Raw genomic sequence first — 60,948 nt, 5'->3', positions numbered from 1 at the left:
CCGCCTCCTGGGTTCAAGCAATTCTCCTGCCTCAGCCTCCCAAGTAGCTGGGATTATAGATGCCCACCACCATGCTTGGCTCATTTCTTGTATTTTTAGTAGAGACAGGGGTTTCACCATGTTGGCTAGGTTGGTCTCGAACTCCTGACCTCAGGTGATCCGCCCGCTTTGGCCTCCCAAATTGCTGGGATTACAGGCATGAGCCACTGTGCCCAGCCTATGTTGTTTTAAGCCACAAAATCTTTTGGCAATTTGTTACAGCCATTATAGGAAACTAGAAACACCTATCTTTGATCAGTGGAACCGTCTTCAAATTGGTTATCTAATATAACAAAGTGTTTTAGGCTCATTTTGTACATTTTCTACCCCAGACTCCAAGGAGTCCTGGTTGCTTATAGTGGGAAATGGTATTTTGAGACCACTAACAGTATTCATGGGTTTTTGTCTTTTTTTTCAATCTTTTAAATTTATTTTAAAATTGTGTTTTTTAAGGAATTTACCATCTTACCCAGTTTTAAGCATAGAGTTCAGTGGTGTTAACTATATTCACCTTGTTGTGCAACAGATTTCTAGAACTCTTTCATCTTGTCAGCCTGAGACTCTATGCCCATTGAACAACTCCCCGTTTCCCCCTCCTCCCTTGGACTTTTGCCTTTTTTAAAATGGCAGGGCCAAGAGCCATGGCTCAAACCTGTGGTCCCAGCTGAGCCCAGGAATTTGAGGCTGCAGTGTGTTATAATCACACCTAAGAATAGCCATTGCACCCCAGCATGGGCAACACAGTGAGACTTTGTCTCTAATAAATGGAAAGAAGCACACTTCTGTTGTAAAATATTTTTACCAACATATGATTATTTTCTTCTTAAGTGTGCAGATTTTTAGGCCAAAACTCCATGCCATTTTCGGCTACTAACCCTAAACTATATCCTGTAAAGGATTTCAAGTAGCAAAATATCTAAAGGAATAGCTGTCTTTCTAAAATGGAGTGAGAGTTTTCAAATGAAATACATGTCACAACAAAATGATGACATTTCATTATTAGGACTCAAAATGTTCTCTTGAGCTCTAGCTTGTTGTAGGTGAATGCATTATTAAGACTGGTGGAGTCCCTGCCCACAGCACAGAATTACAGCTAGTGTCCCCTGTTTGGGGTCTTATCTGGCCCTGTTCTGTCCTATAACTAAACCTGCTGCTGAAAAGAAATAGTTTCCATGAGACTGTTCACTTCAGATCTATAGGTGAAGCTCTCTGGGCCATGATAATTTGATTTGTTGTTGTTATTTTTGTTTTTTGAGATGGAGTCTCGCTCTATCTCCCAGGCTGGAGTGCAGTGACATGATCTTGGCTCACTGCAACCTCCACCTCCTCGGTTCAAGCAATTCTCTTGCCTCAGCCTCCAGAGTAGCTGGGACTACAGGCACTTGCCACCACGCCTGGCTAATTTTTGTATTTTTAGTAGAGACAGGGTTTCACTATGTCGGCCAAGCTGGTTTCAAACTCCTGACCTCAGGTGATCCGCCCACCTTGGCCTCCCAAAGTGCTGGGATTTACAGAGGTGAGCCACTGCGCCTGGCCTGTTTGTTTGTTTTTGAGACTGAGTCTCACTCTGTTGCCCAAGCTGGAGTGTAGTGGCCCAATCTTGACTCACTGCAACCTCTGCCTCCTGGGTTCAAGCGATTCTCCTGCCTCAGCCTCTTGAGTAGCTGGGATTACAGGTGTGCGCCACCATGCCTGGCTAATTTTTATATTTTTAGTAGAGACGGAATTTCACCATGTTGGCCAGGCTGGTCTTGAACTCCTGACCTCAAGTGATCCACCCGCCTTGGTATCCCAAAATGCTGGGATGACAGGCATAAGCCACCGCGCCCAGCTGAGAATTTGTTTTATAAAGCAGAAGGCCCCATCCTCTGGGGGCTGTGGACCAGTAACAGTCCATGGCCTGTTAGGAATCTGGTTGTGGCTTGTTAGGAACTGGGCTGCACAGCTGGAGGTGAACAGCAGGTGAGCGAGCATTACCACCTGAGCTCCAGCTCCTGTCAGACCAGCAGCAGCATTAGATTCCCATGGGAGCAGGAACCTTGTTATGAAGTATACAAACGAGGGATCTAGGTTGCGTGCTCCTTATAAGAATCTAATGCCTGATGTTCTGAGGTGGAACAGTTTCACCCTGCAACCATCCCTCCCCATCCCCTCAGTCCGTGGAAAAATTGTCTTCCATGAAACTGGTCCCTGAGGCCAAAAATGTTGGGGACTGCTGGTATACAGAGCTGTGGAAGAGAAGAACAATGCAGAGGGAAAAGGAGTGCCTGTCTGTTGAGACTTTCAGGGGGACCTAGGGACTGGTTTTGTTACAGTTGACTGGGAATTGTCTTGTTTATTTTATTTTATTTTTCATTTTAAAAATTTTTTTGAAATGGAGTCTTGCTCTGTTGCCCAGGCTGGAGTGCAGTGGTGCCATCTTGGCTCACTGCAACCTCTGCCTCCCAGATACAAGTGATTCTCCTGCCTCAGCCTCCTGAATAGCTGGGATTACAGGCATGCACCACCACACCTGGCTAATTTTTGTATTTTTATTAGAGATGTGTTTCACCATGTCAGCCAGGCTGGTCTTGAACTCCTGACCTCAAATGATCCACCTGCCTCGGCCTCCCAAAATACTGAGATAACAGGCATGAGCCACCGTGCCTGGCCAAAGTGTCTTGTTTTATCTTTAAGGCTTTGATCACTCTCATTTACAGTAAGTGTTTGAAGAGTACATTCTAAATAATTTTTCTCTCTTCCTTTACAGGAAGTGCTCAAATGTTAAGCACACACACACACAAAAAGAGGAAACAGTTGGATAGGAACTCAGAAATCATGTGACTGATGACTAAGTTAAATCTTTTCTGCTTACTGAAAAGGAAGAGTCTGATGATTAGTTACTGATCCTCTTTGCATTTGTAAAGCTTTGGAGATATTGAATCATGTTACCATTTCTGTTTTTTTCCACCCTGTTTTCTTCCATATTTACTGAACCTCAGAAGCAGTATTGGGTCTGCAACTCATCCGATGCAAGTATTTCATACACCTACTGTGGTAAGTAAAACTGCAAAACAAATAATTGTAGCATCAACTATTTTGAGGGTAAGTTTTCACAAGAACGTTACACTGTTGCGGCTGGAACACAGGAAACATCAGTGTGTTCCAGCCGCTGTGGCGGATGCCGCCAGCAGGAAAAGCAATAGCTGGCAGCTGCCCCGTGAGAATGTTCTGGACCATTCACAGAGCTTGCGAGTCTCTAAGCTGTGTTGTGCTTGACCTCCAAGTGCTTCTGTTCCCTGCGTCATCTTTCTCTATCCTGAGCCCAGTTTTGGGTTCTGCCCATTTTTAATAAAACCATCTGCTTCTGAGCTTTCACCTCAGCCTCGACACTTACTAGTTCTTCTTCTTGAGATGGTAGAGCAGTCCCAGCTGCTTCCTGGAGTTGATTTCTGCTCTAAGCTGTGACTCTTGAGTGCTCTTGGAATCATCTCCCTAACTGGATGAAAGCCTGGTTCTGTCACTAGCTGTGTGACCTTAAGCAAAGTACTCCAGCCTTTTTAGCACTGAAGTGAAAGTGATTTTATAGTCTACTTGATAAGGGTGTTGTGAGGTGAAGTTTTTTAGCATAGGGTCACATAGAGACAATACTCTTAATTTTTTTTTGGAGTCAGCCATACCCTAATACTATTCACTGGCTGTATCACTGTCCCCTGCCCCAGCTGCTCATTAGCAAGCGTCCTCGGGTCTGAAGGCACAGTGTCAGGCCTGACAGCTGTTTTGGTTCGGTACTTTCCACCGTGCCGCTTACCATGGATTGGCTGCCCTTTTCCACCCACTAGCAATATCTGGGAGGTTTAAAGTGGTGCTTCCCAAAATACCAGTTCTTTGAGATTCTTTTGGGAAAATAGGATCTATGACCTAATCATCTGGGAGAGATTTACAGATGTACTTTGGGTTCTGAGAAGTTTTGCAATAAAGGCACCTGTTTAACCACATTTTCAATTTCATTTATTGTTTGTTTGTTTGTGTTTTAGTCCGGAGTGTATGTTAACTCTTTTGAGAAACATGCTCTGCCAAATGCTAATATAAAGTGACTTTCAGGAAATTGGGATAATTGCCACATGTGAGGAGGAGACTTAGGAGTGTGGCCAGTCACACATCGTGGCCCTTCTTCTCCTGGTGGGTTGCACTGAATTCCCTCCAAACGTATCTCTAAAATCTCTCCATGCTACCAGATCCTTTTGCATTCCCCTCTTCCAACAAGGCTGCTACTCTACTTGGCCCCCACTTCCCTCTCTCCTTTGGCTCTTTTGTACCATGTGTGAATTATGCCACTCTGTGTGTGTGTGTGTGTGTGTGTGTGTCTGTGTGTGTGTGTGAGAGAGACAGAGAGAGACAGAGTTTCACTCTGTTGCCAGGCTGGAGTGCAGTGGCATGATTTCGGCTCACTGCAATCTCTGCCTCCTAGGTTCAAACGATTCCCATGCCTCAGCCTCCTGAGTAGCTGGGAATACAGGTGCGTGCCACCACACCCGGCTAACTTTTTTTTTTTTTTTTTTTTGGTATTTTAGTAGAGACAGGGTTTCACCATGTTGACCAGGATGGTCTCAATCTCCTGATCTTGTGATCCGCCCACCCCAGCCTCCCAAAGTGCTAGGATTACAGGCGTGTGCCACCTCGCCCGGCTTATGCCACTCTTTATATGGTCTTTATGGATATAACATTTTGTATTATTATTTAGCCTTCAATCTTTTCTTAACAATAACTCAGTTTGTCTTTTTAAAACATGTCACATTTTATCTTATTTTATCATTTATTTTTGAGACAGGGTTTTGCTCTGTTGTGCAGGCTGGAGTGAGTGGCATGATCTCCGCTCACTGCCACCTCCACCTCCCTGGCTCAAGCCATCCTCCCAGCTCAGCCTTCCAAGTAGCTGGGACTACAGGCATGTGCCACCACACTTGTCTAATTATTAATTAAATAATTTTTTTTTTTTTGAGTTTTGCTCTTGTTGCCCAGGCTGGAGTGCAATGGCATGACCTTGGCTCACTGCAAAAACCGCCTCCCGGGTTCAAGCGATTCTCTTGCCTCAGCCTCCCGAGTAGCTGGGATTATAGGTGCCCACCACCACACCCGGCTAATGTTTGTATTTTTAGTAGAGACAGGGTTTTGCCATGTTGACCAGGCTGGCCTCCAACTCCTGACCTCAGGTGATCCGCCCACCTCGGCCTCCCAAAGTGTTGGGATTACAGGTGTGAGCCACCACAGCTGGCCTAATTATTAATTTTTTTTGTAGAGATGGAGTCTTGCTATATTGCCCAGGCTGGTCTGGAACTCCTGGGCTCAAGTGATTCTCCCACCTTGGCCTCCCAAAGTGCTGGGATTACAGATATGAGCCACTGCACCTGGCCTAAAATTTCACATTTTAATCATTTTTGAGTGTTTGGCTCAATTGTATTAAGTATATGCACATTGCTGTGAAACCATCACCATTGATGATGGTTTTGATTTGACTTTCTAGTTTTTTTTTTTCTTTGAGACAGAGTCTCATTCTGTCATCTAGGCTGGAGTGCAGTGGTAAGATCTCAGCTCACTGCAACCTCTGCCTCCTGGGTTCAAGAGATTCTCGTGCCTCAGCCTCCTAAATAGCTGAGACTACAGGTGTGCACTACCATGCCTGGCTAATTTGATTTGACTTTATGAAGGAGGATCTTCCTTCTTTCTCTCTGAGAAACCCTGTGGTCCTTTCCTGCTGCCCCACTGACAAAGGGACTGTGGGCAAGCCACTGGAATACACATCTACAGCAAGATGCTGCTTGCTGCCATCCCCATTGCCATATGACTGCCTTCCCGGCCTGAGAGAATCCAGGCCAAAAATGCATCACCTGTGGGAAGCACTGATTCCTCTAGGTACTATTGTGAGGGTGTTGGTGACAACAACCTCTGATTCACTGTGACGATGATTTCCATGAAAAAGAAGAGATAGATTTCCATTTGGTCAAGCTGCTGGGCATCTAAGTGTATGTTTTTTTAAACACAGAGTCTTGCTCTGTCAGCCAGGCTGGAGTGCAATGGTGGAATCATGGCTCACTGCAGCCTCAAACTCTGAGGTTCAAGTGATTTTCCCGCTTCAGCCTCCCAAGTAGCTGGGACTACAGGCGTGCACCACCATGTCTGGCTAACTTTTAAGTTTCTTGTAGTGGCGGGGTTTTGCCATGTTGTCCATGCTGGTTTTGAACTCCTGAACTCAAGCAATCTTCCTGCCTCAGCTTCCCAAAGTGCTGGGATTACAGGCCTGAGCCACTGATTCTGGGCTACAGTGTCTTAATTAGTTCAGGTGCCATAACAAAACACCACAGACTGAATGGCTTAAACAACAAAAATTTATTTTTTCACAGTTCTGGAGGCTAGAAGTCCAAGATCAAGGTGTCTGCATAATTGGATTCTCGTGAGGCCTCTCTCCTTGGCTTGCTGCTGTGTTTTGAATTTTGTGCCCTTGCAAACTCATGTTGAAATTTAATTGCCATTGTGATGATATTAAGAGTTGGGACTTTTAAGAGGTGATTAAGCCATGAAGGCTCTTCTCTTGTGAATAAATTAATGTCATTATTGCAGGAGTGAATTTCTTATAAAAGGACAAGTTTAGCCCCCTTATGTCTCCTGCTTTTGCTCCCTCTTGCCCTTCTGCTCTTCCACCATGGGATGAGACAGCAAGAACGCCCTTGTCAGATACCAGCACCTTGACATGGAACTTACCAGCCTCCAGAACTGTGAGAAATAAATTTCTGTTCTTTATGAAGTACTCAGACACCAATAATCTGTTAATAGCAACACAAAGTGGACTAAGACACTCACAGCTGGCTGCTTTCTCACTGTATCCTCACATGGCCTTTCCTCTGTCTGTGCACATCCCTGGTGTTTCTTTGTGTGTCCAAATTTCCTCTTCTTATAAGGACACCAACAAGATTGGATTAGGGCCCATCCTAACAGCCTCATTTTAACTTAATTACCTCTTTAAAGGCACTGTCTCCAAATGCAGTCACATTCTGAGGTACTGGAGCCTCAACATGTGAATGGGGACGAGGGGAATAAGGACACATTTCTGTCAGTCGGTAACATACAAAAATGGCAAAAATTGGCTGATTTATTCTCCCACTTTTGGAAAAGGCAAAAAATGTGGGTGTGTGAGTTGGTTCCCAGGGCCTTGGGCACATGTTCTCCTATGATCCTGAGTCATTGGTCTCAGTTCTAATCTTTATTTTTATTTTTTTTTTTGCTACAGATGGTTAGAAAATCCAAGGAATTAGTAGATTATTTAATGAAACCAATATTCTCTGAGCATTTAGCATGCACCTACTCTAGGAACTGAGGAGATAAGTGAATTAACAACAAAGACAAAAGTCCCTGCCCTTATGGATTCAGTAAAATATTCAGCATATCAGATGGTGGTAATTGCTGTGAAGGAAAAATAAGGCTGGGGGGGTGCGGGGTAGAGGGTGCAAAGATGCAAAGATGAAGAAGCTAGGGGGTTGCATTTTAAATCAGGATGGCCAGCCAGATGTGATGGCACTCATCAGTAGTATAGCCCAGCTACTCAGGAGGCTGAGGCAGGAGGATAGCTTGAGCCCAGGAGGTCAAGGCTGCAGTGAGCCATGTTTGTGCCACTGCACTCCAGTCTGGGCAACAGAGCAAGAACGAACCTGGATAATTTTTAAATTTTTTGTAGAGACAGTGTCTTGCTGTGCTGCCCAGGCCAGTCCCAATCCCTGGGCTCAAGCAATTCTCCTGCCTTGGCCTTCCAAAGTGCTGGAATTACATGCATGAGCCACCATGCTAGGTCTAAAACCTGTTTCTTTTTTCTTTTCTTTTCTTTTCTTTTCTTTTCTTTTCTTTACTTTCTCTCTCTCTCTTTCCTTCCTTCCTTCCTTCCTTCCTTCCTTCCTTCCTTCCTTCCTTCCTTCCTTCTTTCCTTCCTTCTTTCCTTCTTTCTTTCTCTTTCTTTCTTTCTTTCTTTCTTTCTTTCTTTCTTTCTTTCTTTCTTTCTTTCTTTCTTTCTTTCTTTCTTTCTTTTTCTTCTTTCTTTCTTTCTTTCTTTCTTTCTTTCTTTCTTTCTTTCTTTCTTTCTTTCTTTCGTTTCTTTCTTCTTTCTTTCTCTTTCTTTCTTTCTTTCTTTTTCTGACACAGAGTCTTGCTCTGTCACCCAGGCTGGAGTGCAGTGGCACGATCTCAGCTCATTGCAACCTCCCAGGTTCAAGCGATTTTCGTGCCTTGGCCTCCCAAGTAGCTGGGACTACAGGCATGCCTCACCATGCCTGGCTATTTTTTTGTGTTTTCAGTAGAGATGGGGTTTCACCATGTTGGTCTGGCTGGTCTTGAACTCCTGACCTCAAATGATCTACCCACCTTGGCCTCCTAAACTGCTGGAATTACAGGCGTGAGCCACTGCCCCTGGTCCCGGCTAATTTTTGTATTTTTTGGGGGATGGGATTTATTTTTTTGAGATGGAGTCTTGCTCTGTCGCCCAGGCTGGAGTGCAGTGGCATGATCTTGGCTCACAGCAGTCTCTGCCTCCTGGGTTGAAGTGATTCTCCTGCCTCAGCCTTCTGAGTAGCAGGGATTACAGGTGCATGCCACCATGCCTGGCTAATTTTTGTATTTTTAGTAGAGACAGGGTTTCACCATGTTGGTCGGGCTGGTCTCGAACTTCTGACCTCAGGCAATCCACCCGCCTGGGCCTCCCAAAGTGCTGGGATTACAGGCATGAGCCACTGTGTCCGGCCTTTAACCTGTTTCTGTCTAAGTCTTCTCCATCTCATCATCTACCTAATTCCTTAGGCCCCAAACCAGAAGCATCCTTCAGTATCTCTTTCCCTCACCTATTACATTATTGTATTAGTCTTTCCTGTTTTCATGATCTCCAGATTCTATTCTATATCCAAGTGCTTCTCAGTGCTCTCTAACACTCATGCCACATTTGTCTCTCCTTGGCCTCTACAAAAACCTCTTAAATTGCCCTCCCTCTGCTTCAGTTCTTGGCACTATACAATCTATTCTTGACACATAGGCCAGAGAGATCTTTGCAAAATGAAAATAAGTTAGATAATGTGACCCCTCCTGCTTAAAATCCTCCAGTAGCTTTTCACTACAATTAGAGTGAAATCTCAACTTTATACCAAGACCTCCAAGACTCCTCAGGATCTTGAAGCAATACTAACACTACCTAGAGTTACAGTCAGATCCCAACCATTAGGGGGTCCTTCCCACAAGTTTTCTTCCCACATCAGATGCCATGTGCAAGCCCTAGGTTGACACCTGTGGTTCTCACTGGCTATACATCGGAGGTTCCCCTTTCTTGGGTTTGATCATTGTTAGACTAGCTCTGAGAACACAAGAGAACACTCATTATGTTTACTGGTTTATTATAAAGCATATTATTAATACAAAGGATACAGAGGAATAGCCAGATGAAAGAGATACATAAGGTAAGGTGCAGGATAAGGGGACCAGAGTGTCCATGTCCTCTCTGGGCGCACCATCCTCCTAGCATCTCCATGTATTCATCAACCCAGAAGCTCTCCTAACCCTGTCATTCAGAAATTTTTATGGGGGGGCTCATCATGTAGGTATAATCGAATGTTAACTCTGTCTGTAGCCCCTCTCCCCTTCCTGCAGGATGGGAGGTGGGGCTAAAAGTTCCAAGCTTCTCATTATGGCTTGGTCTTTCTCGTAACTGGCCCTTATCCAGGAACCCACCAAGAGTTACCATTAGAAGAAAAGATGCTGCTATTGCCCAGGACAGTCCAAGGGACTAGAAGCTCTGGGCAAGAAATTGGGATCAAAAACCAAATGTTAGGACAAAAAAATCTCTTACCACTCCCATTGTTCTGTAAACTACAAGGATTTTAGGATCTCTGTGCCAGAAACTGGGGCAGAGACAAAATATATATTTCTTATTATATCACAATATCACAAATTCTGTATACATTTTATAGTTATTTTTTTCTAGTTCTGTAAAAAATGTCATTGGTGCCAGGCATGGTGTCTCATGCCTATAATCCTAATGCTTTGAGAGGCTGAAGTGAGAGGATCACTTGAGGCCAGGAGTTCAAGACCAGCCTGAGCAACACAGTGAGGCCCTATCTCTACAAAAAATGAAAAAAAAATTCACTGGGTTTGGTGGCATGCACCTGTAGTACTAGCTACTCAGGAGACTGAGGTGGGAGCATCACTTGAGCCCAGGAGTTTGAGGTTGCCCTAAGCTATGATTGTGCCACTACACTTTATCCTGGCTGACAGAGTGAAATCCTGTCTCTCTCTCTCAAAAAAAAAAAATGCCATTAGGATTTTGATAGAGATTGCTTCAAATCTGGATCTGTAGAACACTTTGAATGGTATGAACATTTTAGCAACATTGTCTTCCAATCTATGAGCCAGGGATATCTTTCTGTTTCTTTTTGTCCTGTTAATTTCTTTGATCAATTTATTTTGTTGTTTTTACTATACAAGTCTTTAATTTCCTTAGTGAAGTTTATTGTATTCCTCCTGGTACTATTGTAAATTTGATTGTTTTTCTAATTTCTTTTCCAGATAGCTTGTTATAATTATTTTTTTTTGAGGCAGAGTCTTGCTCTGTTGCCCAGGCTGGAATGCAGTGGCGTGATCTCAGCTCACTGTAGCCTCCACCTCCTGGGCTCAAGCAATTCTCATGCCTCAGCCTCCCAAGTAGCTGGGACGATATTCACCCACCACCACACCCGGCTAATTTTTTATTTTTAGTAGAGATGGGGTTTCACCATGTTGGCCAGGCTGGTCTCAAACTCCTGACCTCAGGTGATCCACCCTCCTTGGCCTCCCAAACTGTTGGGATTACAGGTGTAAGCCACCACACCTGGCAATTTTAATTTTTTTGAAACAAGGTCTCAATCTGTTGCCCAGGATGGAGAGCAGTGGCACAATCTTGGCTCACTGCTGTCTTGACCTTCCGGGCTCAAGTGATCCTCCCACCTCATCCTCCTGAGTAGCTATAGGCATGCACCATCACATCCAGCTAATTTTTGTATTTTTTGTGCAGATGGGGTTTTGCCATGTTGCCTAGTCTGGTCTTGAATTCCTGGACTCAAGCGATTCTGCTGTGTTGGCCTCCCAAAGTGCTGGGGTTACAGGTGCAAACCACTGCACCAGGCCTGATAGCTTGTTGACAGTATATAGTAACATTACTGATTTTTGTAGGTTCATTTTATATCCTGCAATTTTGCAGAATTCATTTATTAGTTCTAACAACTTTTTTACATTTTTATTTTCTTTAAAATTTTTTAAAGTTTGTAACAGAGACAGGGTCTTGCTATGTTGCCCAGGCTAGTCTTGAACTCCTGGCCTTATGTGATCCTTCCACCTCTGCCTGCCAAGGTGCTGAGATTACAGGCATGAGCCACCATGTCCAGCCAGCTGTAACAATTTTTAATGAAGCCTTTAGGGATTTCTATATATAAGACTATGTCATCTGCAAAAAGATAATTTTACTTCTTCCCTTCTAATTTGGATGCCTTTTTTTTTTTCTTGACTAATTGCTTTGGCTAGGACTTCTAGTACTATGTTGACCAAGAGTGGTGAGAATGGACATCACTGCCTTGTTCCTGATCTTAGAGGAAAACCTTTCAGTTTTTCACCATTGAGTATGATGTTGACTGTGGGCTTTTCATATATGACCTTGTCCTCAAAGTCCTAGCCTATCTTAATGATCTACGAAATGCCTTTCAGGTCATTCTCCCATTGTCTTGATGTAGAAGAACACTTGGCTCTCTTCTATCCATACTAATTTCGTTATCGAATTTTACTATAAGTGGCCAAAAGAAGCCATGCAGCACCTTGAGCACTTTCCTGCTTATCTATTTCTTCTACCAGATAGTGTAGATCCTTGCTCTTAAGTTCCACTTTTCACACAGTTTTAGGGAACAGACACAAGTCCATCAAGTTTTTTGCAATTGTGTAGCAAGGATGGCCTTTACTGCAGTTTCCAATACCTTGTTTTTCATTTGTGTCTGAGGCCTCATCAGAATTGCCTTTACCTTCCACATTTCTACCAACGTTCTGATTATGACCACTTAAGTAATCGCTAAGAATTTCCAGACTTTCCGTACATTTCTTCCCTTCTTCTGAGCCCACATCAGAATTGCCCTTAATGCTCTATTCATGGCAATATGGACTTTTTTCTAGCCTGTTCCTCCAAACTCTTCCAGCCTCTGCCTATTATCCAGTTTCAAAGCTGCTTCCATATTTTTAGGTACCTGTTATAGCAACACCTCACCTCTCTGGCACCAATTTTCTATCTTCATCTGTTTTTTGCTGCTATAACAAAACACATAAGACTGGGTAATTTATAATAAACAGAAATTTATTTGGCTCATGGTTCTGGTTGTTGAGAAATCCAACATTGAGGCATTGCATCTAGCAAGGGTCTTCTTACTGCATCATCCCATGGCAGAAGGGCAGAAGGCCAAAAGGGCACTTGTCAGGGGTGGGGAAGGAGGCTATACTCATCCTTTTATCAGGAATCCACACCCACAATAACTAATCCACTCCTGCAACAACAGCATTAATTCATTCACAAGGGCAGAGCCCTCATAAACTGATCACCTCTTGGAGGTTCCACCCCTCAACACTCTTGCATTGGGGATTAAATTTCCAATGCATGAACTTCAGGTAATGCATTCAAACCATAGCAACACCTTATAGTTATGACAGTCTGTTTTAAGCTAATGACAACTTAAATTGAATCACATATAACAACTCTACAATTTAGGAGTTGGAGACCAGCCTGGGCAACAAAGAAAGCCTCTATCTCTAGGCTGGAGTGCAGAGGTGTGATCTCAGCTCACTCCAACCTCTGTCTCCTGGGTTTGAGTGATTCTTGTGCCTCAGCCTCCTCAATAGCTGGGATGACAGGCACGTGCTGTGCTGACATGCCCAGATAATTTTTGTATTTTTTGCAGAGATGGGGTTTTGCTACGTTGGCCAGGCTGGTCTTGAACTCCTGACCTCAAACCATTGGTCTACCTTGGCCTCCCAAAGTGCTGGGATTATAGGCATGAGCCAGCACACTTGGCCTCTACAAATTTTTTTTTAATTAAAAACAAAACAAAACAAAAAACAGGCCACATGTGGTGACTTATGCCTGTAATGCCAGCACTTTGGGATGCTGAGGCAGGAAGATCACTTGAGTCCAGGAGTTCAAGACCAGCCTGGGCAACATAGTGAGACCTCATCTCTAAAAAAAAAATTAGCTGAGTGTGGTAGTATGCACCTGTAGTCTCAGCTATTGGCAAGAGGATCACTTGAGCCCAGGAGTTAGAAGCTGCAATGAGCTATGATTGCATCACTGCACTCCAGCTTGGGTGACAGAGCAGACCCCGTATTTAAAAACAAACCAACAAACAAAACTATTTCATTGGGCTTCTTGGATTTGCATTTCCATTATTTCCATTATTTCTATTTCTTCCCTAGATTTGGGAAGTTTTCAACCTTCCTTCTTTCCTTCCTTCCTTCCTTCCTTCCTTCCTTCCTTCCTTCCTTCCTTCCTTCCTTCCCTCCCTTCTTTTCTTTTCTTTTCTTTCTCTCTCTCCCTCTTTCTTTCTTTCTTTTTGAGACAGAGTCTTGCTCTTTCATCCAGGCTGGAGTGCAGTGGTGTGATCTCGGCTCACTACAACCTCTGTTTCCCGGGCTCAACTGATTCTCATGCCTCAGCCTCCTAAGTAGCTGGGATTATAGCCATTATTTCTTTGAATAAACTTTCTGTAGTCTGTTCTTTTTTTCTTCCACTTCTGGAACTCTCCATATATAATGCATATATGGTTCTGGTTGGTGGTGTCTCACCATTACCTTAAGTTTTCTTCACTCTTTTAAATTATTTTTTCCTTTTGCTCCTCTGACTGAATTCTTTTCCAGTGACCTCTCTCTGAGTTCACTGATCCTTTCATCTACTTGGTCTAGTCTGCTGATAAACCCTCCAGTGAACTTTTTTAGTTCAGTTATTGTGTTCCTAGCTCCATGATTTCTTTCTTTCTTTTTTTTTTTTTTTTTGAGACAGAGTCTTGTTCTGTCACCCAGGCTAGAGTGTAGTGGCACAGTCTCGGCTCACTGCAACCTCCACCTCCTCGGTTCAAGTGATTCTCCAGCCTCAGCCTCCCAAGTAGCCAGGATTACATGCACATGCCACCACACCCAGCTAATTTTTGTATTTTTTTTCATAGAGATGGGGTTTCACCATGTTGGCCAGGCTGGTCTGGAACTCCTGACCTCAGGTGATCCACCCACCTTGGCCTCCCAGAGTGCTGGGATTACAGGCATGAGTCACCATGCCCAGCCTTCAGCTCCATGATTTCTGTGTGGTCCTTTAAAATGTTTTCTTTCTTCTTGTTGAAATTCTCACTGCATTCATGTATTGTTCTCTTGACCTCAGTGAGCATCTTTATGAGAGATATTTTAAATTGTCTGTCAGGTAAATCATAAAACTTCATTTCCTTAGCGTAAGTGAGGAAGATTTGTCTTGCTCCTTTGTTTGAAACATCTTTGCCTGATCTTTCATTTTCCTTGTCTCTCTGTTTGGCATCTACACATTACAAAGCAGACATCTTTTTCAGTCTTCACAAATTGGCTTCACACAGGAACATACCCACACCTATTGTTGTGGGAATCAGGAGGATGAGAGAGACCTTGGGGGAAAGCAAGAGGATCTTTATTGAATGCACTCAGACCCAGTGGACTTAACATCCAAAAACTGGGCCCCAAACAAGGACAGCACTTGACTTTTATACACACTTCTAAAAGGGGGTGGGCTAGCTTGAAGCAGGCTTACAGCGGTACGAAAGCAAGGATATAGAGGCAGAACAATTAATCCAATTGTGACAGGTTCATAACCCAGGACTATATATGAACATTTCTATGCAACCCAGATGTCTGTTATTTAGGTTTTGCTCAAAAGAGCCCTGCACTGGTTTATCTCATAATCTTCACCATGGTGCCCAGATGGCTGTAGATCAGGCCTGCTCAGGCTTCTCATGACCTTCGCTGTACTTCTTAGGTAAAACAGAATTCTTGAAGTTCCTAGTTACAGAGAACAAGAATCTATAAACTCATACCATAAAAGAAAGGAAAATTTGTTTTTCCTCTCCCTATGTTGAGGGAGTGCTGGGAGTCTCCAGAGCACATTCCTTTGTGTCCTATCTTCTCAGATAGTGTTTATCGAGACTTTTCTTGAGTCTGGGCCTTGCCTGCTACTGCCTTTGAGATGAGTCAGCCTAATACAGGAAAGCTTCTTTCTTTCTTTTTTTAGTTTTCTTTTTCTTTCTTTCTTTAATTTCCCACTTCACTATTAGCCTGGTTAGAGATTCTGGGGTCCTCTACCAACTCTTTCTCACTTCAGGGAGATGCAGGCAGCTGTGTTTTTTTTGTCCACCTATTCTGTGCTGAGCCAGAGATGGGGTGGTGGAGGGAACTGTGGCATCTACCAGCCCAAGCTGCTGTCCCCATTCCCCTGCCAGGCAGCTAGACTATGCCAGACCTGTCAGAACTCTAGGACTGATGAGAAAGATGTAAGTTTTTTGGGGATCCCCAGAGAAATTGGGATGCTGGATGCATGGATTAACTCTTTCCCTCCCCAGGAGAAAGCTGAGAGCTAAGATTTTTCATCTGCTCACTCTGTGCTGAGCAGAGGGGAGGATTAATGATGCCTATCTGCCCAAGCCACTGCCTTTATTCTCCCCTGGGTGGTAGACTGTGCCAGACTCATCAGAGTTCCAAGACTGGCAAGACAGAAGCCAGTCCTCTGGGAAGCCCTTGTGAAAAGGTTGGGGTTCTGGACATGTGAAACAACTTCTCTCCTCCCATGGGTGGAGCTAGGAGCTGGCGGGGGGGTCTCTTCCTGATTGTATGCCACCACACCAGGGTAATAATCTCTGGCTAGAGAATGTCCCAAGTCTCCCTACTGGCTTTGTTGAATCTGGTTTTGTGTTCTCCTTGGGTGCAGGAGTCTTTCAATTAGTTTGATTTCTCATAAAGGGAATTTTTCTGTAAATTGTTGTGTTTGTGGAGGCAAGAAGAGTTCAGGGCTTCTGATTCTGCCACGTTGCTGATGTCATTCTTTTGGAGAGATATTTTCAATCATCATAAATTTTTCTTATTTTATAATTCTAGTGCAAGATTCATCTTAAAAGGCTGATATTCAGAATACTATACTTATTGGAGATGATTTGCAGTAATTTATTGACATTATCTTTATTGCTTTTAGATAAAATGCAATACCCAATTTCAATTAATATTAACCCCTGTATAGAATTGAAAGGATCCAAAGGATTGTTGCACATTTTCTACATTCCAAGTAAGTTCAAATTTTTGCTTTTATAGACCAATCAAAGGAGTTAAGAAATGTCAGTGATAAATGATTGTGTTTCAAATATACTTGTATTCGTTATCTATTGCTATGTAACAAATTACCACGATCTTTGTGGCTTAACACAGCACACATTATATTATCTCATCATCTTTGTTGATCCGTATTCTGGACATGGTTTACCTGTGTCTGCTTCAAGGTCTCCCATAAGGCTACAATCAAGGTGTTTGCCAGGCTGGAGTCCCTTCTGAGGCTCAACTAGGAAATATATACTTCTAAGCTCACATAGCTGTTGTCAGTATTCAGTTATTAATATTCAGTCCCTTGTTGGCTGTTGGCCACCCGTCAGTTCCTTACCACATGGGCATTTTCAATATGGCTGCTTGCTTTTTCAAAGCCAGCAAGGGGGACAGTCAGCTAACTAGGCAAGTCACAATCTTACATAGCATAATCATGGAAGTAACACTCCATCATCTTTGCTGGGTTCTGTTGGTTAGAAGCAAGTCACTAGGCCAGCCCTTACTATTGGGAGAGGATTACACAAGAACATGTGTGTAGAAATGGTAATAACTTCAGCTGTCCAACAATCTTACAGGTATATCCTTCGTCAATCATTAGCTATAAGTAATATTGGGTTTCCATTAGTCAAAGATCTGTGTGTGAGCAAGCCAGGACTTTAACATTTTTTTAAAGATGGTCTTTCTAGAGAAAAATACAGTAATAATGGGATGACAGAAGGCCATGTGTTTTGTTTTGCTTTGTGTTGTGTCTTGTTTTCCTTTCTATGACTTTGCTTGTTACCAGCTTAGAAAAAAACTAACGCAGGTGGGGTGATAGCATAGGGCTGTATCTCAGTCTCTGTGCAGACACAAAACTTTTCCCTCTCCTACCAGTTACCCAACATTGTTTATTGCCTATAAGCTCTGGAATCCCAGAAAACTTTAGTTTTAATCTTTATTTTTATTTATTTTATTTTATTTATTTATTTATTTTTTTGAGATGGAGTCTCGCTCTGTCGCCCAGGCTGGAGTGCAGTGGCGCAATCTCGGCTCACTGCAAGCTCTGCCTCCTGGGTTCACGCCATTCTCCTGCCTCAGCCTCTCCGAGTAGCTGGGACTACAGGCACCCGCCACCACACCCGGCTAATTTTTTGTATTTTTAGTAGAGATGGGGTTTCACCGTGGTCTCAATCTCCTGACCTTGTGATCCGCCCACCTCGGCCTCCCAAAGTTCTGGGATTACAAGCGTGAGCCACTGCGCCCGGCCTAGTTTTAATCTTTATCATCATCATTATCACCATAATTTACATCCTAGTTTAGATTTGGAGCTTGTTTTACATTAATACTTTACAGAGTAGTTTTACATAAATAAGCTTAAACATTTCCCCCCGATTTTAGTTCTCTGGCTTACCAGAAAAATGAAAAACAGCAACAACAAAATCCCCAAAACTGAGAAACCAGGAATGATAGACAATAAACTTGTGTTTTAATTTTCATGATTCTAGTTGTTCAACCTGTTTTTTTGACACTCTGTATCTGTATTCATTTATTCACTAAAAAAATGCTTGGTAAATTGTAAGTATCGTGCTAGGCACTGTGAATTCATTGATAAGATATTCTCTCTCTCTCTTTTTTTTTTTTTTTTTTTTTTTGAGATGGAGTCTCTGTCTGTTGCCCAGGCTGGAGTACAGTGGCACGATCTCGGCTCACTGCAGCCTCTGCCTTCCGGGTTCAATCTGTTCTCCTGCCTCAGGCTCCCGGGTAGCTGGGATTACAGGCGCCCACCACCACGCCCGGCTAATTTTTGTATTTTTAGTAGAGAAGGGTTTTCACCATGTTGGCCAGGCTGGTCTTGAACTCCTAACCTCAAGTGATCCACCCGCCTAGGCCTCCCAAAGTGCTGGGACTACAGGCGCGAGCCACCGTGCCCAGCCAATAAGACACTCTCTTGATCTTCAGGAATCCATCAGTGCAATAGGAGAGACAGAACTGCCCATAGCATGGTATAAGTGAAGTGATAGCAACAGGGCTTAGTGACAGCACAGAGCAAAGGATGATTAACTCTATTTCCTCCACTTTCCTGGCCAAAGATAAAATAAATAAAGTTTTGCTTGGCTAAGGCTCTACAGTTTCTTCTTTTTTCCTAGGTTCTGTTTTCTGGTCTGTTGGCAGGTTTTACCCCTACACAATTGGCATAAAGGATGATTTACATAATGGATAATCTCACTTTCAAGTGAATCCCTTGCCCTTACACACAGGAAACAGGTTGTATCTTTCTAGGCCAAGATAATAAGACAGTACGAAATCATTTAGTGTTCTCTGAAAAGCAGACACTAAGAAGGAATTAGGCTAGAGATTTCTTGGAGGAAACGCTTGTGAACAATAAAGGGGAGAGGAAGCCAGAGTAGGCTAGAAGAAAATTCAGATTGGGGTGCAGGTCTGATACCTTTGAAAAGAGAGTAGGGAGGAAGGAGAATTAAGTAGGATAATCCTCAGACCAGAATGCATCCCTGAGACACTCTTGGCCTGGGCCAAATAGGAAGCCCCAGAGCAGAATGCCTGTTGTAAGAGTCCCATGACAGGCGGGAGCAGCCTGGCTCTAGGGTCCTTGCAGTGCTGGATCATTATAGGAGCAGCCTACGAGAGGGTGACCTCTGGCTGAGTGCTGAGATAGATGTGAAGGTACAGCAGCTGCAGGCTATCTGCCAGCTACTCTCCTCACAGCAGCTGCTTTTGAAGGGAAATTTGAGGGGCATACCTCAACGGCCATCACAAATTTTTTATAATTTCTTACTAAATATGACATTTATATAACAAATTATATTAATTCATTAACAAAATAATTATTCACTCATATTTTTATAGCGCAATTATGTTTCCATAGAATATACTATAATGTTGGTATAAAGTGTGAGGCCACATTCATGGAAATCAACCTTATTTTTATGGCCTCATTTCTACTTGCATTCAGGAAGAGATACAAGTACAAACTTGAACCAAAAATAGGTTGAGAATGGAAATGATATCTTTTGAGACGTCAAAGCCTTGCTAATAAATTATTTGTATGTTATTAACTGATTGACAAATAAAACTGGAGCATAAGCTTCCTTCAAGGTTATTTCTGGAAGTTCCTGGAATTGTCTTTGGTAAGCTAAAAAATAGTCTTCTTTTATACCACATGACAGCCACCATGTTTCTTTTCTTTTTTTGAGACGGAGTCTCACTCTGTCACCCAGGCTGGAGTGCAGTTGCATGATCTCGGCTCACTGCAGCCTTCACCTCCTGGGTTCCAAAGATTCTCCTGCCTCAGCACCCCTGGTAGCTGGGATTACAGGCGCCTGCCACCGCACTCAGCTAATTTTTGTATTTTTAGCAGAGACGGGGTTTTGCCGTGTTGGCCAGGATGGTCTCAAACTCCTGACCTCAGGTGATCTGCCCGCCTCGGCCTCTCAAAGTGCTAGGATTACAGGTGTGAGCCACCACGCCCAGCCCATGTTTCTTGTCTCTCACTCCAACACCCACATTGACATCCCCGGCCTGCTGAGCCACAAAGGTGGTGTCTCATTGTTGCCATTGTTCATGTTCTTAACATGACCACAGTGCTGTCCAAGGCCAAGGAGTTTCTCACAACGTAAACTATTTAGTTGTCAAAGCAGGACTTCCTTTCCTGGAATTATTGAAGACTGGAATCATGCTGTGTTTCACGATGAAATGGAAGAAGGTCCTTTGCCCTGCATTGTCACTGGACACCACAGTGGCACTGTCTTGTGCTTCTGTGTCTCCAGGAATTCCTTGTGAAAATGGTCTTTCAACTTCTACACACAGCACTGCTTTTGGAGAATTTCAAGCCCAAGTCCATGGAGGATGCCATGGGATCACTGTTTGAAACAGACCCCATGATATTCTTCTCCACACCCTACCCTGAAAGTTGAGAAGTGAAGACAAATTAGGAAAGTTGGTGGTGCTTCAGGTTCAGACCAGTGAGGGCCTGCATGAAGGCAGCGCGGTAATGGGGATGAAAAGGAGGTTAGAAAGATGTACTGGGACTGGGAATTCTAGTGCCAACTTGGTGATGAAGAGGAGGAAATCACTTTTAGATCTGTTGGGTGAGGTAACTGGGCAACATTTGAGTAGAGATATTGAATAAATACATGGAATCAATGCTCAGGAGAAAGGTTGAGACTAAAGTTGACTTGAGAATTGTCACCTTATGTGGTACTTGGCCTAAGAGAGTGTGCAGAGTGAAAACTGAGGAGAACTGAGGATAGAACCTGGAGAAATCCAGGAGTCGATGAAATAGACTGAGGAGGAGGAGTCTGAGAGATTGGAGGACACCTGGAAGAGAGTGGTTGCACCAACACCAAAGAAGGTTTAGGGAAAGGAGCAGGCAGTTCTGTTAAGCATAGCCAAGTTCAAATTAAAGTTAGAAAAGTTGTCTTTTGATTATGGTTACAATGAGTCATGGTGATCTTACTAGGAAAATATTTTCAGTGAGGTAGTGGTTGCAAAATTGTTTTCATTATGAAAAGGATTGTGCATCTTTTTTGGCCAGGCATGGTGGCTCATGCCTGTAATCCCAGCACTTTGGGAGGACGAGGTGGGTGGATCACAAGGTCAGGAGTTCAAGACCAGCCTGGCCAAGATGGTGAAACCCCATTTCTCCTAAAAATACAACAATTAGCTGGGCACGGTGGCAGGTGCCTTTAATCCCAGCTACTCGGGAGGCTGAGGCAGGAGAATTGCTTGAACCTGGGCAGCAAAGGTTGCAGCGAGCCAAGATTATGCCACTGCACTCCAGTCTGTCTCAAAAAAAAAAAAAAAAAAGAAGAGAAAGAAAAGGATTGTGCATCTTTTTCATTTGGGTCAACTGAATAAGTTGGAAGAGTTGAGACAAATGCATTGATTACTGGAATTTTTCATGGTAGTTGGAAATAGGGAGATCATGATGAAATTAAAAAATAGCCATACATTTAATTTTCCTCAAAAGATTCTATTTTATTCTCAAGAAATCTTTCATCAGAACTCCTAGAAAGTTGACCATCTCACTGTCTTTCCTTTCCCTTTCTTTTCTTTTGAATTTTCTAGCAGAACCATGACTAGAACTAGACATTTTATGTCTTTATTTGATAGTTTTCTCATTGAAGTTATGAAGGCTCTTCTGTTTTTAGGCAGAGCATGCATAGTTTTACTGTGGAACATTGTATCTGATTATGATTTACTAGTTGCCCTCTCAGAACTTCAGTTTTCTCATCTGCAGAAGAAGAGTAATAATACACATCTTATAGATAGTTGTGATGATTAAATGAAATAATGTAAGAAAAGCACAGGGCCCCTTTTAACTATACAATAAATGTTAATTATTATGTATAAAAGAATCTACTATTTGAGGGCCTAATGGGATTTTTTCTTTTAAAGGGAGAGATTTAAAGCAATTATATTTCAATCTCCATATAACTGTCAACACCATGAAACTTCCAAAGCGCAAAGAAGTTATTTGCCGAGGATCTGATGATGATTACTCTTTTTGCAGAGCTCTGAAGGGAGGTAAGTATTCAGTTCATATTACTTTTAGAATAGGAAAAAATTCTTTATGAAAATGTTATGAAAATTAAATACATTGAAAATGGGAAGTTCCTTTTCTGCTAATAATTCTTTTTCCATCCAAAGTTTTTACTTTTAGCAGCTTAAATAACATTTTATAACGATATACTTGAACTGTTAAGATGACACCTATATGATTTGTATTATTAATATTTTTCATAGTAACCCACCAGATTTTCTATACAGTCATTGGTTTCTTCAGTGACTTCTGCCTTTATGTTCCTCCTTGGAATTATTTACAAAATCATAACATTCAGAAATTAGGACCCTTACAGAGATCTTGCACCAAGGGATAAAAAAATAAAAAATAAAAATGAATAAAAACAAGGAATTACCACTTTGGAGCTATATTCCAGCTTTTCCATTTACCAGCAATGTGACTTTTGGCATGTTATTAATATTAACCTTTCTTGGCCTCATTTTCCTCAGCTATAAAATGGGAAAGTAAAACACATCATACATAGTTTTAAGAATTAAATTAGAGAATGTGTGTTAAAAAAAAAAGCCTAGTACAGTGTTCAGAATAAGAATCCTTCTTTTGTTATGGATTTTCCAGTCCTGCCATCTTTATAATGAGGGAACTGACGTTTGCAGTGGCTCAGTAATGTGTCCATGGTCATTTGGAGAACTAGTAACAGAGCAGCCTCCTGACTCTAAGACATGACTACTGTGTCATGCTTTCTCTTTGGAAAAAAAATCCCTTAGCAAGTTACTGTTTTTTTAATTGTGCATTTCTTTTACACAATCTCTGTGGAATTACATTGATATTTTACCTGAATCTTCAAAGTTTTTCTTCAGACCTCAGAGGTGTCAGACTCAAATCAGCTTGTCTACTTCTCTCCCTCCTCCCACTTTCTTCCATAAACATTGAACCTAATTTGAGCAAATCATGATTTAGGGCCTGGTTATCTGAAGTTGAATGGTAGCATCTCCTTCCTCAGAAAGTCACTCTGGGGAAAACTGGATTGCCATATGCAGAAAAACGAAACTGGACCCCTATCTCTCACCACATACAAAAATCAACTCAAGATGGATGAACAACTTAAGCATAAGATCTGCAATTATAAACATACTAGAAGAAACCTAGGAAAGATTCTTCTGGACATTGGTCTAGGCAAAGAATTTATGACAAAGATCTCAAAAGCACAGGCAATAAAGACAAAAGTAGACAAATGGGACTTAATTACATCAAAAAGCTTCTGCATAGCAAAAGAAATAATCAGCGGAGTGAACAGACAACCTGTAGTATATGAGAAAAAATTCGCAAACTATTCATCCAACAGGGGACTAATATTCAGAATGTACAAGGAACTCAACTCAACAACAACAACAAAAACAAATAACCCCATTAAAAAATGGGAAGAGTGGTAGGGTGCAGTGGCTCACGCCTGTAATCCCAGCACTTTGGGATACTGAGGCAGGTGGATCATGAGGTCAGGAGTTCGAGACCAGCCTGGCCAACATAGTGAAACCCCATCTCTACTAAAACTACAAAAATTAGCCAGGTGTGGTGGCATGCGCCTGTAGTCCCAGCTACTTGAGAGGCTGAGGCAGGAGAATCGCTTGAACCCAGGAGGTGGAGGTTGCAATGAGGCGAGACCATGCCATTGCACTCCAGCCCAGGTGACACAGTGAGACTCCATCTCAAAAAAAAAAAAAAAAAAAAAAGTGGGAAAAGGACATGAATAGACACTTATAGATACTTTTCAAAAGAACAAGTAGAAATGGCCAATAGGTATATTAAAACATGCTCAACATCACTAATCATCAGAGAAATGCAAATTAAAGTTGCAATGAGATAACATCTTACCCCAGCCAGAATGGCTATTATTAAAAAGACAAAAAGTAACAGATGTTAGCAAGAATATGGAGAAAAGAGAACTCATCCACTCTTGGTGGGAATGTAAATTAGTATAGTCTCTATGGAAAGCAGTATGGAGATTTATCAAATAACTAAAAATAGAACCACCATTCCATCCAGCAATTTCACTACTAGGTATCTACTCAAAGGAAAAGAAATCAATATATCAAAAAGATACCTGCACTCATATGTTTATTGCACTAGTCACAATAGCAAAAATATGGAATTTACCTAAGCGTCCATCAACAGACAAATGGGTAAATAAAATGTGGTATATTTACACAATGGAATACTATTAAGCCATGAAAAAAATAAAATCATGTATTTTTCAGCAACATGGATGGAACTGGAGGCCATTATCTTAACTGAAACAAACCAGGCACAGAAAGTCAAATATTGCATGTTCCCACTCATAAGTGGGTGCTAAAAATGTGTACACATGTACTACAGAGTGGAATGATATGAAGAGTTGGAAGGGTGAGGGGGTGGATGATGCAAAATTAGTTAATTGGTATATGTTACTTGGGTGATGGGCACCCTAAAAGCCCTGACTTGACCACTACACAACCTATGCAGGTAATGAGATTGCACATGTACCTGGTAAATCAGTATAAATAAATAAAAAAAAAAAGTCCCCGTTCTGGGAAAGACAGTTATAAGAACAAAATTTATAATAAAATTACATGTAATTTTATTGTAAATTGATTACAGGTATGAGCCATCGCCATACAATAAAATTATATTTACATATGTAAATATAACATATAAACATATGAAATATTTATATGTAAATATAATTTATTGTAAAAAGGTATATGTAAATAACATATAGTTCTATTAGCAATAGAACTATATGTTATTAGTTTTAACTATATAGTTACTAAATAACTGTGGCAGAAAAACTGGGATAAGGTTTTTTTTTTTGAGACAAGATCTTGCTCCGTCACCCAGATTGGAGTGCAGTGGTGCAATCATAGCTCACTGCAGCCTCAAACTCCTGGGCTGAAGTCATCATCTAGTCACAGCCTCCTGAGTAGCAAGGACTACAGGCACAGATCACCATGCCCAGCTAATTTTTTTTTTTTTTTTTGAGTCAGAATCTCACTCTGTCACCCAGGCTGGAGTGCAATGGCACAATCTCAGCTCACCTGCAACCTCCACCTCCCGGGTTCAAGTGATTCTGCCTCAGCCTCCTGAGTAGCTGGGACTACAGACATGTGCCACCATGCCCGGCTAAGTTTTGTATTTTTAGTAGAGACAGGTTTTCATCATGTTAGCCAGGCTGGTCTCAAACTCCTGACCTCAGGCCATCTGCCCGCCTCGGCCTCCCAAAGTGCCTCCCAAAGTGCTGAGATTACAGGTGTGAGCCACCGCACCTGGCCCTAATTTTAAATTTTATTTTATTTTAATTAAAAAATAGAGATAAGGTCTCACCATCTTGCCCAGGCTGGTCTTGAACTCCTGGGTTCAAGCGATCCTCCTGCCTCAGCTTCCCAGAGTGCTGGGATTACAGGTGTGAGCCATTGCTCCTGGCCATTTTTAAATTTTTTGTAGAGACAGGGTCTCACTATGTTGCCCAGGCTGGTCAGACAAGCCTTCAATAGAGTATTTTATTAGAGTCTTGAATCTGAGAACATCAGAGAGTGAGGGGGAAAAACATTCCCTGGAGAGGAAACAGCATATACAAACACATCTAGTCATGAAAGAGTATGGTTTATTTGGAGAGTAGGTTTTCTGTAGTTGGAGCAGAATGTGCTTGTGGGGAATTGCTGGAGATGAGCCTAGAAAAGGGGGCAGTGTGAGCATGTAAGTCATGCGCAAAATATTGGCCTGTATCCTATAGTCAGTGGGCAGGGATGACCCACTGAGATTTCCATTTTTGCAGATAACTAGCATCCATATGGCGGAGGTGGGGGTAGGCTGAGGCAGGAAACTTGGGTGGAAGGAAGAGCATCCAGGAGGCTCTGTGAGAGACCATGAGGGCTGAACGAGATGGCGGCCAGGGAGTAGCAGGGAGGAGATGAAAGAGAGCTTTTTGGGAGACAGAATAGGTAGGATACACTGATTTAATGTGGCAGGCAAGGATTAGGTAAAATCAAGACCCTCTTGGGCTGGGTGCCTGTAATCCCAGGACTTTGGGAGGCTGAGGCTAGGAGTTTGGGGCAAGCCTGGGCAAGGAGGTGAAACCCCATCTCTGAAAAAAAAAAAATTAGCTGGGTGTGGTGGTACCAGCCTTTAGTCCAGCTACTTGGGACTGAGGTGGGAGGATCACTTGTGCCCAGGAGGTCTTAGCTAGCTGTGATCCACTGCTGCACTCCCTGACTCAAAAAAAAAAAAGAAAAAAAAGCACCACACTTGAGGGCCGGTGACTGGATGTATGGAAGTGCCATTATCTGAGATGATGTGTACAAAAGAACAGGCAGGGTTTTTTTTTTTTTAAAGGGAAACATAATGAGTTCTGGCTTGGGCATGTTAAGCTCAAGGTAATTTTGGAACATTCAAATAAACATGGCCATCTGGCAGCTGAGTATGTGGGCCCAGAACTTAGGACTTTCTGATTTAAGAAACATTGACGTATCAAGAGACCCTTGAAATTTGGGAGTCAAATTTGCAAGTACCATACATATCTATGCTTAAAATAATTTTCCTTTTGGTTGTTATAAAAGTTATACATCTTTATGATATGATATTTAGAAAATATGGACAAGCAATTATAAAGTAAAAGTTACCCATAATCTCACCAGTTTTTACACACACACACACACACACATATATATCTGTTTCTCTCAAAAACACATTTATGAATCAATGGATGGATATTTCAAAGCATCTTAAATTTAATAAGCCTGGGCTGGGCACAGTAGCTCATGCCTGCAATCCCAGCACTTTGTGAGGCCAAGGCAGGTGAGTTGCTTGACATCAGGAGTTTGAGAACAGCCTGGGCAACATGGTAAAATGCCGTTTCTACCAAAAATACAAAAATTAGCTGGGCCTGGTGGTGCATGCCTGTGGTCCCAGATACTTGAGAGGCTGAGGTGGGAGGATCACTGGAGCTTGGGCAGTGGAGGCTGCAGTGAGCTGTGATTGCACCACTGCACTCCAGCCTGGGCAACAGAGCAAGATCCTGTTTAAAAAAAATTCATAAGCCTGTAAGTTCTGTTACCGGGATTTTACTGGGGCTGCTGTTACTAAGTACCATAAACTGAATACCTTAGAAAAACAGTAATTTATCACGTAACAGCTCTGGAGTCCAGAAGTATGAAACCAAGATAACAAGGCCATGCTCCCTCTGCAGGAGCTAGGCATGGATCTGTTCCAGGCCTCTCTCCTAGCTTCTGGTGGCCTAAGGCATGTCTTGCCTTGTAGATGGCCATCTTCTTCCTGGGTCCTTTCACTGTGATCTTCCCTCCTATGTTTGTCTATCTCAGTGTCCAAATTTCCCCTTCTTAATAAGGACACTTGCATATTGGACTAGGGCCCACCCTAATGACCTCATTTTAACTTGATTATCTGCAAAGATCCTGTTTCCAAATAAGGTCATGTTCACAGGCACTGGAGGTTAGGGCTTCAACATATCTTTTCGCGGACACAATTCAATGTACAATACCATCTGAGGCTCAGATCCCGCCCCCTGCATAGTTGCCAGGAAAACTAGACTGGACGATGAGTGAGCTGCATGGATACCTTTTGGGAAGATGAGAGGAGAGCCTAAGAAGGGGTTCTGTTCTCCCTCGCCCTGCCTCAGTTCCCTCTTGCCTTCTTCAATGTGGGCAAAGCTTCAAGCTAACTTCCTAAGAAAAGAATGGAAGGGTCTGTTCCAAGATGGCCGAATAGGAACAGCTTTGGTCTGCAGCTCCCAGCGTGATCGACACAGAAGACAGGTGATTTCTGCATTTCCAACTGAGGTACCTGGTTCATCTCACTGGGACTAGTTGGACAGTGGGTGCAGCCCACGGAGGGCAAGCCGAAGCAGGGTGGGGCATCGCCTCAGCCAGGAAGTGCAAGGGGTCAGGGGATTTCCCTTTCCTAGCCAAAGGAAGCTGTGACAGACTGTACCAAGAAAATCAGGACACTCCCACCATAATACTGCGCTTTTCCAATGGTCTTAGCAAACAGCACACCAGGAGATTATATCCCACGCCTGGCTCAGTGGGTCCCATGCCCACAGAGCCTTGCTCACTGCTAGCACAGCAGTCCAAGATTGAACTGCAAGGCAGCAGCCTGGCTCGGGGAGGGGCGTCTGCCATTGCTGAGGCTTGAGTAGGTAAACATAGAGGCCAGGAAGCTTGAACTGGGTGGAGCCCACTGCAGCTCAACGAGGCCTGCCTGCTTCTGTAGACTCCACCTCTGCGGGCAGGATATAGCTGAACAAAAGGCAGCAGAAACTTCTGCAGACTTAAAGGTCCCTGTCTGACAGCTCTGAAGAGAGCAGTGGTTCTCCCAGCATGGTGTTTGAGCTCTGAGATCAGAGAGATTGTCTCCTCAAGTGGGTCCCTGACCCCTGTGTAGCCTAACTGGGAGACACCTCCCAGTAGGGGCTGACTGACACCTCATAGAGTCAGTGCCCCTCTGAGATGAAGCTTCCAGAGGAAGGATCAGGCAGCAATATTTGCTGATCTGCAATGTTTACTGTTCTGCAGTATTTACTGTTCTGCAGCCTCCGCTGGTGATACCCAGGCAAACAGGGTCTGGAGCAGACCTCCAGCAAACTCCAACAGACCTGCAACTCAGGGTCCTGACTCTTAGAAGGAAAGCTAACAAACAGAAAGGAATAGCATCAACATCAACAAAAGGGACATCCACACCAAAACCCCATCTGTAGGTCACCACCGTCAAAGACCAAAGGTAGATAAAACCACAAAGATGGGGAGAAACCAGAGCAGAAAAGCTGAAAATTCTAAAATCAGAGTGTCTCTTCTCCAAAGGATTGCAGCTCCTCACCAGCAATGGAACAAAGCTGGATGGAGAATGACTTTGACGAGTTGACAGAAGAAGGCTTTAGAAGGTCAGTAATAACAAACTTCTCTGAGCTAAAGGAGGATGTTCAAACCCATCGCAAGGAAGCTAAACACCTTGAAAAAAGATGAGATGAATGGCTAACTAGAATAAACAGTGTAGAGAAGACTTTATTAAATGACCTGATGGAAATGAAAACCATGGCATGAGAACTATGTGACACATGCAGAAGCTTCAGTAGCCAATTTGATCAAGTGGAAGAAAGGGTATCAGTGATTGAAGATCAAATTAGTGAAATGAAGCAAAAAGAGAAGTTTGGAGAAAAAAGAGTAATAAGAAATGAACAAAGCCTCCAAGAAACATGATACTATGTGAAAAGATCAAATCTACATTTGATTGGTGTACCTGAAAGTGATGGGGAGAATGGAACCAAGCTGGAAAACACTCTTCAGGATATTATCCAGGAGAACTTCCCCAATCTAGCAAGGCAGGCCAACATTCAAATTCAGGAAATACAGAGAACACCACAAGGTACTCCTTGAGAAGAGCAACCCCAAGACAGATAATTGTCAGATTCACCAAGGTTGAAATGAAGGAAAAAATGTTCAGGGCAGCCAGAGAGAAAGGTCAGGTTACCCACAAAGGGAAACCCATCAGACTAACAGCGGATCTCTCGGCAGAAACTCTACAAGCCAGAAGAGAGTAGGGGCCAATACTGAACATTCTTAAAGAAAAGAATTTTCAACCCAGAATTTCATATCCAGCCAAACTAAGCTTCACAAGTGAAGGAGAAATAAAATCCTTTACAGACAAGCAATGCTGAGAGATTTTGTCACCACCAGGCCTGCCTTACAAGAGCTCCTGAAGGAAGCACTAAACATGGAAAGGAAGAACCGGTACAGCCACTGCAAAAATATGCCAAATTATAAAGACTATTGATGCTAGGAAGAAACTGCATCAATTAACGAGCAAAATAACCAACCAACATCATAATGACAGGATCAAATTCACACATAACAATATTAACCTTAAATATAAATGGGCTAAATGCCCCAATTAAAAGACACAGACTGGCAAATTGGATAAAGAGTCAAGACCTATCAGTGTGCTGTATTCAGGAGACCCATCTCACGTGCAGAGACACACATAGGCTCAAAATAAAGGGATGGAGGAAGATCTATCAAGCAAATGGAAAGTAAAAAAAAAAAAAAAAAGCAGGGGTTGCAATTCTAGTCTCTGATAAAACAGACTTTAAACCAACAAAGATCAAAAGAAACAAAGAAGACACATAAAGGTAAAAGGATCAATTCTACAAGAAGAGCTAACTATCCTAAATATATATGCACCCAATACAGGAGCACCCAGATTCATAAAACAAGTCCTTAGAGACCTACAAAGAGACTTAGACTCCCACACAATAATAATGGGATACTTTAACACCCCACTGTCAATATTAGACAGATCAATGAGACAGAAGGTTAACAAGGATATCCAGGACTTCAACTCAGTTCTGCACCAAGCAGACCTAATAGACATCTACAGAACTCTCCACCCCAAATCAACAGAATATACATTCTTCTCAGCACCACATTGCACTTATTCCAAAATTGACCACATAGTTGGAAGTAAAGCACTGCTCAGCAAATGTAAAAGAACAGAAATCACAACAAACTGTCTTTCAGACCACAGTGCAATCAAATTAGAACTCAGGATTAAGAAACTCACTAAAAACTACACAACTACATGGAAACTGAACAACCTGCTCCTGAGTGACTACTGAGTACATAACTAAATGAAGGCAGAAATAAAGATATTCTTTGAAACCAATGAGAACAAAGACATAACGTACCAGAATCTGTGGGACACATTTAAAGCAGTGTGTAGAGGGAAATTTATAGCACTAAATGCCCACAAGAGAAAGCAGAAAAGATCTAAAATCGACACCCTAACATCATGATTAAAAGAACTAGAGAAGCAAGAGCAAACACATTCAAAAGCTAGCAGAAGGAAAGAAATAACTAAGATCAGAGCAGAATGGAATGAGATAGAGACAAAAAAACTCTTCAAAAAATCAATGAATCCAGGAGCTGGTTTTTTGAAAAGATCAACAAAATAGATAGACTGCTGGCAAGACTAATAAAGAAGAAAAGAGAGAAGAATCAAATAGATGCAATAAAAACTGATAAAGGGGATATCACCACTGATCCCACAGAAATGCAAACTACCATCAGAGAATACTATAAACACCTCTACACAAATAAACTAGAAAATTTAGAAGAAGTGGATAAATACCTGGACACATACACCCTCCCAAGACTAAACCAGGAAGAAGTCGAATCCCTGAATAGACCAATAACAAGTTCTGAAATTGAGGCAATAATTAATAGCCTACCAACCAAAGAAAGTCCAGGACCAGACAGATTCACGGCCAAATTCTACCAGAGGTACAAAGAGGAGCTGGTACCATTCCTTCTGAAATTATTCCAATCAATAGAAAAGGAGGGAATCCTCCCTAACTCATTTTATGAGGCCAGCATCATCCTGATACCATAGCCTGGCAGAGACACAACAAAAAAAGAGAATTTTAGGCCAATATTGCTGATGAACATTGATGAGAAAACTCTCAATAAAATACTGGCAAACCGAATTCAGCAGTACATCAAAAAGCTTACGCACCAAGATCAAGTTGGCTTCATCCTTGGGATGCAAGGCTGGTTCAACATACACAAATCAATATACATAATCCATCACATAAACAAAACCAAAGACAGAAATCACACAATTATGTCACTAGATGCAGAAAAGGCCTTCGACAAAATTCAACAGCCTTTCATGCTAAAAACTCTCAATAAACTAGGTATTGATGGAATGTATCTCAAAATAATAAGAGCTATTTATGACAAACCCACAGCCAGTATCATACTGAATGGGCAAAAACTGAAAGCATTCTGTTTGAAAACTGGCACAAGACAGGGATGCCCTCTCTCACCACTCCTACTCAACATAGTGTTGGAAGTTCTGGCCAGGACAATCAGGCAAGAGAAAGAAATAAAGGGTATTCAATTAGGAAAAGAGGAAGTCAAATTGTCCCTGTTTTCAGATGACATGATTGTATATTTGGAAAACTCCATTGTTTCAGCCCAAAATCTCCTTAAGCTGATAAGCACCTTTAGCAAAGTCTCAGGATATAAAATAATGTGCAAAAATCACAAGCATTCCTATACACCAATAACAGACAAACAGAGAGCCAAATCATGAGTGAACTCCCATTCACAATTGCTACAAAGAGAATAAAATACCTAGGAATACAACTTACAAGGGATGTGAAGGACCTCTTCAAGGAGAATTACAAACCACTGCTCAACGAAATAAAAGAGGACACAAACAAATGGAAGAACATTCCATGCTCATGGATGGGAGGAATCAATATTGTGAAAATGGCCATACTGCCCAAGGTAATTTATAGATTCAATGCCATCCCCATCAAGCTACCAATGACTTTCTTCACAGAATTGGAAAAAACTACTTTAAAGTTCATATGGAACCAAAAAAGAGCCTGCATTGCCAAGACAATCCTAAGCAAAAAGAACAAAGCTGGAGGCATCACGCTACCTGACTTCAAACTATACTGCAAGGCTACAGTAACCAAAACAGCATGGTACTGGTAACAAAACAGAGACATAGACCAATGGAATAGAACAGAGGCCTCAGAAATAACACCACACATCTACCATCATTTGATCTTTGACAAACCTGACAAAAACAAGAAATGGGGAAAGGATTCCCTATTTAATAAATGGTGCTGGGAAAACTGGCTAGCCATATGTAGAAAGCTGAAACTGGATCCCTTCCTTAAATCTTATACAAAAATTAATTCAAGATGGATTAAATACTTAAATGCTAGACCTAAAACCATAAAAGCCCTAGAAGAAAACCTAGGCAATATGATTCAGGACATAGGCATGGGCGAGGACTTCATGACTAAAACACCAAAAGCAATGGCAACAAAAGCCAAAATAGACAAATGGGATCTAATTAAACTAAACAGCTTCTGCACAACAAAAGAAACTGTCATCAGATTGAACAGGCAACCTACAGAATGGGAGAAAATTTTTGCAATCTACCCATCTGACAAAGGGCTGATATCCAGAATCTACAAAGAACTTACACAAATTTACAAGAAAAAATCAAACAACCCCATCAAAAAGTGGGCAAAGGATATGAACAGACACTTTTCAAAAGAAGACATTTATGCAGTCAAGAGACACATGAAAAAATGCTCATCATCACTGGTCATCAGAGAAATGCAAATCAAAACCACAATGAGATACCATCTCACACCAGTCAGAAAGGCAATCATTAAAAAGTCAAGAAACAATAGGTGCTGGAGAGGATGTGGAGAAATAGGAATGCTTTTACACTGTTGGTGGGACTGTAAACTAGTTCAACCATTGTGGAGAACTGTGGCGATTCCTCAAGGATCTAGAACTAGAAATACCATTTGACCCAGCCATCCCATTACTGGGTATATACCCAAAGGATTATAAATCATGCTACTATGAAGACACATGCACACGTGTGTTTATTGCGGCACTATTCATGACAGCAAAGACTTGGAACCAACTCAAATGTCCATCAATGATAGACTGGATTAAGAAAATGTGGCACATATACACCATGGAATACTATGCAGCCATAAAGAAGGATGAGTTCATGTCCTTTATAGGGACATGGATGAAGCTGGAAACCATCATTCTGAGCAAACTATCGTAAGGACAGAAAACCAAACACCACATATTCTCACTCATAGGTGGGAATTGAACAATGAGAACACTTGGACACAGGGTGGGGAACATCACACACCAGGGCCTGTCATGAGGTGGGGGGCTGGGGGAGGGATAGCATTAGGAGAAATACCTAATGTAAATGTCTAATTAATTGGTGCAGCAAACCAACATGGCACATGTATACATATGTAACAAATCTGCACATTGTGCACATGTACCCTAGAACTTAAAGTATAATTTAAAAAAAAAAAGAAAAGAAAAGAATGGAAGGTATGAGCAAGATATGAGCTTTCTTGGCAGGCACGGTGGCTCACGCCTATAATTTCAGCACTTTGGGAGGCCAAGGTGGGCAGATCACTTGAGGTCAGGAGTTCCATACCAGCCTGGCCTACATGGTGAAACCCAGTCTCTACTAAAAATACAAAAGTAGACGGGTGTGGTAGCACATGTTTGTAATCCCAGCTACAACCCGGGAGGCTGAGGCAGGAGAATCACTTGAATGAAGGCAGAGGTTGCAGTGAGCCAAGATCCCGCCTCTGCACTCCAGCCTGGGCTACGCAGTGAGACTCCAGTCTCAAAAAAAGAAAAACAAACAAAAAAAAGATAGCTTTCTAAGACAGACCAAACAATTGAAAAACAAAAAAAAAGGGGTCTATCCAACAGAATAGGTTAGAACTCCTTTCACTTACCTGAACTGCTAAGTGTTAGGACAGTCTCTCTTAATAGAAATCTAGGGGTTGTTCTTTTTCTCTTTTTTTTTTTTTGAGACGGGATCTCGCCCTGTCGCCCAGGCTGGAGTGCAATAGCACAATCCTGGCTCACTGCAATCTCTGCCTCCCGGGTTCAATAGATTCTCCTGCCCCAGCCTCCCCAGTAGCTGGGATTACAGGTGCACGCCACCACGCCCAGCACATTTTTTGTATGTTTAATAGAGATGGGGTTTCACCATGTTGGCCAGTCTGGTCTTGAACTCCTGACCTCACGATCAGCCCACTTTGGCCTCCCAAAGTGCTAGAATTACAAGCATGAGCCACCGCGCCTGGTCTAGGGGTTGTTCTTAATTTCTTTCTCAAATCCTCAGTTCTCATCGATCTTCCTCCCCCGCCCCTTACACAAAGTTGACAGAGTTGGCTTTATGACCAGAGTCCATACAGAAGGGCCCCGTGCTTGGGGTTTAATGCCCTGTGATCATAGTCTTGAAATTCTTAATAATTTTATCTTTGAGTGTGTGTTTTGTGTAAGTGAAATCTAATGAGATGATGGGTTATGAACCCACCTTCCCTGGACTGGTTGTTGGTTCCCGTTGCCCACTTCCCTGCTGGCACCCTGGGATCCCCTCCCCTCTTCTGTCCAGTGCAACCTGCTACCCTCTGCTCCTGGTGAAATCCTGGCTACAGGGAGGGTCAGGATCTGGTGTGGGTGCCCTGCAGTATCTTGAGTGGGCATGACAGTGGCTGCCCTACCTGGTCTGGCAGCACCACAGCGCTGTTCAGCAGCTGACTAGTTGGGCACACCATCCCCTGCCCCACCCCAAAACAGGTAGTGTGTGGAGGTATTGCATGGAGGTTGCAGTGCCTTGAGAGTCACTGTTGAATAGCAGCCCTGTAGGAAAGAAAGGTACTTGTTTGGACTTCTGCCCCTCACTGGGGCATGGGGCATCTGGCAGTTTGTGGAAGGAGGACCCTGACAGGCAGCTCTCAGGCCCAAGCTTGCACAGGAGCCCCCAGTTGTGGAGGAGCCCCCTGGGTGTTTCTACACTCACCTATGCTGCTTGCTGAGGGAGCATTCCCTCAGGCTGTCCCATGTCTTGGGGACCTTCTCTTTCTCTGTTCAAACTTCCTGCCTCTGGCTTGTGTTAGTTTCCTCTGGCCAGCTCGAGGCACCCTCTGGGGATGAGCAGGGAAAGACAAATTATGTAATCTCCGTGATTCTACCTTGAAGTTAAATGCTTTAATATTTGCATTTAAAACTGGCATTGTAGTATAAAAAGATGAATAGTGAAATTCATACTAATAGTTTAAAATGTTCTCTTTATTACAAATGATATTAAATTGCAATAAAAACATTGTGGCAAGTCTAGAGAGAGAAACACACAGAAGAAAGGAAAAAGTTTCATGTTCTAGTAACTTTAACAGGTTTCTCCCATCTTTTGAATAAGCAGCCTCATATCGTCATTTTGTGCTGGGCCTTGCAAATTATGTATTTAATTATGTAATGATGTATTGCACTACTTTTCATGGCAAAACCAGCAATTACTTTTACACCAACCTAATAGTTGGTCCTGAAGTTGGGTACCGAGAATTAGGTACTAGGAGCCAGATTCAAAAATATCCGAAGCAAAACCCCTGTCCTCATGAAGATTATAGACTAGTGGAGAAAGCAGGATCCTAATGAAGTAATAAAATAAAGAAAAGCAGAAAAATGAAATATGATTCAATTTGTGATACTCTCAAAGAAACAAGCAAGTTAATGAGATAGAGCCTATTATTATTATATTATTATATAATATAGACATATATGACTAATATATTAATGCATTAATATTCACAAGGTATGAATATGTTATTATTCACAAGATGCCATTGGAAGGAGGGTCTAGAAGGGAGAAGGAATAATATTAAATGTTATAAGTAACATTTAATGGTAATAATATTTAATAAGTGCTGTGTCCCAGGCATTGTTCTTAGCACTTAACATGTATTAACTGGTATAGCCCTTGTAATAATCCTATGAGATGCGTGTTATCACCCATCACCATTTTACTGAGGCGTAGAAAAATAAGTGACTGGCCCAAAGTTACACACCAGGTAGAGGAGCTGGGATTCAAACCCAAGCCGTTCTGGCCCCAGAGCCATCACTCTTACAAACATGTTATCTTTATCCTTACTGCATCTTTCCCATTGCATATTGTATTTGGAATGGTTTCTTCTTATCATTTTGGGGGTCTTTTTTTGATTTTTAAAAATTTTAATTTTAATTTAATTTAATTTATTTATTTATTTTGAGACAAAGTCTCCCTGTCACCCAGGCTGGAGTGAAGTGGCACGAACACAGCTCACTGTAGCCTCTACCTACTGGGATCAAGTGATCCTCCCACCCCAGCCTCTCGAGTAACTGGGATTATAGGCACACGCACCACACCCATCTTTCTTTTTTATATTTTGTACAGATAAGACTCCACCATGTTGCCCAGGCCGGTCTTGAACTTCTGGGATCAAGGGATCTACCTTCTTTGGCCTCCCAAAGTGTTGTGATTACAGGCGTGAGCCACCGCTCACAGCTGGAATGGTTTCTTAAATATCTATATCACCAATAGACTTTAGCTCTTTGAGAGAAGGGATAGAGTTGTACTACCATTGTCTTCCCAGGCCCCGGTGGGTAGTAGGCTTTCAATAAGTAGTTGTTGAACTGTTAAATTTTGAATTGGATTGGCCTTGAATGAAAGATCATAAGATTATGAAGACATGATCACTTTACTGAGCTCAAGAAACACCTCAGGTATCAACTCCTTTAGTAAGGATACACCCGGCTAGGTGTGGTGGCTCATGTCTGTAATCCCAGGACTTTGGAAGGCCAAGGCGGCAGATCACCTGAGGTTAGGAGTTCAATACCAGCCTGGCCAACATAGAGAAACTCTGTCTCTACTAAAAACACAAAAATTCACCAGGCGTAGTGGTGGGTGCCTGTAATCTCAGCTACTGGGGAGGCTGAGGCAGGAGAATGGTGTGAACCCGGGAGGCGGAGCTTGCAGTGAGCCGAGATTGCGCCACTGCACTCCAGCCTGGGTGACAGAACGAGACTCCATCTCAAAAAAAAAAAAAAAAAAAAAGATACACCCTTTATCTGCTTTAAAGAAAGAGCAAAAAGAAAAGAAAAAACAGCTGGGCGCAATGGCTCATGCTTATAATCCCTGCACTTTGGAAGGCCAAGGTGGGCGGATCACCTGAAGTCGGGAGTTCGAGACCAGCCTGGTCAGCATGGTGAAACCCTGTCTCTACTAAAAATACAAAAATTAATCGGGCATGGTGGCAGGCGCCTGTAATCTCAGCTACTCAGGAAGCCGAGGCTGGAGAATCTCTTGAACCCTTGAGGCAGAGGTTGCAGTGAGCCGAGATCACACCATTGTACTCCAGCCTGGGCAACAGAGTGAGACTCCATCTCAAAACAAAGAAACAAAAACAGAAAAAGGATACACCCAGAAGTAAATAAATAAATGCATATCTGTGAGACTAGAAGTATACATGTAGACATTATTTATTTACTTCTGAGAACAATATTATAGTTTTTGATTTAACTATTTATATTAAAAGTATTTTTGGCCACTGTTTCTTTTGTTTGAGATTCAAAACATACATTTCTATTTTACCCTACCACATTCACTACTTTGTTCTGACTGGAACAGTAGGATGTGGATCTTCCTGCACTTTTGACTCTGGGCCCCACAGCTTGTGTGGGGCCAGGCCCATGGCTATGCACTTGAACAGAAGCTAACTTGAGCTTCTCAGTGGTGTAATTGGGAGGAGCTTCAGTATTCTGGCTGCCTCCAAAATATCTCATCTGTCTTTGGCAAGATTATTCTCTATTATACCCAGCTTAATGTGCATCAATATCTCTGAAAACTAGTTTACAATGCACATATGTAACTTGGTCTGAAGCATATTAGCACTAGCTTGTTCATCGTTTATTCATTATTGAGACCAGCAGGTCTTAATAGTTTGTGTCCCCTAAGGGATAAGATAGGGGCAGGTGTACAGAGAGGCTCTGGGGCGGAGAAAGGAAGCCACAGGAGAATAGCAGCCAGGGTATGAAAGGTTCATTATTTTTCTACAGTTTTGCTTGGGACTGCCTCTGTCAGTAGTTAAGTGTATGCCATAAAGGTATACTCTATGCTACCAAGAAAAAAATCACCTAACGGTGACCAATAACGTCTTGTATTTTATATTTTGTTTGCAGAGACTGTGAATACAACAGTATCATTCTCCTTCAAGGGAATAAAATTTTCTAAGGTATTGTTCAAGATTTATTTTGTACTGTCTAACCTTTAGCAGTAATAGACATGTTAAGCATTTGAAACAAGCAATTCACAGCTGCTTCTTTTTTTTTAAATGGGATCTCAGTCTGTCACCCAGGCTGGAGTGCAGTGGCATGATCTCTGCTCACTGCAACCTCCACCCGCCAACCCCCACCCCAAGCAATCCTCCCTCCTGCCTTAGCCTCCTGACTAGCTGGGACTACAGGTCCGTGCCACAATGCCAGCTAATGTTTTGTACTTTTGGAAGAGACGCGGTTTCACCATGTCGTCCAGGTTGGTCTTGAACTCCTGAGCTCAAGCGATGCACTCCGCTTAGCCTCCCAAAGTGCTGTGATTACAAGTGTGGGCAGTTGTGCCCAGCTGACAATTTCATGAATAGCAATTCAAGATTAAGATGTTCAAGGTTTTTTCTTTCACTTTTATTTAGAATTAGCTTTTTTTTTTTTTTTTTTTTGTAACTGAGCCTTGCTCTGTTGCCCAGGCTGGAGTGAAGTGTGTTCTGGGCTCACTGCAACTTCCGTCTCCCAGATTCAGGTGATTCTGTGCCTCAGCCACCCGAGTAGCTGGGATTACAGGCACATGCCACCATGCCCAGCTAATTTTTTTATTTTTAGTAGAGATGGGGTTTCACCATGTTGCCCAGGCCAGTCTCAAACTCCTGGCCTCATGTGATCCACCCACCTTTGTTCCTGGACCAAACTGAGGGTTGGGCTGCCATTTCTTGCAGCCCAATAACAAGATGCAGATGAACTGGGGAGGAAGAGAGCTTTTATTTCTGTAACTGGTTACAGGGAGAAGGTCTGGAAATTATCACCAGACCAACTCAAAATTACAAAGTTTTCAGAGCTTATATACATTCTAAGGTATATGTCTATGTGTAAGTGTGCATTCATCTGAAGACACAAGTGATTAACTTCTTTTAATCTATAACTAAGGTCTAAGTCCTGAAGACCTTCCTCTGGAGCCTCAGTACCTTTACTTAATCTAAATGGGTCTGGGTGCTGGGGTGATTACCTTTATCTTGTCTCCTGCTAAATCATGGAGGTTTGAGGAGTTCCTTCGGACCCCCAATAAACTTGGTTGTGGAAGCCTGGGGAGTTTCTTCGGACCCACACTAAAACTTGATTGATCCTAAATGGGTCCTATTAAGAATTTCTTAGTTATTTTGTCATGCTTTAAGGCCCAGGAAAGGCCTGGGCAAAACTCCTGATGGGCTTTTGTTACATCCCATCCTTTGCATAAGGGCGCTGGCTTTAAATATTTAACTTAACCACTCGGTCAGTACTGAAACAGTTGTTAGTGAGACCTGGCCTTGGCCTCGCAAACTGCTGGGATTATAGGTGTGAGCCACCGCGCCCAGCCTTAGTATTAGGTCTTTTGGTATTTTTTCTTTCTGTAGACTATGGAAAAATTGCACAAAAGGTAGCATTTTTTTCCACTTCATTTTTTTTCCCTCTAACATACATGGGCAAAAGTAATTTGAATGCAAGTGCTCATTACTAATCTGTTGAACAGTCTTCAGATGAAAGCACTGGATGACCACTGTGTATAAGCCAGTACATCTCTGTAACTATTCATGTAAATATAATGTGAACATTGTTTAGGAGAATAAAAATCACATAAATTACAGACTTATCTTGTTCAAGATTTTTTTGGGAACTTAGTCTGGTCATCCATGCCTTTGTAAAAATAATTGCTGCCTCAATGAATAATACCATTGTGATTTTAGATATTTGCGTGACATATCTAGTAATGAAATTTTATGCATTTTACTTTTGGTGACCATTTTAAAATAAAATTTAACAATGCATATTCTTTCATTATTTTGTTATAAACTAATATCTAATATTTCAAAACCTCTTAGGTTAGTTTTTAAAAATAACATAATCTTATAATTGGGAAATAAATGGGCTTTATGCTCATTTAATTCAAAGACATGGAAAATTTTGTCTCATTGGAAAACTAATAAAATCAATCCAATTTAAATGGCTTTCTGCTAGTAAGAGAAAGTTCTTACAAAGCCTCTGAAATAGTAGCATCTAACATTTTGTATTACTTGTATTTCTTATACTTCATTTTAGGGAAGATACAAATGTGTTGTTGAAGCTATTTCTGGGAGCCCAGAAGAAACGCTTTTTTGCTTGGAGTTTGTCATCCTACACCAACCTAATTCAAATTAGAATAAATTGAGTATTTTAAAAAAAATTTTAAAGGTATTGTTCCTGTTTTAAGGGTACCCGGGATTTGTTTTAATCAGATATGGTAGGATAGGAAGACACAGAAATGACTGTCATGAAGAAAGAAGCTTATCCTCACAGATCTCTAGAAAACGGAGGCATGGTGCACCATGCAGAGCCACCTGGGGAAGCACCAGTGTCTGTGGGAACGTGGAGGGAGAGGAAAAATGTGGGCAAGAGTGTTTATTATGTTTTTCCATAGGAAGCAATGGGCAAGGTAGGGTAAGTAATTGATATGGTTTGGCTGTGTCCCCATTCAAATCTCATCTTGAATTGTAGTTCCCATAATCCCCACGTGTCGTGGGGGACCCAGTGGGAGGTAATTGAATCATGGGGGCGGTTACCTCCATGCTGTTCTCATGATAGTGAATGAGTTCTCATGAGATCTGATGGTTTTATAAGGAGCTTTTCCCACCCACCCTTTTGCTCTGCACTTCACCTTCCTGCCACCATACGAAGAAGGACGCGTTTGCTTCCCCTTCTGCCACGATTGTTTCCTGAGGCCTCCCCAGCCCTGCAGAGCCGTGAGTCAGTTAAACCTCTTTCCTTTATTTTATTTATTGTTTTGAGACGGAGTCTCACTCTATCACCCAGGCTGGAGTGCAGTGGCACCATCTCGGCTCACTGCAACCTCTGCCTTCCAGGTTCAAGTGATTCTCCTGCCTCGGCCTCCCAAATAGCTGGGATTACAGGCGCCTGCCATCACACCTGGCTAATTTTTGTATTTTTAGTAGAGATGGGGTTTCACCATATTGGTCAGGCTGGTCTTGAACTCCTGACCTCAGGTGATCAGGCTCCCAAAGTGCTGGGATTACAGGCATGAGCCACTGTGCCCAGCCTAAACCTCTTTCCTTTATAAATTACCCAGTCTTGGGTGTTTCTTCATAGTAGCGTGAGAATGGACTAATACAGCAGTGTTGACCTAAAAGGAAGAAGCTGAGACAGAATTAGTGTAAGTAGAGAGTTTATTTGGGCCAACCTTGAGGACTGCATCCTGGGAGCATGGCAACTTGAGTTGCCCTGAATATATACTCCATAAATTAGCAGCAGTTAAAGAGGGTTTTTAAAGGGAAAGAAGAGGGAGTTTCTGAGTTGTTTACCAAGAATTTACATTAAAAAGGCTGGGTGCAGTGGCTCACACATGTAATCCCATCACTTTGGGAGGCTGAGGTGGGTGGATCACCTGAGGTCAGGAGTTTGAGACCAGCCTGGCCAACATGGCGAAATCCTGTCTCTTCTAAAAATACAGAAATTAGCTGGGCCTGGTGGCATGCGCCTGTAATCCCAGCTACTCGGAAGGCTGAGGCAGGAGAATGGCTTGAAGCTGGGAGGCGGAGGTTGTAGTGAGCCAAGATTGTGCCACTGCACTCTAGCCTGGCGACAGAGGTGTTTTTGGTGAAGTTTATAGAAACAAAAGGATGGGGTCTTTTCTGCTTGGAGACCCCTCTCTCTATATAGAGAAAGCTGTTTCTCTTTCTCTTCTCTTCTGCCTATTAAACCTCCACTCCTAAACTCCTCGTGTGTGTTTGTGTCCTAAGTTTTCCTGGTGCAAGATGACAAACCGTGGGTTTATATTCCAGACAGCATAGCAGCTTTACATTGGAGGTTCATCTGGGATACCAAAGTTCAACATTCATTGAAACGGTGAGCAGAGGAGCAGACTCCAACTCTGTCCTTTCATTTCAAGGCTGTCAGCCTCCATTTAAGAACCAAATCAAACCAACTACTGGGCCACCTTCAGCCATTTAAAAATGATTAGCATGGCTGCCAGCCTTATAAGACTTGGAGGACAGGCTTTCTGGAGAGAACATGGAAAATCCCTGAGTACCTATGGGTTGCTGGGCATATTGGCCCTGTTTGAACCAGCTTACTTTCAGAGAGCACTTAGCTGTTGCATGGGGCTGGAATAGGTTTTGGAGCAACTGAGGATTTCTGGCTGGGACTACCCCTGGTGTTATCCAAAGGCTTCTGGACTAACCTCAACTTCCAACCACCTGATAGGGTGTCAGTAATAGGATCTCCACCTTTCATATTGTAATTTCCTCCTTTCCTGTCCATGACCACCATATCTCTCATCCTCTCTGTGTAAAATCCGGAGTATATGCCGCCTGCTGGTCTTTTCTGCTTGGAGACTATTTCTCTTTCTTTTCTCTTCTGCCTATTAAACCTCTGCTCCAAAAAAACAAAAAACAAAAAGACACAAGGATGTGTTTTTTGCTAAAGAAAATGTAATTTTGCTGGGTGTGGTGGCTCATGCCTGTAATCCCAGCACTTCGGGAATCCAAACCGGGCGGATCACAAGGTTAGGAGTTCGAGACCAGCCTGGCCAGTATGGTGAAACCCCGTCTCTACCGAAAATACAAAAATTAGCCAGGCGTGGTGGCGGGCACCTGTAGTCCCAGCTACTCAGGAGGCTGAGGCTGAGGCAAGATAATTGCTTGAACCCAGGAGGCGGAGGTTGTGGTGAGACGAGATCATGCCACTACTGCACTCCAGCCTGGGCGACAGAGTGAGACTCTGTCTCAAAAAAAAAAAAGTAATTTTTTTTTAGTTAAGTGACTAAGAATTGCTTTAGAGTAAAGGAAAAATTATACAGATAAAACTAAATGGATAAAGAGAAAAACTAAGCCAGGGCAACAAAGTTACCTCTGAGACCTGTGGTTACCAAGAAGACAGTCAATGTGGAGGAAGGGCAAAGTGAAGCAACCATTAAAACCAGAGGGTAGCCAGGCATGGTGGCTTCTGCCTGTAATTGCACCACTTTGGGAGGCCGAGGTGGGTGGGTCACCTGAGGTCAGGAGTTCTAGACTAGCCTGGCCAACATGGTGAAACCCTCATCTCTACTAAAAATACAAAAATTATCTGGTAGTGGTGGCACATGCCTGTAATCCCAGCTACTTTGGATGCTGAGGCGTGAGAATCTCTTGCACCTGGGAGGCGGAGGTTGCAGTGAGCCGAAATTGTGCCACTGCACTCCAGCGTGGGTGGCAGAGCAAGATCCTGTCTCAAAAAACAAAAACAAAACAAAACAAAAAAACAACCAACCAACCAAACAAAAAATCCCAAAAGTCACAGGGTATTGTGTAAAGGAATTGTTTCGTTTTGTAGATTGGTATCATCATCTCCCTGAGAAACCTTTACTACAATTAAGGGAGGAGACCACCCCTCATATTGTCCTATGCCCAATTTCTGCCTCCAAAGGAAGAAGAAGTAAAAACTAAAAGGCATAAATGAAATCCACAGGCAGACAGCCCGGCGTGCTGCACCCTGGGCCTGGTAGTTAAAGATCAACCCCTGACCGATTCCAGACATTGTGTGGAAAAGCATTGTGAAAATCCCTGTCCTGTTCTGTTCCGTTCTGATTACCTGTGCATGCAGCCCCGTCACATACCCCCTGCTTGCTCAATCGATCACGACCCTCTTACACGGACTCCCTTAGAGTTGAAAGCCCTTAAAAGGGACAGGAATTGCTCACTCGGAGAGCTTGGTTTTTGGAGACGTGAGTCTGCCTGGTGCTCCCAGCTGAATAAAGCCCTTTCCTTCCACAACTTGGTGTCTGGGGGGTTCTTGTCTGTGGCTCATCCTGCTACACAATAAATTGTAAAAATAACTACTTTAAGGATAGAATCCTTAATTTTAAATGCCACAGAATGAAAGAGCTTGATTGGGTTGATGCAGGACCCACAGCTCACTATTAAACAATTGCTGGCGAATGTATGTGATCCAAATACACAGGAGGTGATCCTGAGAGAACAACCAGCCTAGTGTTTATCCTGAGAAGGAGATTGCCTGACTCTCCCTATAAAATGCCAAGTGGAACACCCCAGATGAAGCAGTTAGTATGCTTCATATGCAAGCCATGTGGGACTGGCTTTATGATGACCCAAATATTCTCCAACAAAAATTTCTATTACCCACGTCATGGTAAATTTGGGGGTTTAGGGGGTCCTTTTTACATGGGCACCCTGGGTGACATTACTCCAGCAGAATCATACGACTATTTGAGAAGCCTTATCAAATTTGCTGTCTCTTGTGGGTCTTACAGATGCTTAATAAAATATCAGAGGTAATTAACAAAAAAAAAAGATGGGAAAGGAGAAAGGGAGTAAAAGAGCTCACCCCAGAAGGTTGATAGAATTTTTTGGATGGTTATTAAGAAATGAAATAAATAAAATGAAAATTGAGGGAGTTAAAACAAAGGCCTTTAAAACACTATTTGCCCCAGATTGGAAAATTTAAGAAAAATCCAAAGACAATGGTTATAATGAGAATGCTATGTTGCCTGGGGCAATACTGGGGCAAATTAAGATAAAGACTGACAAAAGGGACTGAGTCCCTTGGCCCAACCCCCTGCTGGGGGCCCATATCCTTTTGATATAGGCTCTTGCTACCTGACGAATGCAAGGAGGAGAATACTTATGAGCAGGGGGCCTCTTTTTCCCCTAGGACTGATTCTAACTATATAGCAGCTGCTAGATTCTGCAGTGCCTGATAGACAGCTCCCATCTAACCAGAGCTGTTTCACTTGTGAAGTTCGAAGGTGAACAATGGACATCTTGTTTGGAAGGCTGCTGCTGTGGTTAAAGAGGAGTCAAGCAAATCTTTTTCTTTTGAATTATTTATAGTTTAGAGCAATTAAGTGAAGAATGTTTTTGTGAGCAAGTTTACTTTTCTCTCTGAGCTCTCCAGAATTCAGAAACTGTTCATGGGTATTCTGATTTTATGACAATATAGTTATTTGCATAAGTGTAGTAAGATTTGTTTCTTTCAAAACAGGACAATTGAAGACACTTTTTTTTTTTTTTTAAAACCAGGGCTTTGACTAGAATAACATATTTTTAGGCAAATTTCCAGCAAAGCCAACTTAAAAGGAGCCTATGTGGCCAATTAATTCTTGCTGCACTTTATGTGAATAATCAGGCCAAGTATAATAAGCCTAAAACTTATTTTGCACATAAATTGGTCTTACTATAATTTCTCTTTAGGCTGGGTGCAGTGGCTCACACCTGTAATCCCAGCACTTTGGTAGGCCAAGGTGGGTGGATCACTTGAGGCCAGAAGTTTGATCAGCCTGGCCAACATGGAGAAACCTCGTCTCTACTAGAAAATACAAAAATTAGCCAGGTGTGGTGGTGCATGCCTGTAATCCCAGCTACTCAGGAGGCTGAGGCATGAGAATTGTTTGAGCCTGGGTGATGGAGGTTGCAGTGAGCCAAGAACACGCCACTGCACTCCAGTCTGGGCGATAAAGAGAGACTCTGTGCCTTAAAAAAAAAAAAAATTCTTTAATAGAAAAGGAGAACTAGAGAGAGAGGTTGTTTCAAAGGAGAAGTGTAACACTTTTTATTAGATTTCAGCCCCAACTTTTGTTTTTGAGTGCAGATTGAATCATGAATTATACAATCCTCTAAAGAGTGCCAGGTTATCGTTTTTCTTCATATTTTTAGTTGGTGCCTTAATGGAATAGGTTCCTTTTTCTATTCTGACACACAAATACTCTTTTCATTTTCAAAAATATTGTTATTTATTTTTCCTTGTTTTACCTCCAAGGAAACCAGAATCGTGGTATTCTGAAGAGTAGAGATGCAAATCTCCCTCATTTGGCATCACACTGGGTCCAATTTGTTTTTCACTGAAAATGACCTGCTGCTAAGACTATACAAACACCCTCCTTCTAGGCCTGGGGACTGTCACAGAAGGGGTGAGCATGTGAGATTGTAAGGGCCAGTTTTGAGGGATAGAATTAAGTCAAGGTCAGATCTTCCAAATCAAGGATGGGTACAAAGATGCCTAAACAGCCAGTAAAACAAGGGACTTTGCCTTCTGAGCTGTTATGTGACACCTTTTCTAATTCCTGTAGAATTAAAGGAAGATAATTACTGACAGGATAAAGATACCTTGTGACAAAGCCTCCTGGGTACAAAACTCCCAGTTATGAGTTGCGAAGATAGGTATATATTTTAAAACTTTTTGTTTCAGAACAATGTTTATATTTTGTATAGCTAATTGCTAAAAGTCTGTAACTAAACCCAAGATTACTGTACTCAAGGCATAGAAGTTAAAGATAAGTCAGTTTTGTAACCTTCCCTTTGGCTTTTTGTTTATTGGCTTTTTATGTAAAAACTTTTTTTTTAAGGGATAATGAATGCCTGTCCGCGTCCATTCCCATCTGGACATTTAATTGGCTATAAGTCTTTTGACTCTAAGTCCCTTGGCTTAGAATCCCTTTGACTAAGTCCCTTGGCCATACCAAGGGACAGGATGGACCCAGGGCAGGCAGTCATGCGACCCTGGCAATGTTATGGGGCAAAATAAAGATTTGGTGGCCATCGATGTTGCCTCTGGCAAATCTTGGTCATAAGGGGGAGAATGTAAACTAAAAATAAAATTCTAAAGCCCCCCTCCAACCATCTGAATGAATTCCCTCCTCTCAGCCAGGACACTCCAAAGGTAACATGAAAAACTGGTTCAGGCAATGACAGGAAGGGGGGATCCGACATGCCTCAGTATGCCTTCCTCCCTTTTGGAACTCAGGAAATGCCAACCAACATTTAACAGCAACATAGACCTTAAGTCTGATAAAAAACATTTACAATCTAATCTCTCTGAAGCCTGCTACCTGGAGGCTTCATCTGTGTGATAAAAACTTTGGTTTCCACAACTTGTTGTCATAACCCAGACATTTCCTTCTATTGATAATAATTCTTTCAACCAATTGCCAATCAGAAAAATTTAAAATCTACCTACGACCTGGAAGCCCCTCAGCCCCTTTGGGTTGTTCTGCCCTTCTAGATCAAATCAGTGTACATCTTACACATATTGATAGATGTATTATGTCTCCTTAAAATGTATAAAAGAAAGCTGTATCCTGATTACCTAGGGCACATGTCATCAGGACCTCCTGAGGCTGTGTCATGGGTGCATCCTTAACCTTGGCAAAATAAACTTTCTAAATTGAGACTCGTCTCAGGGATACTTTTGGGTTCACACCTCCAAGCTGTCCTTGTTTATTCCTGGGTGTAAGCCAAGTTAACTTTGGGAGGAATTTAGGTTATAGTTTAACTTTGAAGTAAGGATGATAATAGTCCTTCCCCCAAACAAATCACCTCCCTGGTTCAGGGGCTGAAGCCACCTTTGTAAAATTAATGAAAGTCCACGAGATTAGAATTATGGGAGGTGCCTGAATTCTGCTAAGAGATAGATGTAGTTTCTGTAATCCCTTACTACTCAGGAGTTGTGGGGTCAGAGGTCACAAGATAGGTGTAGTTCTGTAATCCTGTACTGCTAAGGAGTTACATGGCCAGAGATCACAAGGTTTGTGTCTTCCCCAATTGATCCTATAGGTAATATCACTATTATAGAACCTAAGATGGTTTTTTTTGAGATATTTTTCAGACTGACCCAGACTCATGACTCATGACTCAACTGGTCCTGTGTCCCCACCCAGAGGTGGACTCAGCTCATGAGAATTATTTTTTACACTTCTATACTTTCATCTTCAACCAGTCAGCAGCACCCATTCCTTAGCCCCCAGCCCACCGAATTGTCCATAAAAACTCTAGCGTCTGCACCTTTGGGGAGACTGATATGAGTGGTGACTCCAGTTCTCCTTCATATTAATTAAACTTTCCTCACTGCAGTGCCATGGTCTTAGTGAATTGCAGTGGGCAAGAAGAACCCATCAGGCAATTGATTACACATTAAGCTCTCTGAGTAGCTCTGTGGAGTACTTCACTTAGCTTTGAGGTAGAGCAGGTTTTTACCCAACCCTGTTTCAGTCCTTACGGGGAGGGGTTTGGAAACAGGACTCACAGCATAGCTTTCTCTCAAAATATCCTCCGCAAATCTTCTCTCTTAGATTTTCTCTTGGATTAAAGGATTCTTTGATCTTCTTATATACTTGATGTTAGGACAGGGTTCAGAGCTGTGAAATGGGTTATCAGACATGTCCTGTTTCCTGCTCTTGTTCTGATGTACAACACATTTCTACTCTAGGGTGGATCTTGATTTGCTAGGTCAGCCATGTGAAGTATTCCCAGGGTATGGTTATTGCTCTGGTTTGTCACATGACTGAGGTTGGCTCAATCAGAAGGGATGGATTCAAATTCCTTGGTTGTCTCACTAGATGTAAACAAGGAGGAATGTTGCCTGCATTTCTGTGGACAATCATCTGATGACCATAAAAGGGAATTAGCCTCTGGATGAAGCTGATACTGTGAACAGAAGAATGGTGAGTCTAAAAAAATAAGAGCCTGGTGTGGTGGGTCACGCCTATAAACCTAGCACTTTGAGAGGCTGAGGTGGGAGAATTGCTTGAGCCCAAGAATTCAAGACCAGCCTGGGCAACATTGTGAGACCCTGTCTGTACAAAAAATAAAATAAAAATTAGCCACGCATGGCAGCACCTGCCTGTAGTCCCAGCTACTCAGGAGGCTGAGGTGAGATGATAGCTTGAGCCCAGAAGTTTGAAGCTTCAGTGAGCTGAGATTGTGCCACTGCACTCCAGCTGGGGCAACAGAGTGAGACTCTGTTTCAAAAATAAAATTTAAAGTAATTTTTAAAAATTTAAAAAATAATAACTCAAATTGCAGATACTGTGGAGTCATTGAATCACCCAAGCCTGGGTCTTGCCATACTTCTGGACTTTCTAGTTATTGCTTCAGTGAGTTGGAGTCAGAATTTTATTAGTTGCACCTGAGAGCATTCTAGTTGATTCACAGCTAAATTGTCTGCTTCATCCCATAAGTTAGGCTAATTTCAGATTCTAGCCCTCCCACCATTCCCTTCTGAGTTTTCCCATTGCTTTCAGCCCTTCTCTTGCTAATGGTTGCAGGGCTAACTTATCCATTAGGTAGAGTAAGCAGAGTGCCTAGGGTCCTCAAAAATGTTTTGTTTTAAAAAAAAATTTCAATTTTTAATTCTTGTGGGTACATAGTAGGTATATATATTTATGTTTTACATGAGAAATTTTTTTAAATAAAAATAGACTTCCAAGAATACATAAGGTATTTTGATACAGATATGCAATGTGTAATAATCACATCAGGGTAAATGGGGTATCCATCACCTCAATCATTTATCCTTTTTGTTACAAACAATCGAATTATACTTTTTGTCATTTTAAAATATACAATTAAATTATTTTTGATTATAGTCACTCTGCTGTGCTACCAAATATTAGGTATTATTCATTTTTTAAACTATATTTTTTGTACCGATTAACCAACCCCACTCCTCTGTGCCACCCCCCATTCCCAGCCTCTGGTAACCATCCTTCTACTCTCTATCTCCATGAGTTCAGTTGTTTTAATTTTAGCTCCTATAAATAAGTGAGAACATGTGAAATTTGTCTTTCCGTGCCTGGATTATTTCAATTAGCATAATGACCTCCAGTTCCATTCATGTTGTTGCAAATAATAGGATCTTATTCTTGCTCTTGTTTTTTAATTTTTAATTTAATTTTATTTTTACACAGAGATGGGGTCTTACTATATTGACCAGGTTGGTCTTGAACTCTTGGCCTCAAGGGAGGCCTACTGTCTCCGCTTCCCAAAGTGCTGGGATTATAGGCATGAGCCGGTGCACCCAGGATCTCATTCTTTTTTGTGGCTAAATAGTATTCTATTGTGTAAATGTACCACATTTTTTTATCCATTCACCTGATGATGGACATTTATGTTGCTTTCAAATCTTGGCTATTGTGAATAGTGCTGCAATAAACATGGGCATGCAGATATCTTTTTGATATACTGATTTCCTTTCTTCTGGGTAATCCAGTGGTATTGCTGGATTGTACGGTAGCTCTATTTTTAGTTTTTGGAGGAACCTCAAAACTGTTCTTGGTGGTGGAGCCAAGATGGCCGAATAGGAACAGCTCCGGTCTACAGCTCCCAGCGTGAGCAACACGGAAGATGGGTGATTTCTGCATTTCCATTTGAGGTACCGGGTTCATTTCACTAGGGAGTGCCAAACAGTGGGTGCAGGACAGTTGGTGCAGCGCACTGTGTGCGAGCCGAAGCAGGGCAAGGCATTGCCTCACTCAGGAAGCACAAGGGGTCAGGGAGTTCCCTTTCCTAGTCAAAGAAAGGGGTAACAGATGGCACCTGGAAAATCGGGTCAGTCCCACCATAATACTGCGCTTTTCCAACGGGCTTGGAAAACGGCACACTAGGAGATTGTGTCCTGCACCTGGCTCAGAGGGTGCTATGCCCACGGAGTCTCACTGATTGCTAGCACAGCAGTCTGAGATCAAACTGCAAGGCAGCAGTGAGGCTGGGGGAGGGGTGCCCGCCATTGCCCAGGCTTGCTTAGGTAAACAAAGCAGCCAGGAAGCTCGAACTGGGTGGAGCCCATCACAGCTCAAGGAGGCCTGCCTGCCTCTGTAGGCTCCACCTCTGGGGACAGGGCACAGACAAACAAAAATTCAGCAGGAACCTCTGCAGACTTAAATGTCCCTTTCTGACAGCTTTGAAGAGAGTAGTGTTTCTCCCAGCATGCAGCTAGAGATCAGAGAACGGACAGACTGCCTCCTAAAGTGGGTCCCTGACCCCTGAGCAGCCTAAATGGGAGGCATCCCCCAGTAGGGACAGACTGACACCTCACTCGGCCAGGTACTCCTCTGAGACAAAACTTCCAGAGGAACTATCAGACAGCTGAATTTGTGGTCTCATGAAAATCCGCTGTTCTGCAGCCACTGCTGCTGACACCCAGCCAAACAGGGTCTGGAGTGGACCTCTAGCAAACTCCAACAGACCTGCAGCTGAGGGTCCTGTCTGGTAGAAGGAAAACTAACAAACAGAAAGAATATCCACACCAAAAACCCATCTGTACATCACCATCATCAAAGACCAAAAGTAGATAAAACCACAAAGATGGGGAAAAAAACAGAGCAGAAAAACTGGAAACTCTAAAAAGCAGAGCACCTCTCCTCCTCCAAAGGAACGCAGTTCCTCACCAGCAACGGAACAAAGCTGGACAGAGAATGACTTTGACAAGTTGAGAAAAGAAGGCTTCAGACGATCAAACTACTCCGAGCTAAGGGAGGAAATTCAAAACAATAGCAAAGAAGTTAAAAACTCTGAAAAAAAATTAGACGAATGGATAACTAGAATAACCAATGAAGAGAAAGGCTTAAAGGAGCTGATGGAGCTGAAAGCCAAGTTTCGAGAACTATGCGAAGACTGCAGAAGCCTCGGTAGCCGATACAATCAACTGGAAGAAAGGGTATCAGTGATGGAAGATGAAATGAATGAAATGAAGCAAGAAGGGAAGTTTAAAGAAAAAAGAATAAAAAGAAATAACAAAGCCTCCAAGAAATTTGGGACTATGTGAAAAGACCAAACCTACGTCTGATTGGTGTACCTGAAAATGACGGGGAGAATGGAATCAAGTTGGAAAACACTCTGCAAGATATTATCCAGGAGAACTTCCCCAATCTAGCAAGGCAGGCCAACATTCAGATTCAGGAAATACAGAGAACGCCACAAAGTTACTCCTCGAGAAGAGCAACTCCAAGACACATAATTGTCAGATTCACCAAAGTTGAAATGAAGGAAAAAATGTTAAGGGCGGCCAGAGAGAAAGGTCGGGTTACCCACAAAGGGAAGCCCATCAGACTAACAGCTGATCTCTTGGCAGAAACTCTACAAGCCAGAAGAGAGTGGGGGCCGATATTCAACATTCTTAAAGAAAAGAATTTTCAACCCAGAATTTCATATCCAGCCAAACTAAGCTTCATAAGTGAAGGAGAAATAAAATACTTTACAGACAAGCAAATGCTGAGTGATTTTGTCACCACCAGGCCTGCCCTAAAAGAGCTCCTGATGGAAGCACTAAACATGGAAAGGAACAACCGGTACCAGCCACTGCAAAAACATGCCAAATTGTAAAGACTATTGAGGCTAGGAAGAAACTGCATCAACTAACGAGCAAAATAACCAACTAACATCATAATGACAGGATCAAATTCACACATAACAATGTTAACTTTAAATGTAAATTGGCTAAATGCTCCAATTAAAAGACACAGACTGGCAAACTGGATAAGGAGTCAAGACCCATCAGTGTGCTGTATTCAGGAAACCCATCTCACGTGCAGAGACACACATAGACTCAAAATAAAGGGATGGAGGAAGATCTATCAAGCAAATGGAAAACAAAAAAAGGCAGGGGTTGCAATCCTAGTCTCTGATAAAATAGACTTTAAACCAACAAAGATCAAAAGAGACAAAGAAGGCCATTACATAATGGTAAAGGGATCAATTCAACAAGAAGAGCTAACTATCGTAAATATATAGGCACCCAACACAGGAGCACCCAGATTCATAAAGCAAGTGCTGAGTGACCTACAAAGGGACTTAAACTCCCACACAATAATAATGGGAGATTTTAGCACCCCACTGTCAACATTAGACAGATCAACGAGACAGAAAGTTAACAAGGATATCCAGGAATTGAACTCAGCTCTGCACAAAGGGGACCTAATAGACATCTACAGAACTCTCCACCCCAAATCAACAGAATATACATTTTTTTCAGCACCACACCACACCTATTCCAAAATTGACCACATAGTTGGAAGTAAAGCACTCCTCAGCAAATGCAAAAGAATAGAAATTATAACAAACTGTCTCTCAGACCACAGTGCAATCAAACTAGAACTCAGGATTAAGAAACTCACTCAAAACCGCTCAACTACATAGAAACTGAACAACCTGCTCCTGAATGACTACTGGGTATATAATGAAACAAAGGCAGAAATAAAGATGTTCTTTGAAACCAATGAGAACAAAGACACAACATACCAGAATCCCTGGGACACATTCAAAGCAGTGTGTAGAGGGAAATTTATAGCACTAAATGCTCACAAGAGAAAGCAGGAAAGATCCAAAATTGACACCCTAACATCACAATTAAAAGAACTAGAAAAGCAAGAGCAAACACATTCAAAAGCTAGCAGAAGGCTAGAAATAACTAAAATCAGAGCAGAACTGAAGGAAATAGAGACACAAAAAACCCTTTAAAAAATTAATGAATCCAGGAGCTGGTTTTTTGAAAAGATCAACAAAATTGATAGACCACTAGCAAGACTAATAAAGAAGAAAAGCGAGAAGAATCAAATAGACACAGTAAAAAATGATAAAGGGGATATCACCACCGATCCCACAGAAATACAATCTACCATCAGAGAATACTACAAACACCTCTACGCAAATAAAGTAGAAAATCTAGAAGAAATGGATAAATTCCTGGACAAATACACCCTCCCAAGACTAAACCAGGAAGAAGTTGAATCTCTGAATAGACCAATAACAGGCTCTGAAATTGTGGCAATAATCAATAGCTTACCAACCAAAAAGAGTCCAGGACCTGATGGATTCACAGCCAAATTCTACCAGAGGTACAAGGAGGAGCTGGTACCATTCCTTCTGAAAATATTCCAATCGATAGAAAAAAAGGGAATCCTCCCTAACTCATTTTATGAGGCCAGCATCGTCCTGATACCAAAGCCTGGCAGAGACATAACCAAAAAAGAGAATTTCAGACCAATATCCTTGATGAACATTGATGCAAAAATCCTCAATAAAATACTGGCAAACCTAAACCAGCAGCACATCAAAAAGCTTATACACCATGATCAAGTGGGCTTCATCCCTGGGATGCAAGGCTGGTTCAACATACGCAAATCAATAAATGTAATCCAGCATATAAACAGAACCAAAGACAAAAACCACATGATTATCTCAATAGATGCAGAAAAGGCCTTTGACAAAATTCAACAATTCTTCATGCTAAAAACTCTCAATAAATTAGGTATTGACGGGACATATCTTAAAATAATAAGAGCTATCTATGACAAACCCACAGCCAATATCATACTGAATGGGCAAAAACTGGAAGCATTCCCTCTGAAAACTGGCACAAGACAGGGATGCCCTCTCTCACCGCTCCTATTCAACATAGTGCTGGAAGTTCTGGCCAGGGCAATCAGGCAGGAGAAGGAAATAAAGGGTATTCAATTAGGAAAACAGGAAGTCAAATTGTCCCTGTTTGCAGATGACATGATTGTATATCTAGAAAACCCCATTGTCACAGCCCAAAATCTCCTTAAGCTGATTAGCAACTTCAGCAAAGTCTTAGGATACAAAATCAATGTACAAAAATCACAAGCATTCTTGTACACCAATCACAGACAAACAGAGAGCCAAATCATGAGTGAACTCTCATTCAGAATTGCTTCAAAGAGAATCAAATACCTAGGAATCCAACTTACAAGGGATGTGAAGGACCTCTTCAAGGAGAACTACAAACCACTGCTCAATGAAATAAAAGAGGATACAAACAAATGGAAGAACATTCAATGCTCATGGGTTGGAAGAATCAATATCATGAAAATGGCCATACTGCCCAAGGTAATTTATAGATTCAATGCCATCCCTATCAAGCTACCAATGACTTTCTTCACAGAATTGGAAAAAACTAAAGTTCACATGGAACCAAAAAAGAGCCCTCATCACCAAGTCAATCCTAAGCCAAAAGAACAAAGCTGGAGGCATCACGCTACCTGACTTCAAACTATACTACGAGGCTACAGTAACCAAAACAGCATGGTACTGGTACCACAACAGAGACATAGATCAATGGAACAGAACAGAGCCCTCAGAAATAATGCTGCATATCTACAACTATCTGATCTTTGACAAACCTGACAAAAACAAGCAATGGGGAAAGGATTCCCTATTTAATAAATGGTGCTGGGAAAACTGGCTAGCCATATGTAGAAAGCTGAAACTGGATCCCTTCCTTACACCTTATATAAAAATTAATTCAAGATGGATTAAAGACTTAAATGTTAGACCTAAAACCATAAAAACTCTAGAAGAAAACCTAGGCAATACCATTCAGGACATAGGCGTGGGCAAGGACTTCATGTCTAAAACACCAAAAGCAATGGCAACAAAAGCCAAAATTGACAAATGGGATCTAATTAAACTAAAGAGCTTCTGCACAGCAAAAGAAACTACCATCAGAGCAACCTACAGAATGGGAGAAAATTTTTGCAACCTACTCATCTGACAAAGGGCTAATATCCAGAATCTACAATGAACTCAAACAAATTTACAAGAAAAAAACAAACAACCCCATCAAAAAGTGGGCGAAGGACATGAACAGACACTTTTCAAAAGAAGACATTTATGAAGCCAAAAAACACATGAAAAAATGCTCATCATCACTGGCCATCAGAGAAATGCAAATCAAAACCACAATGAGATACCATCTCACACCAGTTAGAATGGCCATCATTAAAAAGTCAGGAAACAACAGGTGCTGGAGAGGATGTGGAGAAATAGGAACACTTTTACACTGTTGGTGGGACTGTAAACTAGTTCAACCATTGTGGAAGTCAGTGTGGTGATTCCTCAGGGATCTAGAACTAGAAATACCATTTGACCCAGCCATCTCATTACTGGGTATATATCCAAAGGACTATAAATCATGCTGCTATAAAGATACATGCACACGTATGTTTATTGCGGCACTATTCACAATAGCAGACTTGGAACCAACCCAAATGTCCAACAACGATAGACTGGATGAAGAAAATGTGGCACATATACAACATGGAATACTATGCAGCCATAAAAAATGATGAGTTCATGTCCTTTGTAGGGACATGGATGAAAATGGAAAACATCATTCTCAGTAAACTATCGCAAGGACAAAAAACCAAACACCGCATGTTCTCACTCATAGGTGGGAATTGAACAATGAGAACTCATGGACACAGGAAGGGGAACATCACATTCCGGGGACTGTTGTGGGGTGGGGGGAGGGGGGAGGGACAGCATTAGGAGATATACCTAATGCTAAATGACGAGTTAATGGGTGCAGCAAAACAACATGGCACATGGATACATAGGTAACAAACCTGCACATTGTGCACATGTACCCTGAAACCTAAAGTAAAAAAAAAAACAAAAACAAAAACTCTTCTCCATAGTGGGTATACTAATTTACATTCACAGCAACAGTGTATGAAGGTTCCCTTTTCTCTACATCCTTGCCAGCATTTGTTATTGCCTGACATTTAGATAAAAGCCATTTAACTGGGGTGAGATGACATCTCATTGTAGTTTTGATTTGCATTTCTCTGATGATCAATGATGTTGAACACCTTTTCCTATGGCCTGTTTAAGTGTGTCTTCTTTTGAGAAATGTCTATTAAAGTCTTTTGCTCATTTAAAAATTAAATTATTAGATTTTTTCTTGTAGAGTTATTTGAGCTCCTTATATATTCTGGTTAGATGGGTAGTTTGCAAATATTTTTTTTTTCATTCTGTGGGTTGTCTCTTAATTTTGTTGATTGTTTCCTTTGCTGTGCAGATCTTTTTAACTTGATGTGACCCTATGCAGCGTCCAGCCCTAGGGCGCTTAATGGGTGTTTTTCCACGTGTGTGGAGATGAGAGATTGTAATAAATAAAGACACAAAACAAAGAGATAAATAGAAAACAGCTGGGCCCCGGGGGACCACTACCATCAATATGCAGAGACCGGTAGTGGCTCTGAATGGCTGGGAGCGCTGATATTTATTGCGTACAAGACAAGGGGGGCAGGGTAAGGAGGATGGATCTTCTAAGTGATGAATAAGGTGAAGCAAGTCACGTGATCATAGGACAGGGGGCCCTTCCCTTTTAGGTAGCTGAAGCAGAGATAGAAGGCAGCATACATCCACATTTTCTTCTATGTACTTAGAAGAAAGATCAAAGACTTTAAGGCTTTCACTATTTCTTCTACCGCTATCTACTATGAACTTCAAAAAGGAACCAGGAGTATGAGAGGAACATGAAAGTGGAGAAGGAGCGTGACCATTGAAGCACAGCACCACAGGGAGGGGTTTAGGCCTCTGGATGACTGCGGCCAAGCCTGGATAATATCCAGCCTCCCACAAGAAGCTGGTGGAACAGAGTGTTCCCTGACTCCTCCAAGGAAAGGAGATTCCCTTTCGCAGTCTGCTAAGTAATGGGTGTCTTCCCAGGCACTGGCATTACCACTTGACCAAGGAGCCCTCAAGTGGCCCTTATGCGTGTGTGACAGAAGGCTCACCTCTTGCCTTCTAGGTCACTTCTCACAATGTCCCTTCAGTACCCGACCCTATACCTGCCAGTTATTCCTAGGTTATATTAGTAATGCAACAAAGAGTAATATTAAAAGCTAATGATTAATAATTATTATACTAATGATTGATAATGTCCATGATCATCTCTATATCTAATTTGTATTATAACTATTCTTATTCTAACTAGTTTCTTTATTATACTGAAACAGTTTGTGCCTTCAGTCTCTTGCCTTGGCACCTAGGTAATCTTTCACCCACAATCCTACTTGTCCATTTTTGGTTTGGTTGCCTGTGCTTGTGGGGTATTACTCAAGAAATCTTTGCCTAGACCAGTGTCCTGGAGAGTTTCTTCAATGTTTTCTTGTAGTGGTTTCATAGTTTGAGGTCTTAGATTTGTCTTTAATCTATTTTGATTTGATTTGTGTACATAATGAGAGACAGAGGTCTAGCTTCATTTTTCTGCTTATGGATATCCAGTTTTCCCAGCACCATTTATTGAAGAGACTGTTCTATCCCCATGTATGCTCTTGGTAGCCTTGTCAAAAATCAGTTCACTGTAGATGTATGAATTTATTTCTGGGTTCTCTATTCTGTTCCATTGCTCTATGTGTCTGTTTTGTTTGTTTGTTTGTTTGTTTTTATTTTTGAGACGGAATCTCGCTCTGTCGCCAGGCTGGAGTGCAGTGGCACAATCTCAGCTCACTGCAACCTCTACCTCCTGGGTTCAAGCGATTCTCCTGCCTCAGCCTCCCTGTCCTCCCAGTCCTAGCTGGGACTACAGGCATGTGCCACCACACCTGGCTAATTTTTTGTATTTTTAGTAGAGATGGGGTTTCACCAAGTTAGCCAGGATGGTCCCGACCTCCTGACCTCGTGATCCACCCGCCTTCTTGCAACTTTTCTATAAATTTGAAACTGTTATGAATCTGAAATTATTTAAATATTTATTTAAAATTAGTGTTGCGGGAAGTCAGGGACCCCAAATGGAGGGACCAGCTGGAGCCACGGCAGAGGAACATAAATTGTGAAGATTTCATTTTAATATGGACATATATCAGTTCCCAAATAATACTTTTATAATTTCTTATGCCTGTCTTTACTTCAATCTCTGAACATAAATTGTGAATATTTCATTTTATTAATATGGACATTTATCAGTTCCCAAAATTAATACTTTTATAATTTCTTATGCCTGTCTTTAATCTCCTAATCCTGTTATTATCATAAGCTGTGAATGTACATCACCTCAGTGTTACATCATCACAGTGTTAACTGTACAAATTGATTGTAAAACATGTGTTTGAACAATATGAAATCAGTGCATCTTGAAAAATAACAGAATAACAGCAATTTTCAGAGAACAAGGGAAGAGAACCATAAGGTCTGACTGCCTGTGGGGTTGGGCAGAATAGAGCCACATTTTTCTTCTTGCAGAGAGCCTATAAATGGACGTGCAAGTAGGGAAGATATCGCTAAATTGTTTTCCTAGCAAGGAATATTAATAACTAAGACCATGGGAAAGGAATGCATTCCTGGGGGGAGGTCTATAAACGGCCACTCTGGGAATGTCTGTCTTATGTGGTTGAGATAAGGACTGAAATACGCCCTGGTCTCCTGCAGTATCCTCAGGCTTATTAGGGTGGGGACAAAACCTCCCACTAGTAAATTTGAGGTCAGACTGGTTCTCTGCCCTCGAACCCTGTTTTCTGTTGTTTAAGATGTTTATCAAGACAATATGTGCACACAGCTGAACATAGACCCTTATCAGTAGTTCTGTTTTGCCTTTTGTCCTGTTTCCTCAGAGGCATGTTATCTTTGTTCTTCTTTTTGCCCTTTGAACCATGTGATCTTGTAACCTACTCCCTGTTCTTGCACCCCCTCCCCTTTTGAAATCCTTAATAAAACTTGCTGGTTTTGCAGCTCAGGTGGGCATCACAGTCCTACTGATATGTGATGTCACCCCTGGAGGCCCAGCTGTAAAATTCCTCTCTTTATACTCTTTCTCTTTATTTCTCAGCCGGCTGACACTTATGGAAAATAGAAAGAACCTACATTGAAATATTGGGGGCAGTCTCCCCCAATAAGTTAGCTAAAAATAAACATTTTTATGTTAATTAAAGATAACAAAGGCATGCCTGCATTACTGTGTACCTTTCTAGTCAAACTAACAGAATTCGAGGCTGGGGCTGGGCACAGAGGCTCATGCCTGCAATCCCAGCACTTTGGGAGGCTGAAGTGGGTGGATCACCTGAGGTCAGGAGTTCGAAACTGACCTGGCCAACATGGTGAAACCCTGTCTCTACTAAAAATACAAAAAATTAGTCAGACGTTGTGGCAGGTGCCTGTAGTCTCAGCTACTTGGGAGGCTGAGGCAGGAGAATTGCTTGAACCTGGGAGGTGGAGGTTGCAGTGAGCCGAGATCATGCACTCCAGTCTGGATGACAAGAGCAAAACTCCATCTCAAAAAAAAATAATTTAGGATTGGACTCACTCAAAATTCTGCTTTTTTACACAAGAGCACCAACATCTTCCAACACGAGCATAAGCACTGAGGTAAGAGGTTATGTTAGGAATGAATGAGTGCTGGAATCTTGTAGAGGCAGTTTCTTAATTTTAGACAAACCAAACAAAACCTGTTTGTAAAGAGGTCTAGGTTCTAGTCTTTAGTAGTCCTTAAGAGTTTGTTAAGATTTAGCCTTTAGGATCTGGGGAACTTTTGGTTTGCTACCTTTTTTTTTTTTTTTTTCGAGACGGAGTCTCACTCTCCTGCCAGGCTGGAGTGCAGTGGTATGATTTCAGCTCACTGCAACCTCCGCCTCCCAGATTCAAGAGATTCTCCTGCCTCAGCCTCCTGAGTAGCTGGGACTACAGGCCCGTGCCACCATGCCCTGCTATTTTTTTGTATTTTTAGTAGAGATGGGGTTCACCATGTTGGCCAGGATGGTCTCAATCT

General features: G+C 42.1%; 1 protein-coding gene across 1 annotated transcript; it reads left to right on the top strand.

Moving 5' to 3' along the window:
* The first annotated feature begins 2,849 nt into the window (after window positions 1-2,849).
* Window positions 2,850-40,846, top strand: LY96 (lymphocyte antigen 96). The gene is made up of 5 exons (XM_003269447.3): window positions 2,850-3,075; window positions 16,304-16,393; window positions 21,820-21,948; window positions 38,563-38,615; window positions 40,723-40,846. The coding sequence occupies exons 1-5, from the start codon at window positions 2,964-2,966 to the stop codon at window positions 40,819-40,821; spliced, it is 483 nt and encodes a 160-aa protein (XP_003269495.1). The 5' UTR covers window positions 2,850-2,963; the 3' UTR covers window positions 40,822-40,846.
* Window positions 40,847-60,948: the final 20,102 nt, after the last annotated feature.

This window comes from Nomascus leucogenys, chromosome 16 (assembly GCF_006542625.1).
Source record: "Nomascus leucogenys isolate Asia chromosome 16, Asia_NLE_v1, whole genome shotgun sequence".
Taxonomy (NCBI): domain Eukaryota; kingdom Metazoa; phylum Chordata; class Mammalia; order Primates; family Hylobatidae; genus Nomascus; species Nomascus leucogenys.
The sequence above is the reverse complement of the archived record's forward strand: the minus strand, read 5'-3'. Positions and strand labels throughout refer to the sequence as shown.

Coding starts and splice junctions, on each gene's coding strand:
- LY96 (XM_003269447.3), top strand. CDS start 2,964: ATGTTACCATTTCTGTTTTTTTCCACCCTGTTTTCTTCCATATTTACT. Junction 3,076..16,303: donor TATTTCATACACCTACTGTG/GTAAGTAAAACT, acceptor TATTGCTTTTAG/ATAAAATGCAATACCCAATT. Junction 21,949..38,562: donor TTGCAGAGCTCTGAAGGGAG/GTAAGTATTCAG, acceptor TTTTGTTTGCAG/AGACTGTGAATACAACAGTA.